Source organism: Neopsephotus bourkii, unplaced genomic scaffold (genome assembly GCF_033783945.1).
Source record: "Neopsephotus bourkii isolate Nb327-2 ecotype Australia unplaced genomic scaffold, CSIRO-AGI_Nbou_v1 NB_1820, whole genome shotgun sequence".
Lineage (NCBI taxonomy): Eukaryota > Metazoa > Chordata > Aves > Psittaciformes > Psittacidae > Neopsephotus > Neopsephotus bourkii.
This window is the reverse complement of record NW_026902293.1, coordinates 9,451,269-9,523,357: the sequence shown is the minus strand read 5'-3', so window position 1 is coordinate 9,523,357 and position 72,089 is coordinate 9,451,269. Positions and strand designations below refer to the sequence as shown.

General features: G+C 38.3%; 1 protein-coding gene across 2 annotated transcripts; it reads right to left on the bottom strand.

Annotated features, from left to right (window-relative positions):
- Positions 1 to 23,433: 23,433 nt before the first annotated feature.
- On the bottom strand, positions 23,434 to 46,534 carry PI15 (peptidase inhibitor 15). Of its 2 annotated transcripts, none has more exons than XM_061342797.1 (6): positions 46,355 to 46,534; positions 45,455 to 45,796; positions 27,349 to 27,467; positions 26,937 to 27,069; positions 26,666 to 26,781; positions 23,434 to 23,693 (listed from the first exon to the last, which is right to left on the bottom strand). In XM_061342797.1, exons 2-6 carry the CDS (start codon positions 45,725 to 45,727, stop codon positions 23,558 to 23,560), a joined length of 777 nt encoding a protein of 258 aa, XP_061198781.1. In that variant the 5' UTR covers positions 45,728 to 45,796; positions 46,355 to 46,534; the 3' UTR covers positions 23,434 to 23,557. The 2 variants fall into 2 exon arrangements, with proteins under 2 accessions (XP_061198781.1, XP_061198780.1); XM_061342796.1 differs by lacking the exon at positions 23,434 to 23,693 and adding an exon at positions 25,614 to 26,576.
- Positions 46,535 to 72,089: the final 25,555 nt, after the last annotated feature.

Below are 72,089 nucleotides of genomic sequence, written 5' to 3'. Positions count from 1 at the left end.
TAATGATTCACTGTTTTCTGTCTTTATAAAGGGAGGTGGAGTGCTGTGATAGAGCCAGATAAACAGGAAAGTAATAGACATACTGCAGAAAATTAAAGGTTCAATAGGCAAAGCAATAAAGTTGTTAAACCCATGACACTTATCTGAGGAAGGAAAAAAGAAAATAAAAAGAACAAAACCTAAAAAGGGAGGGAGGAAGGCAGAAAGGATATAATTTTCATAAACCAAGAGGTGTCATTCAGCATTATCAGCTCCAGCAATGAATTCCTTCCTTGTCAGGTTTCATATTAAAACTGCAGAAAACAAAATGCTTCATCTGGCTAGCCTTCACCAGGAGCCTTTGTCACACTCTTCAGTTCACTTGCGCGGCAATTACAGTAAACTTACCCAGAGACAAAAATTACAAAACTTCAACACCAAGTCTGAAAATCAAATGAGGAGGAAGGTGAAAAACAAGTCAGCTTTGATGGAAACTGAAAGAATGAAAGACTCACAACAGCTAAACAGAGCTTTGCAAACTGGCCTTCAAGTACTTAAATGCTTCTTGTGGTGAACTCTGTGTAGGATTTAGGATTCTTTCCACCATAGTTCATTAGATTTACAGACAATATAGTTTTTTAAAAAAGCAAATGATGCCATCACATTGCAGAAATGTGATTAGCTGTAAATAACTGGGTTAAAATACACTGGAAATAAAAATCATCAAAGTATGCTCACATACTCCCTGGATGTTTACAGTAAAATCTCTATTCCCAAATGTTTTTAAATGAGTATCTTCATCTTGTTTAATTAGCTCTGTGCTTAGTTTTGTTAAGAGAGGCCTGTGTTCCTCAGAGACTTTTTTTTTCCAGAAAACTTTCAACTAATTTCAGTGAATACCTCATAAATTAACAAGTAAAAGCCAGATCTTCAATGGGTATAAAATATCAGACCTCTATTGATCCTGTCATTCTGGATCAGGAAGGAATTGAGCTAGTTCAGGAAGAACTACTGGGAAAAAAAATGAAAACAGCTCTGATGCTTGTTTTCTTCTCCATTCCAATCTTCTGCTCACCTGCTAAATACTTACCTGATGATTAGACATTGAATGGTTACTCAAGTATGTATATTCCAGAAAAACTTTTTTTCAAGTCAATACTGGCAGTCACAGAACCCATCTGGGATGACCAAAATTTAGCCTATGTTTTCATTACTAATGTTGCTATGGTACTAAACCTTTTTACTAGGTATATCCTATATACATATCTGCCTGCAATCTGACAGCAGCAAACTGCAGAGTTCCTTTCCCATAGCTCAGTTCCTTCAGGGCTCACAAGACGTGCATTCCTCTACTTCTCTCAAAATACAGTTTGATTTGGTAGATAATCGTGCTTATCAACACCTACCCACATTCCCCCCTTCCCAAGCTAGCTGGAAGAGTAATTCCTGTTTTACCTGATAGGCCAGTCATTAAAAACTCTGGGTGCTGTTAGTATTTTTGATCCATCCTTCAACAGAAGTTTTTTTGTACTCCCAGAATATGACATTAACCACCAGGTTGTGGTATGCTCCAGAATGGTCTCTGTGTCACTTTCTCTTATCCTTTACATTGCACATCTAATTCAAGGAGAAAAGGCATGAAAAAGCGAGAATCATTGTTGAATGAGTTAATAGATACCCTGGAAAAGGCAGACTGGGACCCTTTACTTACTCAAATTATTTCTGTAAAGTGGAGCAGCTTCATCAAGGCTATAGTAAGGCCTTGCACAAAGTCATTGCATTAAGACACATCCTAAGGCTAAGATTTTAAGCTCCATTCAGACAAGGAAGTGGACTAGACTTTGAAGCCAGTTATCAGACACAAAACAAGGACACTGAAAAGTGACATACTATTAAAACCATATCCTGATCCGATTCTTTGGAAAGGACTGATCTGTTCGTATTATCCACTCGGATTGAATATCAACCAGAAAATTCTTGAGAGTTTATTATTTTGTCTCCACTTTATATTTAGCAAGCGGGTTATTTATTCCAGTAACAATAATTTTTTTCCTGGCTTATGGAGTTAAAAAAATCTATTTTTGCTGATTTGTACTATTATAAAAATAGTCAATGTATTAATTTATTTTGGATTTTGTTTTCAAATACAAGTCTCTAAATCATCAACTGAAAAACATTTACTAATACTTTGTATACATAGGGTAATATATTTAATATGTGTATACTGTAGCAAAATAGTCCCCTAAAACATTGGACAAAACCATAAATTTTCCTAGTGAAATAGTTTGGTTCATACTTTTCTTGTGGGTTAGCAGAGGAAATAACAACAAAAACATTCCTTTGGGAGTTTTGAATAATACCTGAGAAGTTCCAGGAATTTGCTATCATACACACTCAATATCTTCTGGAAGAAATATACAACATAAACCTGAGATGGAAATTGTTTGTCACTCAGGAGTGGTCACTGTCTGTTCCAGAGAGGCAATTAAGTTTACTAAATTCTACTTTTCTAACTGTTAAACCATAAAAATGTGATTATACAGCTCTTCATTAATGCCTCTGTAATGAGATACTGTTAGCTTAACACCATGGGAGGTTTGATTCCAGTGATGGTTTCCTGTCCCTACATGAAAGATAGAGATCTTTTAGTTCATGGAAGGGATTTTTTCCTTTAGTGAACAGTGTTTATGATGTCCTTCTGCCAGCTCCAGAGAATGTAACAGCTACAGAGCAATGTCATGATCTCAAACAGAGGTGCTGGATTATTATTACAAGAGACTGTCTTCTATTCAGCACTACAAATGGAGTTCCATGGTGGAACAGCTGGGCCTTTTCCATCTCTTGACTGCTGGACTTTCCTCCAGTCTTGTGGTGAGAGGACAAGGCAATTGCCAAGGAGCTAATGATCTTGGAAAAAAAGTGGAGGGGCCAGCAAAAAAAAAAAAAAAAACCAAACAAAAAAACCAGGAAATATTCAATTAGCACCTATTTAGCTGTGATAATAATGCTCAGACATAATTATACTGTCTGGTGTTAGAGGCATATGTCTCATTAACAGCGCTATATATATTTATGTATGTTTTGGCAAGGGATACGGAATCTTGGAATTTTTCATAATGACAATCTTGCTGTTGTTACCTTCACTCTACATTCTTGTGATTGCACTTCAATATTTTCGTACCTTTACTCCTCCAAATAACTCTGTTGGAACTACAAAATTGTTTTGAAACCAACTGTTATTTTACTTTGAAAATAAACATCTCTTTCATTTTTTGGTAGGGGACTTGCTTTGAGCTTACTCATGGTTTTCAAACTATTCCTTCAGAGCGCTTCAGGTCCAAGTTCTCTCTGTGCCTGCAGCTGATCCGCAAAAAATCGAGTCCTTTAAGAGCTAAATCAAAAACATTGAGCTTCAGATACTATTGTAACTGATATGTTACAGCACATTTTCCCTGTAAATTCAGAAGTGGATAGTCACCTTGATAGAGCTGAACAGATGCTAAAGCATCCCTATGCTCTTCCTGTGATTTCCTACTTCTGTCTTTTGTGAAGGGTTTAATCAAGCCACTCACCTAATAAGCGACTAACTATGAGAGCAAACATCCAGGATAAGGTTTAGCATAAAACACTGATGTCATAGATAAAAATATACTTGCTTTCATTTTGTCTCAAAGGTCCCATAAATAGTGTAATCTTGAATGTGATCGGTAAGGGTTTCATTTACACTGCTTTCTAGAGGGAATTGCACTCTGAATGAATACTTCTGTTTCTGAATGTTCTAGGTTGGCCCTTTTCCCTCTTATGTTAGCATTTTCCAATGGATACTTTAGACAGTCTCTCACTCAGTTCTAGCTGTTTCATACTTCCCATTCACTCACTAAACTCATGACACTAGGGCCATAAATTCCTCTAGGGAATGCTGCAGTGCTCATTCTCAATATAGCTAAGCCCTTTTGCTCAGCTATTTTAGTGGGTCCTCAGCAAGTAGGAACATAGGGTCCACAATCCAAGGACCTTGAGTATTCTATCAGCAATTCCTAAATTATGTGAGAAGAGAGGATAGAAAAAAACAGGAAGTCCCTTCCCATGATGGCACGTAGGTAGGTCCAGCAGTAGGCAGCAACAACCATTACACTCCATTACTCTCCTCATACTGCTGACCTCAGTTTGCTTCCATGCTGCAGAAGGGAGTTGGAGCCAGAGTCCTGCTCCTTCAAGAAGGCCGCAGCACACTGTGTTCTTTGAGAAGACCAGTTTTGTGTCGTCCATAGCACATGGCTCTTTGCAGGTGATAGCCAACATGCCAACTAACAGTGTTACAGTTGTAGGGTAGACAGCAGAAGCGACAGTTCCCATTGCTAAAAGGTTGTGGTTGTTCATTATTCCGCAGGGTAGGCATGGATCAGCCAACCAGGGCAGATAAAAGTATACCGCCTACCACATGTCACAGATATTAATAACCTAACAGCTTTTCCTGCCGCCTTTTGCCCTAATAGAAATTGAAAAAAGCCCACTTTTTAATAAAATTATCTTCTACCAAAGATCTTGCGAAAGGTAATTTACATTAAAAGAAACTCAATGTCATCTGTAATTTCAAACAGAATGGTAATTCACACATGCTGCACTCAAAGTTTACAAAATGTGAATCTTAGATTATTTCAACGGCACTTTTATAGCAATAGAGCTTAAAATGGAAATCTGATATTTTACAACTTTCTTTTGAATTAAAACTTTTTTAAAATGAGTTTTTAAAAAGTAATTTTCTTTGAATCAGTCAAAATACTTTGTTCTGATTTTGACTACATTTATTATGACTATTTATTTATTTTACAAAATATCATAAGAAAACTTTACATTGAAACTCCCAAAGTGCCTTTATTTTCCAAAAGGGAAAAAAAAATAGACTGAGATGCTCCAATATAAACTCTTTTTTCAGGAGTACCAAACTTACAGATGAAAATTTTGCAAAGTTAAGCTGGAGATGTTTTTCCTTTATATCTTATGAAACCTAATATGCTCACTGCATGTGTTAGAAGGATCAGCTGGGCTGTCACAGAGGTCCATCAGGCAAATTGTCATTATAAGGCATTGGCAGGGAAGATCAAGATGGACTGCTAAAGCTACTATCTTCTTCCATGTGGACACAAATGATTTTTGTGTTTATTTTGGGTTTATTTTGTGAAGAATTACATGCTACTTACAGAATAAGTATTATGTTTTGACAGTCTGCTGCTTTACAGGAGTTTGTAGTATCTGATTATAAGATATGTTAATAAATAGTGAAAGGAAATGTACATTGGTGAAATTTGAAGATTGCACAACTAGAATGACATAATTGGAAGAAACTAAATCAACACTCCAGGAGCAGTGTAAAGATGAACTGCATAATCTCAACACTTTGTACTGTTGGTCCAACACAAATATCACACAATTAAGCAGCAATAAAAAGCGTATATATCTTGGTTAATAAAGTTTCTGAAAAGATGGTTCATATATTGTCTGACTTGATGTGATGACAGCTGTAATACTGTATCCTTTAGATTACATGTAGTTTTCTAGAACACTTTGTTCTAAGGAAAAAGAGTGGGTGGTGAAATTACCTTTGTTTAGTCATGTTGCTTTTCACATTATCTTCAAGATACTCACACCTCAGTGAGCAGACAGAGAATAAGAAGCCTCATTATGTTTCAAACCTTAGTATAGACACTTTGGAATTTTTGTCTTCATGTTTTCAAGTCATTTGAATGTGATATGCTCTCTCCATTAAAGGTACAGCATTAAAGCTCCTACAGATGGACTCATGTCATTAATATAGCATGAGACCACAGTCAGAACACACAAAATCAGCTTGAATAACCCTTCAAATTGAAACTATTTAATAAATAGTTCCTTTGTTTAAAAGCGGCATGTGTATTAAAAAAAATAAAAGATATTGTCATGACCCACACAGACTAATGACACTTGTTTTAGATGTGTCTGTATCTGCTTATCCAGTGTTATGGCTTTCTTTTTCTCAATTCTGTAGTTCCCGAAAATATTTGAATCTGGTGGGTTTTTTTGGTTTTGGTTTGGTTTGTTTTTTTAAAACGGATTGAATTCACATTACTGTGGTCTACAGGGACTAGCTCTTCTAGTATAACTCATTTGGTCTATACAAAATGTATCATATCCCTTTCCCTTTTCTATTCATGAATGCAGACAATGGTCAAATGTAGCAGACCATGTCTGGATGTCACCATAACATTGATGGCAAAGCTCTCAGCTTCTTCTCTCTGCTTAAAAAAAGAACAGGAACACCCTATGATGAAACTGGAGGATTATGACTCTTCCTACTTCCTTGAAGGACTTCCTTGGTAGGCTGTAAGTTCAGGATTTAACTTTTTTTTCCAAAAATAAGGACAGATTGATTGATTGATTGATTGATTGATTGATTGATTGAATGATTGAATGAATGAATTAGTGGTTGAGGAAGTGAATTAATCATCCCTTCAATAAAACCCCATTAGTACAAATTGCCATAATTCATATACAGTGTTGAATACAAGCTGGAATTTGTTCTTATTTGTCAGTTTTTGAAGGCTGGCCATTAGGGGTCTCTTTATCTCACCCAGGTCAGTAATAAAGCCCACTCCAGTACTGATAAACGGATGAGAAATGTGAAATACAACAAGATAATGATAGAAGTATTGGGATGAGGAATGGTTATTTTAAGGCACTTAATTTTTTAATACTGAGTAAGGGATAAGAGTCATTCTCCATACCTGTAAGGACAGACTCAGTCAGGAGCAGTGGCAGATACATGTGTGCTTGGGGTAACGTTCTAAGTGCAGGAATGAATGGCAGCTTCTTCCTAAATAAAGGAAAATGGGTGTTTGAGGCTAGACCAAGATGCTGGATAACTTCAGCTACCAGAAATAGGTGTTGGCTCCGAATTCTGCATCAGGACAGCAAGAAGATCAGTAGTTAGAGAGGCGGACAAAAATCCCTAGATCCTCTAGTTTCCTTCTCATACAGGCGTAGGAATGTGTACTCCATTTCTTTGTGTGGAAAGGAATGGAGTAAAGCTCAGTGGTACAAAATTGGTGTAAGATGGTGAAAGCCTGAAATGATAATGCTAAAGTTCTCTTACATTCTTTCTAACTGGAGCTGGGTTTAGGGGAACGAAGCAAGCTAACAGCCCAGGAAAAAAAAAGGTGGGATGTCTTAAAGATTAAGCAGTAATACATGTTGTCCTACATGCACATTGGAGGAAGGAGCTATGCCTTACCCTTTGCCCCTCTGGGGGACATATTTCAGCCTAATGTTGTCTTCATTTTCCTCCTTAGGTTTTTTTCTTTACTTGCTTACAGTCAGAAGAGCTGTCATACAGTAGAAGCCAGAACTGTCTCCCAGCCAAGGCAGGACTAGTCTCAGCGATATATCACTTTTTCCTTTTGTTCAGTACTGTCTTGTGCTTCATGTAACTGACTTATCTTGTACCTTCATTGCATTTGGAAAAACTGAGAAACTGCTCTGCTGCACTTCTGTAAATTTTGGCTTCTAAGACCACTTTCTTTTTAAAAAGGGATAACATAAATCTTGTGTCCCTTACTGGCTATTAGGGGGCTGAACGTTTTTCAAAACAAAAAGTTAAAATAACAGTCCTAATGATAGAGTGATACAGAAATGTGGGAGAAAGTTTATTTTGGTATGCAAAAGTGGGCCATAGAATTACAAGTTACAGGGATTAAAAATGATTTAACAAAAATAGTTTATCTTTGCCAGCAGATAATCTAAGCTAGAGGTTTCTTTTAACTGTCACTTCAGTTAAACCTAATGGGCAAGTTTCTATCATCTTTATTCTGCCTCCTGCCTTTTATACAGTTCCTCTTTCTCTCACTTTCTCCAATTTCTGCCTGCTCTTGGTTCTAGACTGTCTCAGCTTCATCTTCACCCTGCTTTGTTTATCAAACCCTGCAGTTGTATCCTTAATGTCTTGCTCCTCCTTACTCCTATTGATCTACCAGGTTTTGTTTGTTTATTTGTTTTTGTTTGGTTTGGTTTTTTAATGCAAAATCTATCAACAAATTTATCTATGTGCAAAAGGTTTCTAAACAATATCTTTTATTTATTCCTCAAGTTCTAGTCCCTATATCCAGTATTTTATTTTTTTTCATATTGTTTCCTTTGTCTTTAAAATCACCTTCTGGTTCAGGGACAGTGTGAAAGAAATCACAGGAAAAAAATATCAGTAGGATCTTATTTTCTCCTTTTTAGATTACATAGAGTCTAGGTGCACAGTTTAGATGTATGCAAATCTTACACTTCTGAAATATAAAGGAGAAAGTACCTGCTGAAGGAAGTGATGGAGGCAGGGTGTGTGTTAATATACTTGAACCTGTGTATGTGGAATCTCAGAACTGATTCAAAAACTATGAAAAATAAGATTCCTTCTAATAACTGAGCTAGTTTCTCTTCTAAAAAAAAAAAAAAAAGGAAAAAGTGTCTCAGAAAGTCATTTCTGCCTTGCTGAAAGAGCAAGAAACTCTTCAGGAAAGAAAGGGATATAAAGGTTATTTGGGATAGATTTGTCTATTTAATTTTCAGTGGACCATGTGAAGAATGAGACTGGCCAGATGCAAGGATCTGTAATCTCTTTCCTCTTTATCTACGTAAGCTATTTATCCAGCTGTATTTAAGCAAGTATTTTCTGATGTTTCTTTATGAATGTGCATTTTTGCTAAGTATTTCAGCTTCTAATGGTGCCATCATGCTTTTGACTATAGTCACAGTCAGCTTACCTCCTAATTCAGAGTGAAATAGTTTCTACAGACTTGATTTGTAAGTAGAACACGTTTACCATCCCATGGTTATGTCTAGAATAGAGAAAGCACAAGTCAGAGAATATAGTTTGGACCCCATCTCTTCTAGCTTGTCTGCCACAATTCAGAGAAAGAGCAACTGCTTCTTTCTTCATTACCCCTCTAGTAAGTTGTTTCTTCAGGGTTTAGACTCTGACTTTCTGTACAATATAGTATTAAAAAAATTGTGATTACACCTAATGATGAATTTTGGTAGCCAGCAGTCAGTTTTGTTGTTAAACTGGCAATATTTTTTATGTTTTTTACAATGTCAGAAAAAGCCAGACTGGTGAATGACTTAGACCTGAATGTTGGTCATTTCTGTAGGAAGATTTTAGGTTATTCTAAGAGTCATCTTGTACAAAAAAAATAAAAGATCCAAGTAACAGGAGAAAAAGAGTAGTGGGATCTTGCTAGTGGACCTTAATTGTAAAGAAGCACAAGTCCTGAGGTGTTGCCTTGTGAGATCGCTATTCCACTACTACACTGAAGAGAAGAGTTGGGGTGTTTGAAACTCTGGAAAAGCTACTTTGTGATTACACAGAAGCACTGTAGCCTTGCTCTAGACCTCCTCAGATAACACGAGTACTTTGTTAATGAACTTGTGGCCTTATTCATCCACGTTCCTCCTTCTGATCAGCTCTACAGACCCTTACTGTGGTGGTGTGACATGACAGGAAAGGGAGAAACGTGCAGTGCTTGTCCTGTAACACACACAGCTGGGCAAGGCTGAGCCAGCTTCCACTGGCGTCACTGCAAACTTTGCTGCCTGGGCTAGTGCCAGATCAGATCAATGGAGTTGTGCCTAACTGAAAGCCTTTTAATTTAAGGGATGGGATAGAACATGAAAGAACAGCTCTGATTATTAAAAACTCTGCATGAACAGGAGAAAGCTTAGCTGGTGTTATAAATCAAGTGGTGAATAATGATAATTAGTGTTTTAACTGCAGGAAAACTAAAAACAGCCTGTTGCAATAGTTGCTTTAACAACACTGACAATACTTGCAGTTAGATTTTTTTGATGGCAGGTTCTTTTTGCTCTAAACTGTCTTCATGGACCTGCAGCTTTTATAAACCTAGGTGCCAAGAGTTAGCAGTGGAACAAATTTGCTTATTAAATGCACTTTCAAAAAGTACTTTCACAGCACAGCTTATGGGTAGGTTAAGGTAGACAGAACCATTTTCTTTGGTTTTACCAGACCATGCTTTCATTTCTCATCATTTACAGAAACAAGTCTAAAAGTGTGGCTTGCACTGCAGTCACTGGTGTTCCATGAAGAATTAGCTCATCACATAGTATCTATTTTGCTGCCTTTCTACTCTTCACTAAAAAGACAGATACAACAGCATTCCATGCTTTCCTAACATTCCTTGTCAAGACAAGCAAATGCTTTACTACTTTCAGGAATGTTATGGGTTTTTGAAAGCATTGATTAAAATAAGTCTATCAGTCCTTCCACTGACATCTGAAAGCTAACAGCTGGCCCTCCTTAACTATCTGGCAAGCACCTGGTGCAATAAGCAATAAGAAATTATACTACTTGAATTCTTTTTTTAAAACATGACAAGGAGGCAATACGAAAACAAATCACAGTAACGCATGATTATTCCAGCCTCGGTTTGTGCACAGTCAGCATGCTCGGATATTCCAAGCCAACAGGATTTTTTCTTTGCTTTTAAAGAGAGATTTATTCATAAGGGTGAAGAGGGCAAATTCCCAACATTTCAGCCCTCAGCTGGCTTTTGTCAAGGGTTTCTAATGCACACACATGGTTAGGCTTGGCTAAGGCACAAGCGAAAAAAGTTCTTAAGTAAATTCTATGGATTGATACACGCTTTTTGCAGTAATGTTAAGATTTGCCAAAAATTCTCACAAATGTGGAACGTAAAAGATTAGGAATATATGCAGATCTGCATATACTTTTACACGCACAGATAAATAACACAGTCTTTGTTTTGTCACTATGACTTTACCACTGTATTATCCTAGTTTGCCATTAATTCTATTAAATACAGTCAGTAACACTTTCAACTACACAGCTGGAAGAAAAGTAGCAAAATCTAGCCTTCTGTGACCCTAGCACTAGAGAACTCACTTTCTCCTGTCTTATATACATAAAGACCTTTGCTTATCTAATGAGGCATTCCTTCATTTACACTTACAAACCAACCAAAAGAGCATCCTTATTATGTTTAACAAGTACATGGGTTTATTTTTACTTCCTTTTCTCAATTTTTCTGCATGAATCAATAAGGCAAAAATGCATTTCAGAGATAGCTTCTACCTAGCTCTTTTGGGGGTTTGCCCAGCCTGCGTAAGGGTTAGAAAGGAAGAGATATCCTGACTCTGAGGTGATGCACACTGTCCCATAGAAGGTAGTGGGTTCTAGTATGTGTTCCTGGGGATCTTGCAGTTTGCATCCTATAAATAAAAATAAATGCATCATGTTATATGTTTTGTGTGCCAAAATCACTGCCTAAAGCAGCCATGGTCCTGGGAACAGGGGCTGGAATTGGTAACTCTTCTACTTAGATGTTCAAACCACTACTTTTGTTTTCCCTTGGGCCTCTTGTATGACTCTTGTATACTTAGCTCCATACTCAGTGGAGCAGTGGCTTCCTACTGCTTGCATACCTGCCTTTTAACAAAGCTTTTCTGCACATGTAAACTGTTTTATTTGTGAGCCTAGTGAAAGTGCCAGAGAGTGGTTGAAACCCCTCTGGATGAGGAATAAACCAACTCTAAGACTCCTGCTTCATGTATGTGTTATCTAACTAAATAGACAACATGAAAAAAAAACCCCACAGACAAACCAACCATAAACACTAACCACTTGCTGCCATCATTTTAACCTCTTTTCTTCTCCCTGGCCAGCAGCAGAAGAAAACTCCATGCTCTAGCTCTCTGAGCCTGCTGTTATTTCCTGGGAAGAAGATTCCAGCCTTTCATGCTTGGGATGTCAAAATTCAGTTTTGCTTTTACCAGTGAAAAGAGGTGAACAGGCTCTGCTTCTACACATATGCAGAGATTGCTGATAGGAAGAAAGGAACAAGTTGCCCAGAGAAGCTGTGGCTACTGGGTATGTTTAAGGGCTCAAGGCCAGGCTGGATGGGGCTTTGAGCAACCTGGTCTAGTGGGAGGTGTCCCTGATCATGGCAGGGGAGTTATAACTGGGTTATCATTAAGGCCCCTTCCAACCTAAACCATTCTATTATTCTATGATCCAATGACATCAACATCCACAGAGTATGCGTGAAAGGCTGTAAAGATAACATAAAAGGGGAAATGATGCCTGAGGGCAAACAGGTAACTTGGTTGGAAGAGACGGTAATTATCTGCATCAAAAGCTGTATTGACCACCATAAACCTCTGGGAAACACAGAGTAGTGTACAGGTTAAAAGAAATTAAAATACCTTGTACAGAGGAATAAAAATTTGAAAAGAGCCAGTAAAGGTGAAAAACTATGTATATATCAAAGATTGCAGATTGTATTTTTTTTTTTTTTTTTTACATAATAAAGATAATCAATGCATACAAATAAAAAGGCACCTCTGTGCCTGGCAAAATCTTGGAGCAGATTCTCCTGGAAGGCATGCTAAGGCACATGAAAAACAACAAGGTGCTTGGTGACAGCCAGCATGGCTTCACTAAGGGGAGATCCTGCCTGACCAATTTGGTGGCCTTTTATGATGGGGCCACAAAACTGATGGACAGCGGTAAAGCAGTTGATGTCATCTACCTGGGTTTCTGTAAAGTGTTCGACACTGTCCCACACGACATTCTTGTCTCTAAATTAGAGAGACATCAATTTGATGGATGGACCACTTGGTGGATAAAGAACTGGCTGGATGGCCGCCCACAAAGAGTTGTGGTCAATGGCTCAATGTCCGGCTGGAGACCTGTAACGAGTAGTGTCCCTCAGGGATCAGTGTTGGGACAGATCTTGTTTATCATCTTTGTCGCTGACATGGACAGTGGGATTGAGTGCGCTCTCAGCAAGTTTCTGTTGACACCAAGCTGTGTGGTTCGGCTGATAACGCTGGAGGGAAGGAATGGCATCCAGAGGGACCTTGACATGCTTGTGAGGTGGGCTGATGCCAACCGCATGAAGTTTAACCATGCCAAGTGCAAGGTCCTACACCTGGGTCAGAGCAATCCCAGACACAGCTGCAGGTTGGGCAGAGAAGAGATTCAGAGCAGCCCTGCAGGGAAGGACTTGGGAGTGCTGGTCGATGAGAAAATGAACATGAGCTGGCTTCAATGTGTGCTTGCAGCCCAGAAAGCCAACCATATCCTGGGCTGCATCAAAAGGAGCGTGACCAGCAGGTCGAAGGAGGCGATCCTGCCCCTTTATTCTGCTCTTGTGAGACCTCACTTGGAGTATTGTGTACAATTCTGGTGTCCTCAACATAAAAAGGACACGGAACTGTTGGAACAAGTCCAGAGGAGGGCCATGAGTATGATCAGGGGACTGGAGCACCTCCCATATGAAGACAGGCTGAGAAAGTTGGGGCTGTTCAGTCTGGAGAAGGCTGCTTGGAGACCTCCTAGCAGCCTTCCAGTATCTGAAGGGGGCATATAGGGATGCTGGGGAGGGACTCTTCATTAGGGACTGTAGTGATAGGACAAGGGGTAATGGGTTCAAACTTAAACAGGGGAAGTTTAGATTCAATACCAGGAGGAAATTCTTTCCTGTTAGGGTGGTGAGGCACTGGAATAGGTCTCCCAAGGAGGTTGTGAATGCTGCATCCCTGGCAGTGTTCAAGGCCAGGTTGGACAAGGCCTTGGGTGATACGGTTTAGAGCGAGGTGTTCCTGCCCATGGCAGGGGGTTTGGAACTAGATGATCTTAAGGTCCTTTCCAACCCTAACTATTCTATTAAAAAAGTTAGCTTTGATTTTTCCTGAAACAGTCCTCACAATATTGTTAGAAGCTACAAGTAATACAAGAAAAGCAGATACAAGTCCGGTTGAGTTTATTCCCACAAAAGAGGAGACAAATTACAAGCCTGTGTGAACAAGAAATGAAACTTATAGAAACGTTAATAGAACCTGGGTAAAGAGCATCTATTTTTGTATTAAAAGCATGTCACTCCATTGGTCTTAAGGAGAAAGTTCATGCTTTGGAAAGAAGAGAAGCAAAACAGGTGAGGAATTTTACACTGTTTTCAAGGAGTGGAGAATTTTCCACTGCTGTGCAGCATCCAGCCAGGCTGTGTCACAGTCTGGATATCCATGACAAGTGCCTTCACCATAAACTGAGATTTAAAAGGTACTAGATAGGGTACCAGCAATGAAATAGATGTATTCCACCTATGGCTCTATGGTTGTGGTACATTTTGAAAAGTATTACATTCAGACCCTTTGCTGGAGCTTTGTCATACAACCATCAAGGCTACTGTGGTGGGAAGGTTTCATGATTTGTCTGTGGAAGGAAGCAAAACAGGCTCTGGAGATGTAAATGTCACAACATGATCATGAGATTCAACTGCAGGGCCCATGTGGACTTGTTCAGCAAGGAAATAAAAGTGTTCTGGCACTGCCAAAGACATCTGCTTCTGAGCCACTTTTGGAGCACCTCTCACTCCCATCTCACTGCATTACATTTTGGTATGCAGCTCCAGGTGACTACACTGGCATTAGAAGAATGTAAAAGAGATTCACTCACTAAAAACAAGTGTGCTTATTTTTGCTTCTGAACATACTCAAAAAAAATCAAATAGATATGTAAAAAAGGAATATTTTCCTCAACCTGTGAAGGGAAAAATCCTTGCAAAGATGGCTAATGCCAAATATTTTTCCATGTCTGATATATCAGCAGGATTCTGGCATTGCCCGTAGGAAAAAAGACCACATGTCTGTGCACATTCAACACACCCATAGGGAGACACTGTTTTTTTGAAGACTGCCATCTCAGTTGTGTTTGGCACATATGCTTTTTGCTGGAAAATAGAAAATGTTGGTGGTATAGAGCAAGCTAAACAGAAACTGACTTTCTGCTGGGGAGGAGTAAAGAAGCTCATGCAGCTATAGGAAGTTGGAGAGTTTGAGAAAAACTAAAAAAGTAAAAACACCAGCTCTGCATAATGAAAACAGCAAACATGAGGAGAAGTTTATAGGGCAAGATATGCAAGTAGATCACAGTAAGTATCTGTAAGTATCAGAATTTATCAGCATCCCAGATCCAGCAAGCAAGGAGGAAATACAAAGACTCTTGAAAGACTGATGCAGAAAAAATAATGCCCAAATTAAATTCTACGTAACTCAACAAGTCAAGTGTCCTACTGTACCTAAATAGACACAGGGGTATTAAAAGCTCAGAGAAGATAAAACAGTACTTGAATAATGTAAATTATTTATTCACCACCTACATGGATATCAGCACATCCCTCTCTGTGTTCTGTTCTACATTCTACTAAAACAATGTGGTCAAGCATAAACTCATATGCCATGGCTGCTAATAGAACCATAGAATCATAGAATAGTTAGGGTTGGAAAGGACCTTAAGATCATGAAGTTCCAAACCCCCTGCCATGGGCAGGGACACCTCGCTCTAAACCGTATCACCCAAGGCTTCGTCCAACCTGGCCTTGAACACTGCCAGGGATGCAGCATTCACAACCTCCTTGGGCAACCTATTCCAGTGCCTCACCACCCTCACAGGAAAGAACTTCCTCCTGATATCGAATCTAAACTTCCTCTGTTTTAAGTTTGAACCCATTACCCCTTGTCCTATCACTACAGTCCCTAATGAGGAGTCCATATATTTCAATACATTCAATTACAGAGGAGACTTCGGATGTGATATGGGTAGAAAAATCTTACATCATTATGCAAGGTCCTTATTGGTTGAAACTACCGCCAACTCACAGTTGCCAATGTCTACAAAAGTCTCCAAAACAGCAGTCTAAAGTTGTACCTGTAGATGTATGGACTGCAAATTGAGCAAGACCTCAGAGATCTTTGGGCTTACAGACATACTTCTGACAAAAAAATGCAGTGGAGCAAGTCCAGTGCTAGATTTCCCAGACAAAATCAAATAAACCTCTCTTGCTTCAGATTAAAAGGGGATTCAAAAAGATGGAGCTAAAGCTCAAGGTGAAAACCCACAGAAACTAAAAAAGGCTATAAGCACTGCCAAGCTGAGAAAAATATATCTCAGTCTCTTTTATCTGTGAAGGAGAACTTTTCATGTCATTTTCCATTACATGATGTTGCTGTAAAGGCCTGTCATATGTGTAAGGAGTGCAACTACTTCAGTGGTCTCCCAGTCAGACATAAGGGACTATGTTAAAAACATAGGAATAATTCGACTGGATGATGGTGCAATATTCAGGTTATTGTGTTATTAACATGAAAGAAAACAAACAGAAAAAAGAAAAAGTAAAAAAAAAAAAGTCAGAGAACACCAGATTAATGTCTGTAATATCAAAGTCAGTAACTAGGGAACTAAAGAATTAGAGATTAAGGCAAACCCAAAAACCTGGTATAACTGGATTCTCAGACACTCATTTTCTGAGAAAGAAGCTGTTTGCCTGTCTTCAAGCTTGCAAATGCCTGGGATGCTACATTGACCATCTGTGGATATATGGGATTGTAACCCTGAGGACATATACCCTGTTGGCATGGCAGATATTTTCTCAAAAAAAAAAAAAAAAAAAAAAAAACCACAACCAAAAAGAACAAAAAGAATACTGAATCTCTTAGTTTATATGAGACATTCTCAGTCTGGTAATAACTACTGTGCAATAACATAAAGGCACTGCAAACCATGGTGCTCCTATAACATGTGGACTTGCTTCCTGCTGATACCAGTGATGCCATTCCTCCTGTTGAAGTCACAGTTTAGAGCATCTCATGCTACGTCTGAACTTTGGACTCTGCTACTGATTTCAACTTCCCATACCTGAAATCACACACCTCAATTAAATCCACTCTCCATATTAGGGTGAGAGTTACATACACATCAGCTCCTCCATGTCTTGGGCTCTATACGTGAAAAACCAAGGTGTGAAGGCTTGATAGAAACTGATTAGGATTAGAACTGAACAGGATTAGAAAACCGAGAGACTGAGACAAGGCACAAGTGAAAATCTTCAGTAGTTAGCTCTGTTTCAGCCTTAGATCTGGATAAAAAGGCAACAGAGAGAAAATGAAAAACAATACAGTGGGTTGATGTGCCTTAGCATTGTCTTCTCAAAACCAGCACCCTGATTCATAGGTCAAGGGAAAGATGGGAGAAAAGCAAGATAGGAAGAGAGAAAAAGAAACCAAATCAAGTCCATCCAGAAGACATCAGGCATAACCACTGTTCTTTTTGCTGTAGCCCAAACAGTACTGGGCTCAGATCAGGGAAAGACAAGCACCAAAACCGCATATTGTTGGCTAGTTTCTGACATCTGACATAATCCTATTACAATTGCCCAGAGAGCGGCAACACCTTAGGCTGTATTTATTCACAATTACACATAATATTAATCCTATATTTCAGTGAACTTCTACATCACAAACAGGTTGTAACTAGATGATCTTTAGGTCCTTTCCAACCCTAACCATTCTGTGATTCTGCAATTCTATGATAAAAAGCATATAACGTCATAAAAAAAAATAGAGAAAAAAATACTAGAAAAAATGTACTGTGGCATTCTGAAAGAATCTGCTCTTCCTTCTATTCTTTCCCATTTTATGTGAGATTGTGTCCTTCAAGATGTATCTCTAAATGAATGGTGTATAAAATAACTCAGGTAGTGAAGAATTACTATTTTTTTCTGACTACAATATGTGTCCTTCCAGAAAAGGCCAAATTGACAATGGCACCTTCCTTATTTTCTGTGGTTATCTCCTTTGGTCACAGTTCGGATTTTTCTTCTCGGACAGAGGCACATAAGAAAACGTCCTCTGAACACTAATTCTGATATAGAGTTTAGGCTCTCAATACCGAAAGATAGGCTCCTATTCATACAGGTGGACACATAAAAACAGATTTCAAGTACATAATGGAGCTCAGGTGCAAAGCATACGCACTTATATAAATATATTCAAACTGAATTTTAATTCAGTTTAGATACATCCTTTACTATCTCCCTGAAAACTTGTTTTCTTCAGGGAACAAATCAACAGAAGAAATATCAAAAGAACATGAAGTGTAAATACTGATAATTTTACATATTTATTTAGATGCATAGATGTTACAACATAAATCAAAATGATGTACATTTCTTTATAGTTTCATAGCATTAGAAGTTGAAACAGGGATACAAATTTATATCTCAGGTATAACATGTATAGCATCATATGACAATATGAAATAAATGCTATATTGATAAGTTCACTGCAAAACGTGTTACACAACAAGCTTTCTTCTCTGAAAAAACAGATACAACCCCACCCACACAATTATAAAAAAAAATCTAAACAAAAAATTATGACAATATATAATAAGAGGGGGAGAAAAGGACACTTCACTGAATGAACATTGACAATTCTCTTTTTTTGGCTTGGATTCACATACAAAGCATAGGAACATCTTTTTCCAATCCTCAACATCTTCAGTCCTCAGAAAAATCTTTCCTTGTTGCATATGGAAAAAAAAAGCAGCTGTAGATGGTTTGCTTCTTAAACAAACCCTGCCTTTAAGCACCTTTTCAATTATGTAAGAGCACCCTAAATGGAACAAAGCTGTTTAACTCCACAGAACTATTAGATTCCAATATTACCATTCACTCTTAAAGAACAAGTTTATTAACTTAAATATTGCATCTAAGATACTTCCTGACTTATATGATGATATACTGTAACTCTAGCAAGTTTGCACCATGATGAATAGCCCAGTGATTTGAGTAACAACTGCTGTTGTGAGCTAGACATATAACCTGATGGAGATTCTCTCTTCTGCTGAAAGAAAAAAAAAAAAACCACACAAAAAGAAAACCAAACCAAACAAACAAACAAACACCAAACAAAACAAACCCAAAACAACCCAAACATAATTTATACAGATTGTCAGTCTGAGGGAATTCTAAGGAATTTACAACCCAACTGCCAAACAATAAGGTTTCAAAATCTTACTCCACTCTAAATTTTGTCTTTTGGCAGGAGACAAGGAGATAATACTAAATTTCAACCATTTCAATCTGTTTTTCTCACACTCTACACTCAGGAGAGCTCAGCAGAGTGGGCATAACTATGAAAAGTTTATATGTGTTCCACTGACTTGTGTGAATTTCAAAATTCACTGCCTTGAAGTATAAAAAATAAGTTTCTCTAACAGAAAATAATGATATCCTGAGGGAAACTTGGTAAATTAGATTAATCAAAAAGAAAGCCTTGAAACTACCAATAGTAACGATTTGATTTGATTTATTTTAATTTTAGTTTATTTTATTGAGCTAACCAGATGGGCTGTTGACCATCTGTTGAGTTAACCAGATGGGCAATCGCTATATTTTTTCTTGATTTTCCATTTATTTTCTATTGAAAGAAAGCAGTTTGAGAAGGCTGTGTTTATTTCAGGTTATTACTGACAGAAGTCCAGTGTTCTTATGAATCCAAATGGGAAGGTTTGTGCACTTTGAGATCATCAAACCAATTATGATCTCACAACCAGAGCATGTGAATTTTCTGTTTTTCAATTTTGGAAAAATTCTTGGATTCCTATGAAATCAAACCAGTATCAGAATTCCCAACCACAAGAGAGCATCCATGCTTGCAACCTGATCCCAGAAGATAAGATACAAAGAGAAATTGATACCTGTTTATCGATCCATCTACCTGTAGACATAGATATGGATATAGATACAGATTTTCCTCTTTCTGTTTGATCCCAGTTGTGGTATAGAGCACTTTCGCTCTGGGAGGTTTCCTCTTTCAGAGCCCCACGGTATTTCCCAGTTTGATGGGGGATGGCACATGAAGTCTAATTTTGCTGTCCACAAAGCTCTCACGGACTCCAACTTTCTCAGTCCTACAAAAGTTATATTAAACCTCACATGGTTTTCACTGAAGCCTGACCCAACTCACATCAAATTCAGAGGTGAACAAACTGCTCTCAGAGAAGAGATCCCCAGGATAAGTGTGCAAGGTCAAGCACAGGTTTTCTGACACCATTTATTACCCCAGAAAGAGGATTTGGGATGACCAAAACCTGCTAAGCATCAATCTGAAGTTATGACTGTCAGAGGTCTTACTCTTCCCATAATTTGTTCCACAAGTTCTTCACTTTTGTGATGAGGGGAGGGTGCTGCTTGTCTTCGTTTTGAACTGGAATACATTTTCCTCTCTGATGCACATAAAACTCTCATTACATCTTAAAACAACCATAAAAAGGAACTCTGAAAGTAAACCTGGCCTAGTGGCAAATCATATGCTTAGCTCAAAAAGACCTCACAGACACTGGAGTGTATATGGCAATATTGGAAATAAACATCATTGTCCACAAAAAATAATGTATAACTTCAGCACCAGAACGTAGAGGTTAGCACCAAAAGGTTACCCATCATCTTACATGTTTAAATGAGGCAAAAATCACAAGAAGGCATTATAAACAGCTGCACTCAATATTTAATGATATCAATTACCTCATTTTTGCACTTGTGTCTGTCACAGTATTTTGACCAAAAATATTTTTAGATTTATTTTAGTTTATGTATACTTCCATAAGTTTTTATTTAGAACAGAAGTCTGAGCTAATTTCCCTGTCTTTAAAGGCATACCACTCTACTTGGACGGAATTAACACAGATCTTCAAGGCTATCAGAATAGCAAATGACAGTATTTTGCCTCAGCATGGCCTTGAACTCATCAAGTAGTTTCCTCAGTGTATCAGAGCAGACATGCTGCCAAAGACACCTGAAGTTTTCTGCGCATTTCAGTACTTTTGTTCTAGCAGCACTTGGTGTCAGGTAATCAGGCAGGCAGCACTGACACTGGCAATCAAAGTAGAGCTTTATGGCCATTGTCATTACCTGGTCCAAGAGAAAAAGGATGGTAGAAATTGGGCTGATTCAAATAGGTAATGCAGAAAGGCCTTCAGTAAACTACTTATCAAACACAGTCAAAGGGCAAATTTCATCTGGTAATCAAATACATGATGAGCTGTAATCCTCTCTGTTCAGTGAAAAACATTCAGCTAATGCTTGAGTGCTTGCGGCTGGCTTTATCAGGAGCTGCTCGTATGAAGTAGCTTATACCCAGGTCATTTGTTACCGCTGTCAGTTACAGTGTGATTACAATGGTTAATCCCTAGCACCATTATGGGATGTTGTGAAAAAACCTGCATACTGTTTGTTAAAAGCAAAGTTTTCTATGTCCATGAAAAATGAAATATTCCACAAAATCAAGGCATTTGTAAGAACTTAAAAAGTAACAGATAAAATAACATATATACCCGTTATAATAAATTCAGCTGAATTACAGAATTATAAATTAATTTACAATGTCTTAGTCCTGTTTGGAAAATGTACCATACAACATACAAGTTGCAAGTTCCAAAGTGCATAGTCATTTATTGTTAGACCTACTGCTGTAGGGTCCATGGCTTAACCTGAACATTTGCTTATGCTCTGCTTCTTATCTTCTATTAAAAAAAATACTGAAAATAGCTAGATACGCTGTTTTAACTGTGCTGTCTTTACCACTACAGAAGATTTCTTACACAGAAGAAAAACTTATTTGTCACATGCATCTTTTTGAAAAACTGGGCTGGATGACGGCTAGTGATCCACCTAGTAGTTTTGTCTCAATGAATTCTCAATGTGTACATAGATGATGCAAAAATGTTGTGTTTCTCTTGTAAAACAAGACTGGATTTTACTCAACCAAAGTTTGACTGACTGAGCACTGTACAAGTCCAGATCTTTTAAACCAAAAGGAAAATCATTTATATTATAACTGATAGGATGAAAGATAGTAGACAAGTGTTATTCTCTTTAAACATGGACATATCTTAAGACAGTAAACCTGTCTAGGTATTGTCCTGTCAGATACAGAAGTGACACTAACCAGAAATGCCTGAAGACCCATAGGTCAATTGCTGACATCCTCTGAGGGACCAGATTATGGACAGCTGGAGCGCGGCAGCAACATTTCATAATCTGTAGAGCCCATTCCCCCCCACACACAGCTATCTTGCTGGATTAAAAATATACATGAAGAATTCAAACTCTGATATTTCCTTTTATATCACCAATATGATACTTGATATTTTGGTGACGGACTATCTCAAACAGCCTCAAAAAGACTGAATTAGTGACGTAAGGACACATATATATGTTGACTTAGTGAAATCCTCTGTTGTTCTGCTTGCTCTACTCAGTATTGCCTTTCAAAGTTCATAAACTTCAGAGGCCTAAATGTAGCAGTGCGAGCAGACTACACATACATTTAAAGCGGAATACAATCTGGCCTGTAATACAAAGCCAAAAAAGGCTATTTCAATGACATAGTAGTTGTGGCAGATAATTTATCTCCTCCTTTTTATAATCTGTTTTCAAGAAAACTACTGGTATAATATTCTATCTTAAATTGTAGGTCCTCTTTATAATGTTCTAGTAAGCACCCACAAGTGTTCACGTTTTAGTAGGAAAGGTATGAATAAAAAGATTTGGTTTTTATTAATTCACACAGATCTTTTCAAGAAATACTGCAATATATATTAAAGGACACTGCAAATTGCTTTAGAAATTTAAAATTTTTGTAAAAATATCTGTATGAAGTTTTAAGGTTGCCCAATGTCCTTCATTTGGAAATCCCATAATCTAATTTTAAACCTGATCTCTCCTTGAAAGTTTACCTGGCTGAGTTTCAGTCAGTGGGATAACACATACACGGGCAAACTTACAGTGTAAAAGACAGTATGGATGTCATGTATTGATGTATGTTACTTTGTATCAGTATATTTTTTCACTTTCCTGTACAAGAATAAATATACTGCTGCAAAGCACCATTATGCCATTATGACTGTGTTCAGAAACACAGGAAGTTACAATTAGGCTGTGCTATTATACCAATATTTAAAGTGATGTAGCTTTCTACCCAGGTAAGACTTTAGGCGTGTCAGTTAACAGCCACTGCATCTTGGCTAGTGTGGTTCCTCATTGTCTCTAATTTTCCTGTCTGCACACCAGCATCACTGATGATAGCAGCAGCCATGTGCTGAACTCTTCAAATGCCATAAACAAATTGATGTTGTGCATGAGGTAGGTAATCCTGCAGTTTCTCTTGCACATTTGTTTTCCTCTGCTCAGAGTCCCATTGACATTGCAGGTGAAAGCACCAGTGTGAATGAGAGGAACCAATAAGAGTGTGAGAACAATTTGTTGCTTTGCACGTCACACTCCCATTTTGAAAGCACAGTATTAAACAATGACCTTTCTCTTTCTGGAGCTATTATCTTTTAAAGGAAGTAATATTCTTTACTCTTTTAATGTGCTTTTTATAGAGCCTAATCTTCAGGAAGCTGCACTTGCAAAGGTGAAAATTATTTTGCTCTCCTTTAACAAATTATTAATATAAAAGGGTTAATGTGAGTCTTATATCCAAAAGTGTTAAAACCAAATTATACTATACTTTGAAAGCTAATTATACAAAAGCGTACAAAAAGAAAACATCAGAGTATTATCACAATCTCTCTCTCTATATAATATGTGCAAAATTCAATATACAAGCTTCTTGTTACTCATCCATGGGTTTTTTGGTTTGGGTTTGTTTTTTTTTTTTTCAAAATAATGTAAACCTTAACTTATTTAAACCAATATAAGTAGTTTGAGGTTACTCCTGGGAAACAAAGATTGTCAGTACAAGAACCTCCATAGCTTGGAGGGCAAGCTGAACACGGGACTCCTACTTTATATGGTGCTTCTCCAATCCAATTCCCCCTGAAAATAATAAAGGAAGAAGAATGCTTAGTAAGGTCAGAGAGGAAGAAAAATAATCATTAAACATAGTTGTTTTGAGAAAGTAAAGGTTTTGTCTTCAGTGATACCCTATAAACGCCCTGTTACTGAAAATATACATTAATATATTTCTGGAGGTTACTGACAAGTATTGATCTACCAATTCTCCTAAACCAGCAGGAGAATGACCATGTCACCCCAGGCCAGTGGTCAATACCATATCCTTTAGTCTCCATGGTAAAGTCCCAGTTCTCTTGGTTTTGCTACAGCCAAGTGATTATTGATTCTCTGAGCCTGGGACAGAGTATTTTTTACTGGAGGGCTATATTTATGAGACCTTAGCAACATAAACACTGGTGCAAGGTTTTCCTTGAGCAGTTTCTTGTCTGGCAGTTATCTTAAAACTTGGTTTTAAGGTAACTCTTGAAAGCTGGAAAAATAAATTGAGTGAACTCTTGTTCTTAGGTTGGACTACCCTAGGTCCACATTGTGAAGCTCTAAGGTAGAATCCATGGTTAGAGAAAAGGTAAGATGAAAAGTATTCTCAACAGTAATATATTAAGAACTGTATTTGGCCATTTGTAGTGGTCTCATTAATGGGAGAAGGAGGACTTCCATCTGGTGAATAGTGCAGTGTAATAAAGCCTGAGTGGAAAGGGGTACAAGTCTGGAAACCGACCATGTGAAAAGAGGTTATTCTGAAATATCTAAGAACATCTGAAAAACACATCTAGACTTTTAAGTGCTTATATGAAACCTGGGCTTTTAGAGATTCATGTAACATTCATGATGTAGGCAGAAAGAAAGTTAAAATTAGACTTTTATTTAAATGTTATTTCTCAGTGAGCAGGGAACTTTCCTCTAGTTTGCATGTGACATGGTATAGCAATGAGTAATGCAATTATTTATGAAACATTTTCTCATCCTCTACCTCTAAAGCCAATAACATTGGATCAAAAGCCCTGGTCTGGGTTGTGCCTTGGAATAAAGTAGGAATCTCTCAAATAATTTTCTCATTCCTACTTCTCTTCCAAATGGGTACAGCAGACTAAGTGCTCAGGAAATATATTTAGTTTGATAACAGATATAGAAATCCAGAAAGCTGATTTCTGCTTCATTTTCTATGCAACACATGGCTGATTTCTGTGAGTCTGTTAGAAAAGCAGGGGCAGGGACTTTTAAACTTTATAGTTATCCTTTTAAACTTTTTCCTGATTTCAGAAGCATAGATATTTTTTCAGCATTACAGCATAGCATCAGTAAAAATTATTTGAGTTCTAAATCCCAAATCTTTGCCAAATTCCAACCTCAATAACGTGGGTCAGAGCTGTAATACCCTCTTCTTGTTTAGAGGAATTCCCTACTCAGAAAGGCACAGTCTGTTGACTGGAAAAGAAAATTCTTCATGTGTGCCCAAGGACTTTAAGCCAAATCTACTTAATCTAATTAATTCTTGGAAATATGAACTTAAGCCAGACAAGACTGCTCAGTATCCTTTTTGTAACTGTGCAAAAGGAGATGGGAAACGCCCAATTCTACTACCTATAAACCAAAGTTCTACTCAAAATCTTATCCAGAGAAGCTTGTAACTCCAGACTTTTGTTTGCTGTTTGAGAAACAATGGGATTTTTACACTGAGAAAATATAACATGTCATTAGTTGATTGTTAACATACACACAAACAATGCAGCAGTTTTCAATAATGTGTAACGTATAAACCCATTCTTTTCCTATGTATGCATATGAGAGATGTACTCTGGAAGTTTGTAAATTTTATTATATTTTTTAAATTAGGATACATAGTAAGTAATATTTGGGTTTCTCTTATAAACTTTGATTTCACCTAGTCCATGTTGTAGAGCTAAAATTCAGATAGTTCTGCTGCCTGATCTTTGCTCCCTCATATTCATTTCTTATCACCCTTTTCTACTAGATATTAAAGACAAAATTACAGAGAAATCTTTTTGATTCCCACAGGCCATTTTCCCTGAATTCAGTTTTCTTACTAAATCCTATCTTTTTTTTTTAAGTTGCAGAATCTTTAAAAATCCTTTTACTCATGTAACAGCTAGAATAATGACATATTCTTGCATGCTCTTTACCACAAATGGACCTGTGCCACTGTGAGTTTATGGAAAACATGCTCAATTAATTATACTTAGATTTCTGTACAGAACTATGGCTCTGCCTAATATAGAGTCAGAGAAAACAGCCATTTACATTGCCCATGCTGCTTATGAAGCAATGGTCCAAACCAGAACTCAAACTGAACCTTTCTCAGAGCCACATTACTGATCTTGTATGTACCCAGATGTAAGTTTGGGATGATGTCTAGGAAATGCTGGGGGAAAATTATTTTCTTCACTTCAACCTATCACATGTCTGCACAGCTACTTGATACAGGGCTGCCTATGGCTTCCTTTGAAGGACCCTAACATGAAGGCAAGATGAGATTTGGAGACACTGAGCTTAGTTAGATGGACTTTGTAGGAAACCCATGCTATGGATACCCTTACACAGCATGGTCATAAGCAAAAGCATCTTGTGGGCAAGAACAAATGTTCACAGTATATCAAGGGTCTGAACTACAGTGGGATTGCTCACCTGAAGAAGACTAGGTCACCATGATTATATTTAACAGAATAAACAAATAAGGAATTGAAAGTGAAGTGGAGTCAGCATAAAGAAGGAAGATGATGATGATGATGATAATAATAATCCAGAAAAGAAAGGGTTTGGGCTTGTTCCATACCCATCAAGTTATTTCCTTTTCTTCCTTGTATACCAAAGTCATGCATTTTTTGTATGCTCAGATGTAAAGTTAGAATGAAGGAGCAGCCAGCAGAAAAAGCACAAGAGGTCAAGCTGCAGAAAAAGGAGTAAGCAATCCTATGAGAGGACCAAAACATGCATGAAGTACAATAGTAAACAATATGTAAAAGAAAGCAACTCACTTTGGTGCATAGTTGCATACCAAGTAAACAGCTCGTCGCCAAACAGATCCCCAGACGTTCATATTGTGGCATGTGTGGATTGCGCAGCCTATACGATTGGAAGTGGCCCAAACCATCTGAATAAATATTTATTATTGGTGAAGTCCAAATTGAAAGGAAATATATATATATACACACATACACATTTATTTGAGAGAGAGCTATAAATACATGACAGAAAAGTCCAGCTTTGGACGATAGATTTTGAATAGAAGAATGTAATTCATATAACCTGTGTGTAATGGGTGCACATGGGTCCGTAACATCGCATGGGGCACCTGGGATTGCAGTCCTGAGGGTAAGGGAAAGCATAATCCTTCACCTCATCGTACCATGGCTTTACCAGCTGGAGAATAGATCGATACCTGCATTTGTTTAAAATTCAGAAAGAAAGACATATAATTTTAGATTTAAGTCTTTTGGAACTTTCTGCTGCTAATTCCTCTGATGCAAGACACCTAAATATACATTTCTCCATGCATCACTAGAGGCACAGCATTAAGCAGTAATACTCTTAAGCCAAATGAACACAGATATCAATTATTGCTAGAATACTGGATGACAACTTGCATCAGTCTAAGATCTGGATCTCAAAAGGTGTTCAAAGACTGACAAAATAACTGTTTTGTAGGGTATCTGCCTACCTTCCAGTTCTTACAGATAGGTTCTGGCCCAAGAATCTTAGCAAGTAGGAAGGTCCATGGTCCCAAATGCATGTAGCAGCCCAAGCCTCTGCAGATTTGGCAAGAGTTTCATCCCAAACCTGACAAAATAAAATACCCTTAGCGTTAGAATGAAAAAAAACCCAGATAGTGATCACACTGCAAGAACACAAGAAGCAAGTATCTTAAGTCACAAATATACTATCATAACACATCAGGTGCATAACCAGGCACACAGCTCTTCAATTCAGAAAACTGTGGGGCAATATGTACAGGATGCAGCAGGATTTGCCCTAACACTGGACAGAATTCCCACTCACATCAGAGGAAGCCAAGTATTCAGATCTCTCCCTTTTTTTCTGGAAAAGCCCTTTACTGAGCAGGCATTCTCCTACCATTTCTCCTTCTGTGTTGATGAGATCTATGTGTAGAGAGGAGCGGAATGTTGGCTGAGACTCAGTTAGAAAGTCAAAGTGAAGGAGCGGTACATGAGGAAGAGCAGTTCAGCACAGGTATTACATACCCCGCAAAACCCCAACACATTTGAAATAGGATCTCAAGAGTATCTATAGCCAGAGAGAGGGTGTGTGGCAGCTTTTCATATTTGAGGACACAAGGTCAAGAAAAGGGATTCCACAAACGCAGACTATGTATAGTTTCCAGGTGCAGTATGAGTTTCACCACTTTATTCTGCACAGGAGCTGACATTACTCCCTGCCTGGAATAAAAAAACTCTGTAAGAAGAGACAGTTTGACTTCTTAAATTCTCCAATGATGGGAACATGACAAGTGAACTTAAATACTATCTCCTTTATATGCTTTGCCTGCTCAAATTCTTAATGTGTAACTCTGCTGCCTTCTACATAGCAAATGGGCTTCCGTCAACAATAACAGAGATCAGAAGTAGAATCTGCTGTACTATTGGACATCCAGATAAAGAATATCTGTTATATCACAAGTGTGCATAAATCCTACTACAACTTACTGTTTAAGTGATATCCAAATAGGCTGTAGATCCTGGAGCTAGATGTAAAGTTTTAATACCCTGATTGAGTGTTTTGATGCAGGATAGTTTTAGTGAACTTCCAGTAAAAATGCAGGAACAGAATGTGCTTACCCAGCCTGCTGCAGCTTTTTAAACACAAACCCAAACTCATAAATCTTGAGTGGCTATGAAATAAAGAGTATGCTCTCTCAAGTATGAAATAAGAGGCAAAATCAAAAATTAACTTATCAAAGGATAAGGTGGCCCATACCACAGATATTTTCTGTGCTGTGAACTAATCATGATTTCTAACACTGAATCCATAGCTTTAATTTTGCAACCTGCAGAGTGAGCTGACTGCGCCCAGAGCACAGACCAGGACAGTAATTCATGTACTGACTCTGTCTGGTAGTTTGTGAAATTTCTCTAAGTGAAAATGACAAGATTCAGTAAATTTTATGACACTGCTGATATTGAGCAGGTGGGGTGCCTCCTAGATTGAAACTGAAACATCACAACAGAGAGCAATATGAACACTTAATGCAAACAAACTTTCATTCAAGTTGAACCACCTTAGGAAAAGTAGGATGGATGGTGCTTAAAGCAGGGCATATTTACTTTACACCTATTTATAAAGAGTCCCAGAATAAAGTCAAAACAAACTGCCAGTAAAAGGACAAAACAGAGAAGTGTCAGGAAGCAGCATGCTAAGAAGGACTGGTCTTAAGCCAGGGAACACTCTGACCTGAGCTCTGAAAAATGATGGGGAGTTTCTCAGAGGAGTTACAGATAAGTGTAACTTGTGAAAAGAAGGGTAAGCTGGAGTACTAGGGTACAAGGGAGGGGATCCAGGACTGATATGGCACCATCCAAACCCCAGGAAATGATCCAGGTCCTGAGAAGAAGAAAACAGTGTACAGACATTTCTTCTGTTTCAGATCTCTGATGTTAAATCAACTAGCTGCATGTGGATAGTGTAAAAAAAACCCTTTATAACCTCCATGGTACACCCAAAAAAGAAGGTTAAAGGAAGGGACAACAGTAGGTGCAAGCATAAAAGTGTGACTGAGAGGCCAGGGCCACAGTCACTGTTCAGAGCCTGCCCAGGCCCAGGGGAACAGAGGAGAACAAGGATCCAGCACAAGTCCAAACACAGCTGCCTGGTGTGCATCCATAAGGGGCAGCTCCACCAGGACTGTGACACCCCATAAACACCCTTCTTTGCTGGGATTAATCATGCTTCTGCCGTGAGTGCTCCCTGCCAGAAGGCTGAACATGAGGTTTACGTTCTTCCTCCCAAGTAACCTGGCTGCAGTCCCACAATCTTAATGTGTACTGTACTTGCACAAATAGCACCCAAGCTCCTCATGTCCATCCAGCATATTTTTGCATATTAAATTGCCTTGCAAAATTGCATGTTATGTGTTTCAAAGAAATGTGAAGACCAGATTAGGTTTTTACTATTAATGCCCTCTCTAAACTAGGCATGGCCCCTGCCCTGGACAGTGAAAGCATTGCTAGTCCACTTCCATTTCCCCTTAGTTTCATTTTCTGGTTCTCAGGAATCTTCTGCAGCATTTCACTTTTAAAGTTTCAGGGGATTGTTTCAAACTCAGTTAAAAAGTTGTGCATTTGGCAGGTAAGCATTACTGTGATACATAGTGAGCTCGCTTTCCATTATCTATTCACTTTGACCACTCTCTGGACATATGAAATTTTTGGCAAACAAAAAAGGAAAAAAAGTGAGAACAAGAAGAACTTAACTACTGAATAAGAAAAAGGTGAGGGGACCATATGCAGCATCTTTTAATTTCCCCCATTCCTTTATTAGCAGCTGGTGAAAAGCCTTTGTGAAGAGTCCCTTCCTGCCATGTAAATCATTTGTATTTCATGGAATAAGATTGACTGCTTCACCGTCCTTATTTTATTTTCCTAGAAGAAAAGGTGGTCTCAGTCCCTCTAAGACTAGCTCTCAATCATCAAGACAGAAGAATTAATACAGGCTGATGCACAGAAATTATCTCATGATGACTTAAAATCTTTAAAATCTTAAAACTGTAAGAGTTCCCCCTTTTCAAAGAATTCTGATCCTGAGTCTGTACTTGTATTGATTTATATTTCAGTTAAGTTCCCTGTTTTGGGCATGTAAGAGAAAAGGGCAAAGACATTTGGATTTTTTAACCATGAGGCTTCATTGCTATGTACAGATAAATAACATAGAAAAAAAAAATATCCTAAAAAGATAAACTGAAGTAACCTGAAAGCCAAAAGGACGGTTTCTGTATGATAAGATGTCCTGGGTTCAGCAGTAGCAGTCATTTTTTCTACTTCTCAGTAGCTGGTGCAGTGCTCTGTTTTTGACTTTCAGCCTGGGATCAGCACTGATAACACAGGTGTTTTTACTTGCTGTTCAGTAATGTTTAGTCTGACCAAGGCCTTTCTGAGCCTCATGCTCTGCCAGGGAGTAGGGGAAGCTGGGAGGAAGTAGAGACAGGACAGCTGACCCAAACTAGCCAAAGAGGTATTCCATACCACAGCAAGTCGTACCCAGTATATAAACTGGTGGCAGTTACCTGGAAGGGCTAGATTGCTGCTCGGTCGGGCTGGATATCGGTTGGTGGGTGGTGAGCGATTTTATTCTCTTTCTTTGTTATTTCCCTTATCGCTATTATTATTGGTGGCAGCAGTAGTAGTTTGTGTTATACCTTAGTTACTAAACTGTTCTTATCTCAACCCATGGGAGTTACATTATTTCGATTTTCCTCCCCACCCCTCAGGGAACGGGGGGGTGGGAGGAAGGGGGGAGAGAGAGACTGCGTGGCTGACTGAGTTTAAACCACGACATAAGAAAGTAAAAAACCCAACTTAATTAGCAAAGACTGTAAAAAACAATGTTATTAACAAAATTATAAACTTTGAAATGATGGCCAATCCAGTGTTTCTATTTAACATGTTAGAGAAAGCTGCCTGGCATGAACATAAAACTGCAAAAGGAAAAAAAGCAGAAAAATTTGCATACTCAGTAGGTCAAGATTTAAGGAAACGCCCAGTGCCAAGCTATGCTCATTATCTCTGTGGTGACTGCAAATCTTGATTTGCTAAGTCATTAGTAATTGGGAAGCGGTCACCTTCCTTCCACCCAGTATAAACACTCCCTCCCAAACTCTCCAGATCACTGATTTGGTCCAGCATGGAAACTCTCCCCACTCCTCAACTGGGTCTAACTGAGCTGTGATAAAGCATCTCACCATACTTCCACTGGCAACTTGAAGTGAACATCCTTTGGCCAATTTATTTTTATTTCCTCAGCCAAAGATTATTTTCCTAGAAAGCTGCCCGACTGCGCTCTCTGCACTCCTCCCAGCAAAACTGCACTGCAAAACTACACTTGAAAATCAACTAGTGGACTGAATATAGAGAACAGGCCAGTGCTTCTACATGGGGAGTTTCAGCATGAGAGAACACTTTATGAGGCAGCTGTGCGTTGCTCTCTGCACTCATACAGCACATGCTGGTTGAGAATTAGGACTAAAATCTTAGTGTAAATAAAAGTCAGCAGGAACTTTGTGAGTGAGGTCAGAATTTCACCCAAGTTTGTTTTTTTTTTTCTTTTTGCTTATTTCACTCTGTAAACAAATAGTAAAATAAATTATTTTATTTCCATAGTGTATAATAAGCAATGGAGTGTAAAATTAAATATCTTTAATGTTGAATGAAATTTCTTGAAGCCCAGAACACAGACTTCTTTCCCCAGGGGAAGCCTTTTAATGTGGGTCACAGTTTCTTTGTATTCTCTGTTTCTATCGCTGTTTTATAGCTGTCTCTAAGTTGTTCTTAGGTAATTTATATTGTAGAAGGGATGGAGCTGCCCTTTTGTTGCAACAGCTTTGTTGGAACAGGAGGCCCTGGTTGCAACTATCCTCTTAGGTATTAAAATGATGAAGCTGTATAAACATATGATGAATAAAAAAAAAGCAGAAGAAACTACAATATTACAAAGATCTGTCCGTAACACTTGTTGAAAAATAACTGGCTTTTCTTTTCCCACATTAATAGCTATGCTTTAATTTGAGGAATGCTGTACATAACCATTTTTACAGTTAGAATTGTACTCCTAATATCAGTCATTAAATGGAGTAGCTTTGTCTTGACATGTCTTAGGGGACAAACAGGAACAGGAGTTATAGCTCAAAATAACAAGCTACTTCAGACAGCAACCTCACTACTTTAAGTAGAAAACATTGAACAAGTATACCAGAGGAAACTGAATGCAATCCTCTTAATCCAAATCACTTGTTCTTACTACAAACTTTCTAAGACCATTGTATTATTGTAAACATACTGCTACTCTGGCTACTTTCACCCTGTGGTAATTATATTTGTAAAGTTAAAAGTTTCATACTCCTAGATTTAAGTGTACTACTGCAATGCGCACAGCCTGAACATGCAAACTTTGCTGTGAACATCTATGAATGGTGGGTATAAGAAGTTGCGGTTAAATTACATTGAATAAAACAAAGCAGGGATTTGAAGCAGCATTCTCAGGGCCTAGATCCCATCATTGGTCCTAATGAAACAACAGGTCTGGGAATTTTGGTATCAAGGAACTGTGTCACTTGAGATCTGTACCTTTCCTAAAGTAGGGGTCATATATTCACTACAGGCCTTCTGTATGACTAACTGAAATTATTTAATGTGTGACCCTCCCTAAAGACTTTCTGTTTCCATGGAGCACCTCCCAGTTACCTGAATAAGGTCTGATTTAGGAACTCTGGATGTCAGTGAAACTTGCAACACATGACTGTTTTTTCCTTTAACTAACCCATCTTAGTAAGGTGGTGCAAACACAGGCACCACAAGGTTTCTGCCTGGAAACAATATTAAAACCCTGCGTTTCAAGCTGATTTTGTAAGATTTCACTCTGTAGTCCACAGGACCTTAGGAAGCAGTGTGTGTCTCTCAGCTTGTCCATCCAAAGGATGCCAACACCTGGAGAAAATGCTGCATCAGGTCATTTTCCAAGATTTTTCCATAGCAGGGAGAGCTATGAACATTATAGATAATAGAAGTGCATTTAATGAATATTAATTTCATCATGTGCTGAAATAGGAGGAAAAGGTCAATATAGAAATGGCTATGCATGTCTATTACTTCAGCTTTTTGATCACATGCATTAAGTTTTCTCATTGCCTTAGAGAAAACTTTTATCTAGCAAGAAGAGAGGAGAGAGAAGGTTCCCTTAGCCTGCCAAGGCTTCCTCTCATATTCTGTCTTGCAAATGAGTACTCGGACACTATAGATGATCCAAAGTATCACTAGCTAAGTCAAGAAAGGAAAGAACAAATATCTTGGAACTTCACATAGACCCTTGATGGATGTTATTCTTAAAACCAGAAAATTCCTACCCATGCAAGTGTAAAAATGTCATATTCCTAAGTTAATTTTATGAATACTAGAATATGTTAGTTACTTGTTTCCCATTTCTGTAAGAGAATGTCTCTTCACTATTTAAAAACAAGCAGAATTTCAATGTTTCATAGTTTAAAAAAGGGGGGGAAAAATCTGTGTGCTTTATAAATATTAAAATGGGCATTCATTTCTATTTCATATCTTCAACACACTGTCAAAGAAAAATAGACTGACAACTCATAATTTTAACTTTCCATGTTGCTGATACCTACCCTCAGATTTATGATCTGATTGGTAAATTTTGCAAAACATGCTGTGATTTTTTTTTTTTTTTTGTCCCCACAGAAAGCAATTACTGGCTTCTTCCAAAGTCATCAATAACACCTGTCAACACTTTATTGCATTTACTTTCTGTGAGAGTGATGTTATATTGTCTTTTTCTCATGACTCACTGTTTCAAAAGTAAAAATAAAGTACATGCATATAGAATATTTATTTCAGTGCTCAGGTAGACAAAAAGGACTGATTCAAGCAGTACAATACCTCCCAACAGGTATTTAAATCAGTAATATCATTAGAACTGAAAGGTAAACAAAATTAACATTTTAGTTGCCTCCTCCACAGATGCCACACCTAAGAAGGAATGACTGATACTGTCCTCTGGAATTACACCCCTTTGAAAGGTGTTCTTAAAGTTCAGAATTTGTAAGAAGATAAAGTTAAGATCCATTATTCCTGACAAATATGGGGACTGAGAAAAAAATATCAACCTAACCTTTGATAGTCTAGTTCTTCATTACGCAAGGTGTGGAAAAAGGAGAAGTATTATTCAGTGGGGATGACCATTTAGTCAAGGATTACTTTCTATGAGAAAGCTGAAACATTTTTAATTTTTATTTCCTGATTTCCTGTTTTTCAGAGACAAAAACATGTATTCTCAGAATAATCGGATACCTTCCCTGAAGCTCAGAATGCAAATTTACAGTGATAAAAGAAATGATCTGTCTCGGTATTGTTATATCTTGTTTATGCTTGCCTTGCTGTATGAGAGACATCATTACCAATGCAAATGGCAATGAACTCCCCCTTCTCTGCAAGTACTCTGAAATAGTTACTAATGGCAGCAGATAGTGAGAATTTGTGTTCTCAATACAAAAGGAGCAGAATACACAGTGATACACTAATGCTGTATGGGTATCTGTGTGCAACGTGGATGTTTTTAGAAGCATTTAAATTTACAGCCCTCATTGTCGCAAAGAAACTATGAAAAAAATGTGAGAAATAGGAGTGCTCCTTCCTTGAGAATTGCCAGCAGACAGATTGCTAGACAGAAGATATGGGCTAACTGGGGAATCCATAAAAACATGTTTTTAACCTGGCAGCCTAGGCAGTCTGCTAATGATAATTTTAAAGCATTCAAGCAATAGAGAACTGTGCTTCCATTCTTCTTGTGCCATCACAATCCTTAATCTTTCCTGGCCCAGTTTTATAGCCAGTAGCAAGGAAGCTCCCTTCCCTTGCACAACAGTACAAGAGAAACTCAGCAAAGCACTGCTCTGAATATTAAATACCAGCAGCAGCCCTCAGCAATTTGCTGTTTGGTTTTGTTTGGTTGTTTGTTATAATGACATATCAGATAGGGTAATAATCTGCATATTTCTCAGTGGCTAACAAAACATACACATCCTGGTCACTCACTACACTTCTAGGAGTTTCCTGAGTGCCAGCAGTGTGAGAGCTGCTGCCCATAATGCCACAATAGCCACGGCGTGACTATCCCTGTCAGCTGGTTGACACCCCTTTTACAGCTGAAGTGACAAGCACCAGGTACAGGTTTGAGCACAAATCCAGAGCAAACAGGTGAAATAGACTGTTCTGACCACTCTCCCACACTCCTCCTTCTTTACATGACTGCAATGATGTGATGAGACTGCAAATGCTGGGATACACTATTTGAATACAGTTGCAGGACAGCACTGTTATATTTTGCAGTAATAGAAAGTGAAAATTTTCTTGCCTGTTTGGGCGTCTTAATTTTCATTAATATATGTCAACTGTGGACTCATATTAGCATCTTCAGCTTATTATTTGACACAAACAAATTCACAATGGCTCACATGCACATCAGAAAGGTCGCCATTAGGACATTCTTTTAGCAGCAGTCAGACAAAAAGGTAACCTTTCTACCTCAGACTTGTGATTTTATTCTCCAGTACTTCTGCTTGTTTGCCCAGCTGAAGATCAGAAGCTCTTGCTTCTGGAATGACAGCAACTGAGAAAGAAGAAAACCTCAATGCAAGCGATTTCTTCCTGTGTGAAAAACACTGGGAAGCTGATGGATGAAATCCGATGTGTCCAGCCCATCTGTGCAGCTGCACTCCACAGCTGCTAGTTCAAGTCCCAGAGTGGATTAGCAGATGTAGGCTGCTATCCTCCAACATGCAGATCCTGTCCTAATGGGTCACTCAGCCTGCAGCCTTGCACCAGCCGTACCACTTGCACATGCAGTGGCCATCTCTCAGGAATCCCACAGCAACATGCAAAGCACACCAGAGTCCCTTGCCCAGCTTCTCCCTTTCTCTTTTGCATAGTCAAGCCTGTAGCATTTTCAGGTTCAGAGACTTCCTGTAGGACCCCCCACCATGTCCACTACCCCACAAAGTTTAATTAAACAACCTACCAGCCCTTCTGCCTGCATGCTTTTTCAGCAGAGTGACTGAGCCTCGTTCTCTTTGCCTTCACTTTTTTCAATACATACTGTGTGATGAAAACATATGAGCTCATTGGAATTTATAGACAGATTTGGCAAACTTAAATATTTATTTGGGCTCTGAGATCATTTGGGTTCTAGCCTGTCTCTCTCTCTCTCTCTCTCTCTCTCTAAGAATATGAATACTTTTTGCTTTCACCTACCACCTGTTAGAAGTTTTACTGTGCATACTGTAATTGGTGCCTACCATATGTGCAAGTCCTTTCCCAAATGCATTAGGTAATAATTTGAAAGTTTACACAGAAAATTGCCAAAGTCTTCTCTCTAGAGAAAAAAAATCTTGAAGGGAATCACAGTTCTGTACTTCATTCTTTTGCACATAAATAGAGGGTTAATACATCAAGCTGCTTGTCCAATACTCCATTGCAACTCAAAGTAAAATTGTGCAATGTCTTATAGCCAATTTAATCTCATATAACCAAACCTCCAAACATCTGTTTCACACTTCTGAAGGGCTCAGTACTAGAAGGTCTCTCTTATAGTAATCAGGGCATCACCAGACATATGTTCAAGAAACCTCATTGCCAGAAATTCTTTTCTTATGAAAATTCAAGTCAGTATTTTATACAAAAGTTTATATTCCTGAATGTCTGTTTGGTACAAATTCAAAGTGCTATCATTTGAGTCCTGACCACTGTTAATAGTCAATTTGTTTCTTCTAAAGGTTGTCTGCATTTCTTTTAATGTTTGGCCCCAGGCTTTCAAACAATAAGAAACAAAGAAAATTGGTAGGCTATCAGATTTAATAACAATAAGCTTCACTGATATGCTATTATTTGTTTAGCTTTTGGGAAAGATAAATATCAGAGCTACATATCTTAAAATATTCAGTGCTTTCCTAACCTACTGCAAGGCATATTTTAGTTGGCAAGAGCTTATCTCAGAAGTGGTAACATGGACCAAACTTTGTCTAGTTCCATGTCACCCTAACAATTGGTCCTAAGTCTGATGAGGAAGGTGTCTGACCTCCATTGTTTTAAATACAATCAGAGCAAATTGCCTTTTCTCAAACCCACAAAATGTGAACAAAAAATTTATTTCTTTTGTGTTTTGCTTCTATTCTAGATGACAAAAAATATCTACTTTTTTTTGCCTTTTTTTTTTTAAAGAACCACTAAAGTTTTCATTAAAACAAAAAAATGTTCTTAATTTCTGTAAAAGTTTTCAAAGAAAATACTTTTATTTTCTAAGTAGCTCTGACTGAAAGATATGGCAGCATGACAAAAGAAAACACATAGCAGCTTCTTTCTTCAGGACAAAGAATAAAAACAGTAGTTCTTTATTCTCAGAAGAAGAAAGCTCAATTTAAGATTCTTTTTCTTGATACAGATTAACAGATACTGTAACAGATGCAAGCTGCAAACCCAGGTCATTCTTAGTTGAGTTAAAACAGACTCAAACCCCATCCCAGGACACCTGGAGATGCGTTCACACATGGTAGTGCCTAAGCTAAAGACAGTATTCTGTCCACAAAAAGCAAACAAGTGGTTGCCCTACAGTTTCCATCTTTTGCTGTCTTTATGATACACATTTCCACAGACCTGGGTAGACTATTCTTCTTTTCAGATGTTCTTTTCAGGTATGGAAAAAGAATGAAAATGTTGAGAGGTTTAAGGTTACTATCATCTCCATTCATGTCTGAAACAAAGTGATGTGTACTTTGGATCAAGATTGTTGTGAAAAATGCCTTGTCTCTGTTTTTAGCCAAGAAGTTCAAGAGGTGCTACATTTAATAATAAAGGAATGTCTAATGCTGATGGCTCTGGGCAGGCTACTTCTCTAGCTGAGACTTTACTAGGTTGTTTTTTGTTTGCTTAGACTCCTAGAAGGCTTTCTTTTAATACTAAATTTAAATAATGTAAATATTGTAAAACACCATCTAGATAGATGTTCTAAAATTTTTATACATAAAACTTTGGAAATCAGCTCTAATACCAAAGCAAGTTTAACACAGTCATTCTTTATCACAATATTTATCAACAACAGCATTTTGGGGGAAGTTCTTCAGATTTTTCAAGGAATACTTTCCAGGAAAAGTCCTTTCTGTGTAATGTAACTCTTGAACAAGTCTTCTGTCATTCACTCTGAACATAAATGATGGCTTTAATAGGGTTTCCTAGCCTTTTGTAGATGAAGCTCTACGAGAAAAATGGGCATCATCCTGCATCTTACTGAGAGCCTACAGGTAGTATAGTGATACATTACTGACAGTGGTGCAGTAGGAAATAGATAAGGGGATAAACTCACCTGTGAGGAAAAAGAGAGCCAGGTAACTGTTGTGCCAAAATTAGTAGAAAGTAAGCTCAACTACTCTTACTTTCTTTCAGCTTAGTGCCAGTTGCCGTGTTTTGCCCCCACTGCAGAAAAAGGCTGAGTATGCTGTAAAACGTTTGCTTCCTTTCAATACTGTCATGCAGACAGCCACCCCTAACTGTAAGCATGTGAAGGACATCAGCTCTTTCTTTTTTCTTCGAAGTGTCCAAGGATTGATATTGCAGAATTCATTAGCCCATGATCTTTAGGCACTCCTGGTGTTGGTTATGGCACCAGGTAGAAGGGACATACTCAGTTGGCTAAACAGAAACATAATTGTAGGAGGGTCAAACTGGAACCAGTGAACACATTTCCCCATTACACTCCTTATTTTTTCTCACCTCACTTTAAATTCCCAGCATGGCTAAAAGCTATGGCAAACTGGGATATGTGGACTACGCTGGGGAAGCTCTCAGCACTTCGATGTCTCTCCTCCCAGAAGACTGGGTTGGGCTATACTTAGATTTACTTTGTGCTCTGGCATGATGAAAATCAGATTAAAATCTTTGTAACCTGACTTACCATCTGATTACTTTATTCCAGCTTTCATCATATATATAGGATTTAAGGGAACAAGGCTGTCAGTAACTTCTATAGTAAATTTTCCATTGCACTGTGGGCCTAATCTGCTTTGACATTTAAGGGTGCTACTCACCAATTTAACAAAGGAGCTGTAAATGGAATGCAACTGTATTTTGCTCCAATACACAGAAGCATTGTAAGACACGCACATGGAAACTAAGGAAAGATTATATGCATGCATGTATCTTAATACCAATAAAACTATCAGTAAATAGGTAAAGGGTAATGGTTGAAATGAACAGGAGAAAAATTATATTAGACAGTTAAAAAGTGAATATAAAGATTAATTATCTGAGGTTTAGAGGGAAATATTTAGGTTAGACATTTGGAAATCATTTCTGTTCCTAAGGTAAAACATTTGCCAAGAGATGTGGCTGAGACAGCATCACTATATGTGTTCAGTAGTAGACAAGATGAAAACCACATGTGTTTAATGTAGAAGTCCTGCAACAAGGCAGGGATAAACTATACGAATTAGGAGTTCCTATCCAACTCATTAGACATAAATCTTGAAGGAACTAGCCCTACAATCCTCACTCACAGACATGAATGATTTCAGTGGGACCATGTAGATGAGCCAGGGCAAACAAGAACAAAATGTCCTCTAAGACTTAGAATGGTCTGTAATAAACCAAATTGACAACAGCAAAAAAAACATAGGTAAACAAGATGAGAAGTTTATTTAGCAGAAATGCTTCTGAATTTGAGAGAAAACCAAATTAATTCACTGTTTCCTTGTCTATATAAAAGATTTAGGACTTTGGAAAGCTTGAAGTAGGTTTTTCTTTTTTGGGGTTAGGTATTTTCTTTTTATTTTCATTTTGTTTTACCCATTACCTATTGCATATTCACAGAACACCTTTTTAAAGATCACTTTGACAGAAAGAAAACATTATCAAGGCTTTCAAATTTAAGAACAAAATAATAAAGCAATTATTTACATGTATGACCATTCAGTGGGGTACTTTCTTGCTTCTCTAACCTGACTTTGTAAGTTTGCTTCCTCTCCATGAAGAGGTGCAGACAAGTCTCCAAATTCATTACCCGAGCAAAAAAGGGTCACTCCTGGGCCACACATAGTGCACAGATTTCTCCTGTGTCTCATATGGACTCTTTCACACAGCTACAGGAGTTTCTTTTGGAACAAAATTACTTTCATCTTAGAACAATAGTTCATTTCCTTTGTCCATTTTATAATGGTCTTTCATGTGGATTTACTAGAAATTAATAGGATCAGATTCTCCATTCCCTTTTGGCTCCTCTGCCACCAACTCATGAGAAAATATATTGCCATGGAATAACTCCTGTGTGTCCAAAAAAACTCATTTCAGGCTAGTCTGAGAATCTTTTACTATTTTGAGTCCTACAAAGTGACATATTCAATGAGGGGCAGATTTTGCCAAATACAGAAGTGCATTTATGCAATTACTGAACAAAAAAACGTGTATCAGAACATCTTCCGTACATTAGCAGGATCAAGTTTATCTAGAACATTTTTCTGCTCTTAAAACCTTCAGACAGCATTCCACAAACATTCAGCTTCATGTTTTTGAGCATGCAATCTATTATACGTCAGACATACTGCTACCAGTCTACTAATGACCATGTTGATCAGTACTGGGCTCAGGATTCCCCCTTGCACAGCCAAAAGTGAACTACTCACAGGTTGTTTTTCAGTATTGCTCCTCAACAAGTTATTCAGATCACTTCAGAGTACTTTTAACTAGAACAGGTTTTCCCCACTTTCCCTGTGGGAATGTCATGGTGGACAGTGTTCAATGCTCATTAAAGCCCAGCTATATCAGTTATTGCTCCTGCTTGATACATGAGAAGCTGTTAATAGCATGCCTGTATGTAAGCACTTCTCGACCAGGTTTTGCATGCACACAGTAATGTAGGTTACAATAAAGACCATGTGGACTTTTAAAAAAACGGCCTCAGGTGGGGTGATTGTAGGGAAGGTATAATTAACATTTGATTCTCATAAGAACAGACATTTCATTAATGAATGTTTTGGGAGCCTAAAGATAGTACCAATGCATACTAAATGATATGTTTTATGAGACTCAAATTTCAGCTAGCAACAGCTCAAATCTTTACTAGCCTACCAAGCAGCCGAGATATTCCAGAAAGGCAACAAAGGCTTCTGTAGTACAGAGTAAGCATTCAGAAAAAGGGATTTGCTTGTAGACAGACTTCCACTGGATTTGCAGGTTTACATACCTTTCACGCTAGAGAGATGCAGGCAATTCTACACCTCACTTTTTCCGAGTCATGAATTTAATGGAATCCTTCTACTTTCTCCAGAAAAAAAACAAAACAAAACAAACAAACAAACAAAAACAAATAAACAAAAGAAAACAAACAAAAAACACAAAAAAAACCAAACCAACTAAAGCCAAGTGGATGATTTTGACTCTTTGCCAGATCAAAAGTATGGTGTCATCTTTCTTTGTGCAGGTATGGCATCAGCTTTTAGAACACTGAAGAATGACAGTCACAGGCTGAGTAAGAATGACAGTCACAGGCTGAGTAAGAATGAAGGATGTCATAAGTCCCAAATTAAATGAAGAGGTCATTATTTCTAAAGGTCTGAAAGTCCTTGTTTCGTTTCTCTTTTTCTTTCAGTCTTTGCACTAACACTAGATTTGTACTTGCAGAAAAACTTCCAATTGATGGCATCAGCAATACCAGAACCAAAAGGAGGACCACTTTAAAGTCTGATGAAAAGGGTGCTGATGTCCCAAAAGAAAGATTTCCTAAAGTCCAACTGGTGTAAAGCACATTGGTTTCTTTCACTAAGGACTGATAATAAAACTGTGTGTCCCATCACTGTTTTTTACTCTTGGCTGTTGGCTTTCATTAGGGACTGCATACAACAGGCCGGAGCAGCAGTCAGGTACACCTTTCTCCAAGAGAATTAAAACACTCCCCCATCTCTATTAACTGCAGTGTTCTTCTGAACCTCCCCTGCCTAACAAATGTGCCTTCAAAGCCATTCTTTGAGACCTCTTGTCCAAAGTCCTAGAGCACAAAAACCTCCCAGACAGTAAGCACAGACAAAGTAATGCACAAGGAAGTCTAATTTTCTATAGATCATAAGATCATAAAATGGTTTGGATTGGAAGTGATCTTAATGATTATATCATTCCAACTCCATTCCATGGGCAGGGACATGCAATGAACGTGTGAGAAGGGGACTGTATCAAGGGAAGGAACAGAATGTGTCAAGGAGAAAAAGCCCCAGAAAAGGTTGGCTGTGAAGAATGTAATCATAAGAACCAACCCATATAGCTAAACCCTGAGTTCTTACCAGTGGAGAAGAAAAAGCAAATGGACCATACAAAACTGAGAATGCGATACCGCAATTCATGAGAAGAACAGAAGTCCTAACAGAATTAGGAAAAAAGAACAAAATACAATTTAATATGACTGTGGACAGAGAAAAAATGAGAACACATCTTTTTCTTGTGCTTCCAAACTGTTTAGTCTTTCTCTACTTCAACACACTTAAAAAAGACAAAAGATTTCCACAACCTACTGCATCTGTAAGTAATTCCAGTAATTCTCTAACATGTGACATCCTTTTTAGTCATTGTTAGGGGAAATGGTAAAGGCCATTTTCATCACTACCACTGCACTTTTCCATAGTATTCAGGACAGGAACATAAGCTCTGGAAGGTTCTTTCAAGCACAGCACTTGTCTGCTGGTAATGAAGGTGTGTTTGCTGTGTTATGAAAGTGAGTACCAAGTGACACAATATCTTCTATATATAACAGAAGCAACCTTATGTCCCTATCAGATACAATAGATGTTGTGCCATACATTGAAACTATACAGAGACCTAACAGTGGACCAATCAAATTCAAACATTTACTGATACAGGGGTTCCCAGTCTTTGTATGGCTTACATGTCATCTTCAAGACCTTCCTACCAAAACCTTTCTGAAGCCACAGATGCAAAAAATTAAATACATGTTGTCATGGCTACAAAGAAGGTGGCAGAGCAAGCTATGTGCAATGTTGCTCACTGAGTTTTTTGCTCTCTTACATGGGACACACACAGACTGATTAAATTCTGGCAGCACATTGGTGGCAAAGGGATTGGCTGCCACTTCAGAATCCAAGTTCAAGTTGTGCTCTGGATTATTACCTACACAGCTTGAGGTGCTGCTCTGAATTCTGCAGCATGAAGTTATGAAGTACTTTCAGACTAGGAAGCCAAATGTGAAAGAAAGCCTAAGTCCTTGCCCTTGAGACTACTGGTTGGGCTGATGCTGATGGGAACTCAACCCACAGCTGGTTGGTAATGGTAAAAGCAATAGGAGGAAAGGCAAAGAAAAAGATAGTATGTAAGCTGCAAGGAACATGGCTTCAGTCTTGATTTTGTACCAAACCTTGCACAGCACAACTGCAGAGCAGAGCTGCAGCAGAATACCAAACTAATACAGATAAAATCGAGGCAGTTTATGCATGAGTGCATTAAAATAGATTAATCAAGGAAAAGTGCTTTCTCTTTTAAGTTTTTTTTTGTTTTGTTTTGTTTGTGTTTTTTTTTTTACTAAACAGGCTAAGAACACTGCAGTTACAAAACTCTTGGGAATATGACAGGGTGTTGGCTTCAGTTAAGCAAACTGCAGGAGCACATTGCTAAAGCACACAAGCCAAGGAAGGGCATGGTAGGCTGCCATTCCCTCAGACATTACAACAAAGTTTATTTATGCAGAGTCAAAGGAAACATCAGTGGAGAGCACAGCAATGAAAATGATGACTGAGCTTGCCTTCTGACCTTTCTGTTTTTTCTGTCTGACCTTTCCACTCAACCAAACTTCAAACTCAGCCTATAGTATGGCAACAGGTCTTCAATCTGATATGTTTTGAGTGCACTCAGCATTTTGAGGTGCTGCTGGGATGTGCTAAGCCAATTTTATAATCAAATCCAGATTTAAGTAACACCTGTGATAGAAAGGTCTCCAAGTTGTTAGTCATTAGCTGCTAAAAAGGAGGAGTTGTTATCATTCTTATCCCCTTTTTATGTCAAGCTGATGGTGTTCCATTTCTCAAACCTGCTAACTGTTGTCATATGAGAAACTCTTGTGACTCCAAGCAGATACATGGTGCTGACACAATTTGTCTGTGCTTTTAGAACAGAGTGAATACCCTACTTAGAAGGTAAAAACGTTTACGCTTGGCCAGCCTATGTTTAACATTACAGGTCTACACTATGCATGCATTCAAAGTTGGAACACAAATAGCAAACATGCTACTTTAGCTAGTACTGCCAAGTATGAAATCACAGTGAATGAATGAATGACTCCTATCATACCTGCAGGAACAGATAATTCATATAATGAGTATTTGCCAACAAGCGTAAAAAGCGCTGGCCACAAACATAACATTTTGCGTACACTGAAATCCTACATATTAGAGAAACATTTAAAAGCAACATTGTATTTGATGGAAAAATAGAAGCATTAGATGCACACAGACCATATGCAGTAAGTAAAATACATGATCATGAAACAAGCAGTGCATAAGATGAATTACTTTACAAACACAGTTTTACCATATTGCCTCCAAAAGTATTATGTGTGAAAGAAATTAGAAATGGTCACTGGCTACCTTTTGTATAAATCAGGGCAACGACTTTAAGTGAAGTCCACAAAAGTGATGGGGTTACTAATGATTAGTACTTTAAACACATGTGAGTGTGTGTGAGCACATCTTGTGATCACACACGCTATTCCTCAGGCCAACAAACAGGTAATTCACAGCTTCATTTGCCTGGATCTCAGAAGCTTCACTGGGACTACTCATAGAAATGAAAATTCAACAAAGCAAGTAAAAGGTTCAGAGTTCAGTATTTGGCTTTTGCTTGCTTATGTTAATGCAACTTTAAAAATGTAAGGAAAGAACATTTTAGTAAGCAATGCTAAAAATCATTTATCTACTTAACCCTCACAATTTGAGAAAATCAAATCACTGACTTACAGTTTGTTTTACTCTGAAATAAACAAAGCTCACTTACCATATATTCCATGTTGGAAGCAGGTGGGAAGACTTTGCCTCTGACTTGATTATGATAATCAAGAATGGCAATCATATCATTCTGTGAAATGTAGCGCTTCCGCCTGGCTTTGGGAATTTTTGCAGAGTCCAGATGAGCTGCCAAAGCTGTCTCAATGTCAGTAAAATTAACGTCTGAGAGGAGCAGGTCAGTGGAGTTGGGTAACACTAATGCACTTGTTTCACAGAGAATGGAAAATAAGAAAGCACAACTGATTGCAGTGATTACTGTCATTTTGGGGCCAAAGAAGAAGGATAGGCCACAGAGGTACTCTGCTTTAAGTCAGGGCAGTAGAAAACAAATCTGTAGAAGAGAAGATGTCAAAGATGTGATTCTGTACATCTGGGTAGCAGAACAAAGTGAACTGGCAGTCTGTGATCAGAAAAATGACTCTGTCTGTCAGCTCAATCATAACAACAATCCAGTCAGAACATGTGCTACTGAGCAATTTCCAATAACCATCTTAAGGGCTAATATGTCTGTACTACAATGACACCAAATGAAGTATCATTACACAATGAATTACATAATCAAATCTAGTAGTATTCCTGAAATAGGGACAGTGCTATCACACCGGATCAGTCCATAAAACACACTACAAATCTTAAATGGGGAAACTTCAAGGAACCTCACAGCATGCTTTCCAGTGAAAATGAAAAACATATCCTAGGCTATGCCTATCCCATATGCATGGATTATATTGACACAATGTGGCACAGATAAGCTAGTAGGCAAAAGACAACATATAAAGCATGAAAGCAGGACATCTTAGAAATAGCATTCAGATCTTAACTTCTGCAAAATGTGATAAGCATTGATAAAACTGCATGCAAAGCAAACTTACTGAGTTGAATGGCTTACCTCTGTATAATACCAAGAAAAAAAAAGAATACAGTCTATTGTTCTCCCAGTATATATAGCACTCTCCTATATGAACCTTTGTGAAGGAGTGTCTCCTATTATAAACCTCCAAAGAACAAAACTATGCTACTTTTGAAACTTCTGGCCACAGGAGCTGCTAACAGCTTTTATATGTTACACTCCGTATGAGCCAGAACAGGCAGTTTCTCTAGAGGTCTCTGCTTAGCCAAAACGAGAGGGGAGGAGTTCTGCACAGCACACAGGCAGGGATTGGGTGGCATCCCTGATGTGTAGGTGGTTTGGATATTCAGTCACACCCCCAGTTCCTATAGTATAAAGAGGCAACATGTAAGAGTCTCCTTTTTCAGTATTTCCTACCTTTTTTTTTCCTCCGTGTTCTCTTGTTGGCGTTTTTTTTTCCTCATTTCACAAGCATCATGCTGGCTTGACAAACATTTTACGTCGCTCTTTAAGCACTGACGGAGCAGCATGAAGAACAGAGGATTTGCAAACCTCTGTTGCTTCACTCACAGGAAACGGAACTTATACAAGGCCGTCCCCCCAGTTCTGACCCGTGCTGGCTCGTGGGGCAGCCTGCCCGGGGCGGAGGGGTGGCCCCGAGCCATGGCTGGCAGCAGGAGGGCAGGCGAGAGGCACTACTTGCGAGCAGTCTCTGCTCCATTCATCGCCGAGCAAATGCACTAGGTGCTGCGCCTTACGCCTTATGCCTTACCCATTACCCCTCACCCCTCACTATCCTGCCACCCCCTTCACTCCCCCTTCATCCTCTTCCCTTGCCTGCGCTCCCTCAGACACACAAAACTCAAGGCAGGTTGTGGCTAAGCAGTACCAGTTACCTGAATGCTCGTGAGAAACTACGGGAGCAGCAGGACCAATAGCTCATGCCAGTGCTTGGGAGACATCTGTTTCATATTAGCGTATAGCTGGAATTATTTACGCACAGAATGGTCGAGCCACTCACACAGCAGAGCTAAGGGCATAACACTGAGGCCATGATGAAAGCGAGCAGAGAGAAACAGCAGCAGCCAGCAGTTGTGTACTGAGGACAGGGAATGAGCAACCCAGTACCAAGCTGACCCACCACTAGAGCTAGGCAACCTGAGGCAGCCCATAAAAGGAGACCCTTAAAAATGTAATTACAACATTTTGCCACATCATAAGCTAGAAGAGAGAAGCACAAGGGGTTTGATATTACACCAAATCTTACCGAGTGCTCAGAAGTTTCAGTAGCTCTATTACAGAAGCAATATGGAAATTAAGTATTAAGGAAGCAAAGTCCAGTAGTTAGAGCAGGGGCTGGAAGCCAACACTCACGCTCTCCTTTTGGCTCTGCTACTCACTCGCTGTGTGGCCTAGCCCAAGCCATTTAATCTGTGTGCAATCTCTACAATGGTATAATAGTCTTCTACAGACATATTGTAAGGCCCAAATAACTAGTGTTTGATAATGTGCTTTGTGATGAAAGGTGTTAAGTATAAAATATCGTCACTAGTTATATTACTATATGCATATCCAGCCTGTCCAAAACAGCTGCTTACAATGCAGCTGCTGGTATTCCTTTACATGATTATACAAGAAACTTTAACACATCATTTGTCTTTGTAGATGATTCATTTCATTCTATTTTCTTTCTTCTGTAATGAAGTGCATATTTGTTTATGTTAACGTCAAGAACTGTCCTCCCATTGTTTGAATACAATGGGAAGAAATCTCAGTTTCTTTGAATTGCTGCAGGTCCTTTGATTTCATCTGAACTGCAACAAGTTATAAAAGGGATGATACCAGCTTAACATCTCAGGAAGTTCAGAGGGTAGATTTTACTAGTTAGTCACATTTTAGATTGCTATAATTATTTCCTCATACTCACCCTGTGGCAATACTTGGAGGCTGTTATGATGTTGGTCTCTACCCAGAACAGTTAGGACATACAAGTAAATGCTGTAAAATAGCCATAATGTTCACAGCTGTAAAAATGAGCTGCACTTCCTTAAGAACAAGTCAGCTTATCAAATTTCTTTTCTTTCCATTGCTTGTGGTTACTGCTTAATTATTTGTTTCCATGTCTAACAGGCAAGTCAGTGTAACTACTCATCTAACTGTAGAAAAAAAGTTTATGAGCAGTGCTAACAGGCACAATAACAGAAAGTATGTTGTGAACATGAAAGACCTTAGGGCGTGAGAGTGTCTTGACCCAAGCCTGTTGTACTACTAAGTTCTCAAATAAGAAGCAATGGCAAATAATGAAAGAGCAATAGTAACTCTCAAGCTTGACAACTGAGATACCTTAGATAATCATATGCATGTGTGCATCCAGTTTTCTTCTGAAAGGAGTCAATGACCTGGCATTCAGTGAAAATTGGCAAGCAAGACCAATGAAGCCACACTAAAGTCCTCATGAAGGTCCACCCCAAGAAAGGAATGGATAAAATGAGGAAAAATTAAGAAAAGAAGCATCAAAGAGGTCTGCAAGCTCATGAGGAGAAAAGTAAGAAGTGGATGGAACCATCTGCAACATACACAAAAAGAACTATTTCCCTACTCTTCAGCCCTCTCAGAAAAGACAAAGGGGGAACAATCAACCCGGTGACAAAAGATGATTACAGGCCAGAGACAGACATAAGTGAGACCATGGAATGAGTCAAAATATCTGTAAACCTAATTAAGAACAGAATGTGCCAGCTGAGACAACCACAACGTGGTTACTGAGCAGCCTGGGAAAAAAAAGTGCAATAATTCTTGTACTTAATATCAGCAAATGTGAGCAGTGAAAAAAGTTATACAATCAAGAATGAGAAAGAATGTAGAAGAAACTAAGAATTAAAAACAATTCAATTTACCTTTTGAAAGATTCTCTTCTATGAAATAGGCTAGATTTTAAAGTTTTGCTAGAAAGTATCCACTTTTTCAGAAAAAACAGTGTTCACACATAGGACAAAACAGAAACAGGATACAATCTATTAGCATAAGATCTAGACTTTATCTGGAGGATAAGCTGTACAGAGGCATGGGTGGAAGAGAACAAGGTATATGTTTATATATCCTGTGAAATACATCCTCTTTATCTTCATTGCACAATAAAACTGATGACTCACAACACTCATGGTGTTTTTTCTTTGTATTCCTTGGATTAAGAATATAAATTCTGATCTTCTAATCGTGCATTACTCGACAAGTAGCATGAACCTTATAATTTGACTGACATTTATTTTAGTAAATGAATTATGACTGTATAGAAGCTGGATTGTCATCTGTTAAGAATAGTTTATTTTTACCAATTTAATGTGATGCTGGTTGCTAACATGAGACAGTTAAGCTTGAAACACTTACCATAATTTATTTTGCTCCTTACTACCTTAGAAATACCTGTCTGGGATTCCCGATACTTTTGAAATTAAAACTTCAATGCCAGACAAACTGTAAGTGCATATATATCCCCAGGCATAGTAAAGATCAAAATGCCTCACACATTCAAATTTCTCACTTGTACTTTTGATACTTCATCATATTGATAGTCATCAAATGGAGAGAATGAAGCACTGAGAAACCAAGTAACATTCCTATAGTTATTCAAAAATAGTGTAAAGAGCAGTACCTTAACCTGAGCTCTGCCAGGTCCTAGACTACAGACCTATTTCTAACTCTGGATCATCCTGGGAAAGAAGATAAGTTTCCTAACTGTATCTCAATGACAAAAAAAAAAAAAAAAAAAAAAAAAATGGCTTTTTTAAGTGTAGAGTGAAGTGAGAATAGGTAACATCCTCCATTCGATAATGCTTTGGCATTAACTACCTCCTTCTGGCAGTATGGTGACAGAAATGTCATCAACTACAGCAGTGCCATAGATGGAAGTCTGAAATCACAAGCCAGTCCAGCCTATAGTGATAGTTATCAGTTTAAGATTATAACAGCTAACTGTAAGCATCCAAAGAGCTATCTTAGCTCCTGAAAAAATAATGTCATCTGGGGAACAGTGGAGCCTAGAAACAATTTCAGCTTGCCAAGGTAGCTTTTATGTTGCCCACCTATAGACCTCTAGTTTCATTTCAGATAGAACCGTAGAACCATAGAGCAGTTAGGGTTGGAAAGACCTTAAGATCATCAAGTTCCACCCATAGCCAGGGACACCTCGCTCTAAACCATATCACCCAAGGCCTTGTCCAACCTGGACTTGAACACTGCCAGGAATGGAGCATTCACAACCTCCCTGGGCAACCCATTCCAGTGCCTCACCACCCTAACAGGAAAGAATTTCCTCCTTATATCCAATCTAAACTTCCCCTGTTTAAGTTTTAACCCATTGCTCCTTGTCCTATCACTACAGTCCCTAATGAAGACCCCATCCCCAGCATCCCTATGGGCCCCCTTCAGATACTGGAAGGCTGCTAGGAGGTCTCCATGCAGCCTTCTCCAGGCTGAACAGCCCCAACTTTCTCAGCCTGTCTTCATATGGGAGGTGCTCCAGTCCCCTGATCACCCTTGTGGCCCTCCTCTGGACTTTTTCCAACAGATCCATGTCCTTTTTATGTTGAGGACACCAGAACTGCACACAATACTCCAAGTGAGGTCCCACAAGAGCAGAATAAAGGGGCAGGATCGCCTCCTTCGACCTGCTGGTCACGCTCCTTTTGATGCAGCCCAGGGTAAGGTTGGCTTTCTGGGCTGCAAGCGCACACTGCCGGCTCATGTTCATTTTCTCATCGACCAACACCTCCAAGTCCTTCTCCGCAGGGCTGCTCTGAATCTCTTCTCTGCCCAACCTGTAGCTGTGCCTGGGATTGCTCCGACCCAGCTGTAGGACCTTGCACTTGGCACGGTTAAACTTCATGAGGTTGGCATCAGCCCACCTCACAAGCAAGTCAAGGTCCCTCTGGATGGCATTCCTTCCCTCCAGTGTATCAACCGAACCACACAGCTTGGTATCATCAGCAAACTTGCTCAATCCCACTGTCCATGTCAGCAACGAAGATGTTAAACAAGACCGGTCCCAACACCGATCCCTAAGGGACACCACTCGTTACAGGTCTCCAGCTGGGTATTGAGCCATTGACCACAACTCTTTGTGTGTGGCGATTCAGCCAGTTCTTTATCCACCGAGTGGTCCATTCATCAAGATGCCCAGACATATGATATGTCTGCTTCAGAGATATGACATGGGACTTAAGATCTATGCCTTTTTGAAGTACAGCAGGTGACCAGCTGAGAGCATCTCAAGTTGCATCAGAGACACCCACCCTGGCAGGTTGCTTTAATAGCTCTTTAAATGTCCTTGACTGTATTGACCATATCTTTGTGGACTACACTGGGAGCTTAAGCATGCAGCTTATATATAGACACTATTTTTGGTGTCTTCATCTTGAACTGAATTCTATCCAGTATATCAACATGTATGAGATCCAAACTGCACTCAGATATCAAAGTTTTAAATGAAGATAGAATAAATACAATACGGACAACCATGTTCTCAGTATTAACCAAATAAGTTTAAGATACAACTTCCAAAAAGCACAAGCATTAATATTCTTAATATGCTGTGGAGCCAATGGCACAGGATTGGGTGACGAGTAACAAAATTGGCATATGGAAGGCTCATGAAACAATTTGCTCAGGTGGAGCAAATCAGACATCTGATGACTGCGAATCAGGTTCTTATTCTAGAATTGTGTCATTTTCAACACTTTTAATATTCTTTTTTTTAATGGAAGGGATACATAGCAACTTGGCACCAGTTTTGAAGAGTGGGGGTGTACATTCTGCAGTATTTTTCCTGACCTTTAGAGGATTCATCTTTCTTCATATTCAACTTCTGTGAGCAAAAGAAGCTTCTAAATTACATTTGACATGAATATGCCCAAATGAACTTTGCTTAAGGAAACTAAATTTAAGCCTGAAAAAGTTTCTAAATATTTACTTTGAAGGCAATATGATTTAGTGACCAGTTCACTGTACTGGATGCAGAAAATGTAACATCAATTTCTGGATCAGTTCCTGACCTAATTTGCTACTCTGGGCATGAGTTTACTGCTTACAGTGTCAGGAAAGAGTCTACATCTGTGTCTCTAAATACCTGCCTGTCTTTTTTCTATTTCATTTATTTTACACTAAACAGATTATTTTTTGAGGCCTGGGATAGAATATAGTGTTCTGTGAATACTGTGATTTTTAACCTTTTTTTTTTTCTTGTGATAGTGGTCTGCTTAGATCTATCTATTTCTCACCTTTACAATATTTTTATTTTTATGTGACTAACTTGCTCAGCATTATGTTGTCAGACATTGACACAAGCTTCCCATAGACCACCATCTAAGGAAATGAAAGATGAAGTTGTGAGTTATTAAATGCCTAATAATTAATAAGCTAAAAATTTGAATGCAGTAAAAATGCCTCAGAAATGCAGCAGAAAAGTTGAGCACGGATTTCATCTCTTCATAAGGATGAATAAATCAACCTTAAAATAAAAAAAAAAAAAAAGCAAAAGCTATTTAATATGTGTATAAACATATGTATATCATTGTGCCAGAGGTATGAGGAACATTTATTATTAGAGAACAGTGAAACGGCATAAGTCAGTTATCAGACGGTACTACAGATATTTTATGAAAACAGATCGCCTAAAGACAAAGAGCCTTTTGAAATCAGTTTCCTATGAAAACTCAAAAAGAAGATGAAACTTTTCAAACATTTCTGACAGATTTGAGGCTGTTGAGTTAAACATATAATTTGGAGGTTATATGCAATCCCTAATTCAAGGCTAAATTGTAATAAGAATCAGAATCTCCATAATGGAGAACAAGATTGCTAGGAGAATGTGACTTAAGCATAAATGCTAACTACTAAACTATGCCAAACTGCAGCTAAGAGGCACAATAGTTTGCAGAGCAGTTTTTAGGTTCTTCTGGATATTCTGAGACCTTCTTCTAATATCTTTGGGGACTTATAAGAATCCTTATAGGAGTGTTGTAGTGACCGAAGTTGCTGGGAAATGGCAGCTACTCCACACTTTCCCTTCTACCACATCAAACAGTTTCTAGACACTTCTGTCAGCTCTTTATGCTCAAAGGGTGAATACATCATTTATCTGCAGCTGCCTCCTGATTTGGAAGTGTCAAGAAGCCATTCGGCTACTCTTAGGAATAGACCTATATAACTGTCAGATCCTGACTTCAACTCCTAGAACAACGATTTGTGCAGCTGGGTAGCTGAAGATAATGTGGCACTGGCAACCATAGGGCACTGTCCCCAGCCCTATCTGGAGCAGCTGCCTCTGGCACAGCGGAAACCTTGACCCTGGCAGAAGGAGGAAAGGCCATCCACATACCAGCCTAAAGGCTGACATAGTGAGAGACTGTGCTCTCACTTGCAGGATACATGAGCTGGTTGAGGAGTCAAGTCATCATCACATTAAGATGTGGGGCAAAGAACAGACTGCATAGCATCTGGGAAGATGACAGAGATCCAGCAGAGATGAGAGACTGAACCCCAACAGCACAACCTGCTATGTTTGACTGATTGGAAGTGGAGAAGGTTAGCAAAGTTGGACAAATGATAGGCAGGCTGGAAGAATGGGCCAGCAGCAACTCAGCAAAGACAAATGCCAAATCCCTCATCTGGGAAGAAACCTTTGATATAAGCTGGGCCTGCTGGGATACTGGCAGGGAGCAGCTCTGTGGAAAAGGACCTGGGGATTTGGTAGGCAAAATGAACATAAGCCAGCAGTGTGTCCTCACATCAAAGGATGACAGCCTCCTGGGATGTATGAACAGAAGCAATTATTCACTTCTGCTTGGCAGTTTTTAGAGAGCATCTAGAATATTGCAGTGCATCCAGTTTCCCCAGACACACCCCACCCAGTACAAGAAAGACACCAATAAGATGGAGTGACTTCAACAGAGGGCCACCAAGATGGTCAGGAGCATTTGGCCTGAGAAAAGGCTAAAGTAGGGCTTGTTCCACCTGGAAGAGAGATGGCTTTGGAAAGACCTGGTGGCGGTCTTGCAGAAGGTATGAAGAGACAACTGATCAGATGGAGTCAGTGTCTTCACAGTGGTACACAGCAGAAGAACAAGAGAAAATTATATAAATTGAAAGGTGTTCAGTCAGAATATACCGGCAAGCTTTTCTTCCATGTGGATGATCCAGTAACAGAATGGGTTGCCCAGGGAGCTTGGACAATCTCCATTCTTGGGAACTTTTAAGACTCCGCTGAGTGAATAACTAAGTAACCTGCTCTGAGCTCAGAGCTGACTCTGTGTTGTGTCTCCTTCCAAACTAAGTCATTCTATGATTGCAGAGCAAAGCCAAATCAAGTTCTTAGAAGAAAAGCAAGACAGCATTACTATAGACTGGACTTGTAAAGCACAACCCCACAGTTATATCCAACGTCAACTCAAAGCGACAGAAAAATCCAGAATCCTGACATGGTTAATATTTAGTCACTTGTGAGGATCATTATTACTTACTAAATGTAAAGGTAAATCAAAATATTGAAAAGCAAGGCTCAGAATCATTTCAGGTGATCTATCTGAAAGCTTTATAATAAAAAAAATGGGAAGATAGGAAGCAAAAGAAGTATGGTTAATGGCAAGTAAAACTGATTAAAGGTAGCCAGTGAAAAGCCAAAAGAACAGATGCCATAGAAGAAATTCTACAAAAACTGTCAGTGTTAAAATTTTGCACAAACTTAGAAAAAACTTCACAATGAAGAAACATTTTTCTTAGCAAATGATGAAAGGTAGACTGGGAATCAGTGTGGAATAGATCCTCTTTAAAGATTCTCCTTCACGATATACAGTCATAAATCAAGAACTCGGGTTTTGTGTTCAGTAGCTACAAGACTGAGATCCAAATCTTCTTCCTCTTCCATGTCCATGGAGCTGCTCTAACCACACCAATGCACTGACATCCTTCAATTTCTGAGGTGACTTAAAGTGCAGTCTTCCAGCTGTGGAAGAAGTTCACTCCCAGAAAGGGAGAGCGGACTCCTGACTACCCTTTAAGAAAAACATTCATTGTTATTGAGCTGTTACTGACACCATTAGTGTTTATTTCGCTAAGAGAATGTCAAAGATACTGACTTTGTCTGACTTTGAACTTCATCTCAACCCTATGATACTAGAACCCAGGGGAAAGAACCCTCTATATACAGAAGGCTTCTTTCCATTTTAGGAAGAACTGGTTAACTGTCTTTGTACTTAGGTCAAGTTACTCTGATTTCTAATATGGTTTCATGTTTTCATTCCCAAAACTTTTGAAGAACCTGCTATGCTATGCTTTCAGTGCTGTGCTTTAGACTGAATAAAATTATTTGCTCACAATGTGGTATAGCATTGCTTCATCCATAGGCAAAGTAGTCAAATGACATTAACAAAACATTCATTTGAACCACTCTAAATCTAAAACACCACTCCTATTTTCTAGTTGCTTGAGATAATAGAGACTACTTAGCCAGCTATAATTATATTCTGTGAAACTGCCATCTAAAGGACTTTTTAGTAGAGCAAAAAAGCAACTCTGCAGGATTTGGTGCTTCTGCGACTATAGTTTAACCTGGTGTGCATGCAGCAAAGGTGGTGAGAAATGTGAGTGCATATCTTTTACAGAATACTCTGTGATAAGGAGCAGGTTCATGTAAATTGGATCATTTTTCTCCTCTTCCTCTTTGCAGCAAAGGATTAGTAATCAAACTGTTTTCTACTTTTTATCCACTTCTGAGGTGATATCTCTGCTTCAGTCATTTTCCTGTAAGGATGAGATAAAGGGGGATGAGGAATCCCCCTTTATAGATGTGTGAAGGATAGCTGTCTGCAGCTTGTGCTGTATGTACTTTTCCCCTTCTATTTCATCTGCTTTCCTATAGTTCAACATTCATTGTGAAGTGAAAAATATAACAGTATTCCGCAAGGTATCAGATTTACATTAAGAGAAAAATGTTTTGTATTTTTCTTTTCCTGCTTATGGTTATGTTCTGTTAAACACTGTTATAAGCATTTCAGGCAAGTCCAATTCTAATGAAATGGAGAAAAAGAGAAAAATATTAGCATCAGACATATGTTTGATATTGGTTACCTCTGGAATTTTTGCTTTACATGAATTTGTTCCTGAGTATTGACATTTTTGGTACTCATACCTCAGTCACTTTGGGCTCTGAGTAGATCAACTTTTTTCATTTGTTTTGTATTTTCCATATAAACTGAAATATGCAGCCCATGGACTAAATGTGGTGCTTGACCAATCTCATAGCCTTTTATGAGGAAATAACACGGTGGATGGATGATGGCAGAGCGGTGGATGTGGTCTACCTTGACTTCAGCAAAGCGTTTGACACGGTCTCCCACAGCATCCTCGCAGCTAAATTGAGGAAGTGTGGTCTGGATGATCGGGTAGTGAGGTGGACTGTGAACTGGCTGAAGGAGAGAAGCCAGAGAGTTGTAGTCTATGGGGCGGAGTCTAGTTGGAGGCCTGTATCTAGTGGAGTGCCTCAGGGGTCAGTACTGAGACCAGTATTATTTAATATATTCATCAATGATTTAGATGAGGGAATTGAGTGTACTATCAGCAAGTTTGCTGATGACACTAAGCTGGGAGGGGTGGCCGACACACCAGAAGGCTGTGCTGCCATCCAGCGAGACCTGGACAGGCTGGAGAGTTGGGCAGGGAGTAACTTAATGAAATGTAACAAGGGAAAGTGTAGAGTCCTGCATCTGGGCAGGAACAACCCCAGGTTCCAGTACAGGTTGGGGAATGACCTGTTAAAGAGCAGTGTAGGGGAGAGGGACCTGGGGGTCCTAGTGGACGACAGGATAACCATGAGCCAACACTGTGCCCTTGTGGCCAAGAAGGCCAATGGCATCCTGGGGTGTATTAGAAGGGGAGTGGTTAGTAGGTCGAGAGAGGTCCTCCTTCCCCTCTACTCTGCCCTGGTGAGACCTCATCTGGAATATTGTGTCCAGTTCTGGGCCCCTCAGTTCAAGAAGGACAGGGACCTGCTGGAGAGAGTCCAGCACAGGGCAACTAAGATGATTAAGGGAGTGGAGCATCTCCCTTATGAGGAAAGACTGAGGGAGCTGGGTCTCTATAGTTTTGAGAAGAGGAGATTGAGGGGTGACCTTATTAGTGTATAGAAATATATAAAGGGGGAGTGTCACGAGGATGGAGCCAGGCTCTTCTCAGTGGCAAACAATGATAGGACAAGGGGAAATGGGTGCAAACTGGAACACAAGAGGTTCCACTTAAACTTGAGAAGAAACTTCTTCTCAGTGAGGGTGACAGAACACTGGAACAGGCTGCCCAGGGAGGTTGTGGAATCTCCTTCTCTGGAGACATTCAAAACCCGCCTGGACACATTCCTGTGTAACCTTATCTAGGTGTTCCTGCTCCGGCAGGGGGATTGGACTCAATGATCTTTTGAGGTCCCTTCCAATCTCTAACATACTGTGATACTGTGATACTGTGACAAAATATTTTCTTAAACAGCATGTGGAAGCCTTTCAACAAAGAGGTGGAAGGTACACTGTATAGGAAACAAACATGTAGTACTCCATTTGAAGTAAGAGTTCTTTCATTTTAAAAACCTTTCACATCCGTCTCTATACTTCTTATTAAAATTGATAGAAGAAATGAAGCTCAGTCCTCTCGATCTGCTTAGAAAATTGCAATGAACTGTCTAAATTTTAAGCAAGACATGTGGGACTTACTGGCTGTTAGAAAGTTCACAGCATCTTTATGTGAACATCCATTAGGGAAAAAGGATAAATGACACCTTCTAGATGTTAGTTATTGTTGTTTTGTTTCAACTAATTTAATACCACTTATTCCTTGGGGCTAAAAGATTTGAAGAGAGATGCATTCCAATTATTTACATCACTTGAATTCAAAATACCATCACTGGAAGGGTGACTCTTTTACTGATTTATTTTGAGACCATTTCTGTCATTAGTAGTTTTCCCCTAAACACATCTGCACTCAATTTGGAAAAAACTGGCAAAAACTAAAGGAGACACCATCAACTCATGTCAATCTTCTATGTCCTGTTAGATTATTTACACTTTTATGAATACAGGCAATACAATGGCCTCTTTGACCTCAAGCAAAGATCTCTGACAAAGATCTCTGGTAATACAACTAGACAAAATATTTTAAAAAAGGGGAATGGTGGTGTTGAGTTTGTTTTTACAGTGAGTTTGCCAAGTGATGCAAATGCAAATTGGAATTCCAGATTCTGTATGAACAAGAGACAGAGCACAATATTATTCTTTGATGCCCTTCTGAATGTCTTTTTTCCAGCTGTATGCAACAATGCCGGTCTTTTGGTAAGAAAATGACATTCCTTTCTTGATCCAAGTTCAATTGCATAAAATATAACCAATTCTAATGTTAAAATGCTTTAATTTAGTAAAACAAAGTCATTGGTTTTTCAGAAATTTTGGTATATGCTAATCAGAGTGTCTTTTTAAGTGCTTACATAAATGATTAATTTTAATGAAAGGGAAGGTAGAAACAGCTCATATGAAATCAATTAAGTTCCACCTATTACACTGGAGTTTTATTTAGCCTCTATGTTTGCATGGTTATTGTGTGTGTTCTTTCTATTAATTTGCTAAGAACTATTTTATACTGCATAATGGCCCTAATTTAGGAAGGTTATTAAGTGTTTTACAAGATACATACAAGAATAGTTCCTCTAAGTACTGAAAAGCTAACACTCAGTTCTCCTCCTATTGGCATTTTTGACCCCTGAAGTCAGGCACTTCTAATGACTGCAAAACCTTAGTCTTTTAATATCTAACACTGAATATGTTAAAGAAAACAGTGATGTAAAGAAACATGGAAGGGCACGTCTAGGCTACCTAAGCATGAAAGTATTTTGGCATATTTAAAACAGAAGTGGCTTACTCCACATATAACAACTTCTATTCGTACAGAGGGATACACCTTGGATTTCCTTAATTACAACAGTCATAACCCTTCAATGAACTGCTCTTACACAGTTGTTATGTCTTAAAAAACATCTTTTCACTTCTGGAAAAAAAAATTTAAAGCAAGTATTTCTGAATGCTAGAAAGACTGAGAATTGCTGATGCAGAAATTAATGAATCAGTGATGCTGAGGCCTTCTGAGAGATGCCATTTGCATGTCTTGTACTCACAAAGAAAGCTAAAGCCATAAGCACCATTCATGATCTCAAAATACTCTAACACAGCTGTAAGGCTAGCTGAAATTGTAACTTAATTTGTAATTGTATAAAAATAATATTATTGGTTTCTTATCTACTTTCACCTTTAAGAGATGTTTAAGGCTGGGAAGCAACACTGAAGTTAGGATAATACGATCTATACCAACATATGTTAAGAACTGCAACCTGTATTTCAACAGAAATCTTTGGAAAGGACAGCCTCAGGTCAACAAATTTCACCCTAAAATGTTTTGCAACTTGACTTCGCCTGTTCTAAAAATGTAAAAAAGTGGTGGATCCAAGTCAGTATAATACACTAGAGAGAAGATATAGGCTTTATTTAAGTACTTTTTGTAAATCAACTGGGAGGGACTTTCAGTAATAAAACATATCATAAACTGAACTATGTTGCTTTACCCTTATAGTAGAAAACAGTTCTAATAGTAATGAAGGAAAACTCAGAGAAACAAGGATAATGTGTCCTGTTCATTCTTAAACAGTCGTCTCAATGGGTTTGTTCCAAATATTTTAATCCTTCAGCCAAATTATTTCACCTGCAACTCTGCAATTTGAGTTCACTGACCATCAAAGGTGTCTACATCATTTGAGTCACACTGAAAATTAGTGAAATTAATCAGATACCAGTAAAATTCTAGCAGCTAGATCTGCCAGAATTGGTCAACAGTTACTTGTAGGTGCAAACTCCATGTAGAAATAGGAAGACAAGCGTCTGATTTTCATTAGACTGCTAATCTCAAATACAAACCTGACAATCCAACACTGCTATCTTGAACTGATTTTTCAACTCTTTGTGTGAAAGCCAGCTGGGCCCCTGTCAACACAAAATACTTTCATCCGAACACAGCAGAATAAAAACCAAAAACACAAACAAAAAAACAAACCAAAAACAAAAAACCAAACCAAGCAACCGACCAAAGAACACAAACAAAACCAACCCAAACAAAAATAATAGATTAAAAACTAGACTATTTCCTGTCAATCAGCAGGGGAAATATAAAAAGGCTGAATGCAAGTATCCAAGTGAGAATACAGCTAAAACATCCACGAAAATACCTCCACTCTTCTGCAAAGTTGAGTGTGGTCTTTAATGACTATACTTAGTCATTAATCACATACTCAGTTTCAAATTTTGTAGGAAAATCTGATCTTCCAAAATGATACCAGATCAGTGTTTCATTACTCACAAGTGAAACTAGCTAAATCAGTATTTTATATTGCACTTAATCTTTGAACACTTTTTTATGCCTGTGCAGTTTCTCTAGCAGTGAAAAAACATTATACCAGGAGTTAGGTGGTGACCATGCAGGTTCCTTTAAATTCTAGAGTTACAAGCATATTATAGACTCAATAAATAGGCACAACACTGGTAGATTTTGCTGTGCCAGCTTAAAAATGGTACATTTAAGGACGTCTGAAGATGAGCAAAATCGCTGCTGATGGGAATGATTAAGCTCTGACTGCTGTGTTTATAAGCACTGTACTATGCCATCGATGAACTCTGATGCCATAAATATACTGACAAAAAAAAAATTACATTTTATGGGTATTTTTCTTACAACATTTTCCATTCCAAAGCATCATTTGAAATTATGTCCATATTCAAAAAAGCATTTCTAGGCTTTCTGCATGATTCTGTAAGGCTATAAGAATACAAATGCTGTAGCATAGGTGCTGAACAGGCTAAGCTGCAAACAATGCAAAAACTTACATAGTAAGAATGCAAAATTTAATTTTTACATCTCCTTTCTTTACATTGTTGTTATTCTCCAGTAAGAAAATAACCTGTACAAGGAAATACAGACTACTCCAATATATGCTGTAACATGTTAGCTTCTAAGACATGAAAAAGGTCTGGTTTTCACAGAATAGTCTTCAATCAACGCAAAGTTTAAAAAGAGAGAGTGAAAACACGGTACTCCAACCCATATATAAATAGTGTCTTCCCAGTACAGGCCTCAACCTTTACCACTCAGGGTCTGATCCTGCATCCGTCTCCACGCTGTGGAGCAGTTTATCAACCAGGGTAAATTAGTAGGTCCAAAAGATTTTCTACATAAAAAGTATTACTGCTGTCCCACAGGTATACTCATAAGACATTATGTCAAAATTGGCTACTATGTCAGTTTAACCAGTGGTAGCAGAATTTTGCTCTAAGAACAGAGAAGACTGTATGTTAATGATGTTGTCTGGAATTCACTGAAGTCAAAGGATGTCTGTTGTTAAATATGACCATAGGTTCTTTCCAGATATTTACAGTCAGTCTAGATATGGTACAGGGTAAATATGATGGAGGCCATTCATACCTTTGTTCATTCTCAAATTAGCTTAATTTCTCCCTCTCAAATATTTTAAAGAAACTTGTCAGCCCTGGCAAAACAGAAGTCACAATCGCTGCAAGTCTTAGATCCCTCCAACTAAAGATTTGTCAGTTAAATCTCTCAGAAAGTCACTCTGTATTTGCAAGACTGTTTAATGCAATGCAGTGAGCTCTGGTATACAGAATGGTGTGCTTGTTCATAAAGTAATGCACGCAACTGTCCAGAAATCTTTGCCAGCTTTATATATTGCCAAGAGAGATGCACCTCAACAGATCATCATTTATATTAGTAGCTGGACAAATGAAAGCAGTATGACGCATGAACTGGCTTAAGGAGAAGCACCAACCTTTTACAAAGATTAACTGGAAAGATCCCTTGTCATTTAATTCTAAAATGTTTCCAACAAGGTAATTTAAAATAATAGAAGGGTGTTAAGCTGAAAATAAATATCATTTATGTCACATCAAATTTTGTGCTGAAAAATATTTCTTCTATTCTTTCATTTTTTCATCTCTCTTTGAACTGAGGGAAACCTGAACTGAAATTCAGTGCTGTTACTCTCACACCTCAGTTAGCATCACTAAGAAACAGGTCTTTTTTGCTCTTGATTGGGCACTTAATTGCAACTTACGTGCTTTAAAAGCTGAAAAATACTTGACAAGATAGTTCAAAAACACTTTGTAATGAGCATAGCTCATATAACTACTGAAATATGAAAAAAAAAACAATTAACCCAAACTGATGCCAGCACACAAAGCCATATTCAGATGTAAAATACATCAGCATTCCTTGAAGCATTTGAATGTGATGATACTACGCTGACGTTCCCAAGTGACAACTAGAATAAGGTTTGATACATTCAAACTCCATCCAGAAAGAGTGGCAAAAGCAGTCTGAAGATTTCCAACACTGGGTATCCCTGTGACACAAATTCAATTTTCTGCTGAATGATATTTTAAATGACTGCTAAAGTTCCTTATTATAATTCTAAAAGCCAAGGAATTATTATGGAAGAAACATTTCCATCAACACCTGGGTACTTTTAACTGGTCCATCTTTTTGGTTGTTCATTTTCTATACTGAGCACATCACAAATCTGCCACATCCTACCTAAGTGATGCTAGCTCTGCACAAAAGAAACTGCTGAATGCCACTGCCACTGTCTAAATGAATTTTTCACTGCAAGGTTAAATTTCTATTATTCTACAAATTAGTGTATAGGTAGCAGGCAATAGTAGCCCAACATGTGAAAAGCCACCCTTGCGCATGATCATTAACCTGTGGAAAATGCATCTTCAAACTGAGACTGTATTTATCAAACAGTTCCTGAACCTTCTGAGCGAACCTTACCCGCATTACATTATAGTATTGGCATTATTTAGAATCATAGAATCATAGAATAGTTAATGTTGTAAAAGGCCTTAAGATCACCTAGTCGTCGTCGTTGTGTGTCCCGTCGCCCCCCCGCCATGGGCAGGGACACCTCACATTAAACCATTTCACCTAAGGCTCTGTCCAACCCAGTCTTGAGCACCACCAGGGATGGAGCGTTTGCAACTTCCTTGGGCAACCCAAGGCCGCACTCAGTCCCACTGCTGAGGGCACACTCAATCCCACTGTCCATGTCAGTGATGAAGATGTTGAACAAGACTGGTCCCAACACCGATCCCTGAGGGACACCACTCGTTACTGGTCTCCAGCTGGACATGGAGCCATTGACTACAACACTTTGTGTGTGGCCACCCAGCCAGTTTCTTATCCACCGAGTGGTCCATCCATCAAATTGATGTCTCTCCAATTTAGAGACAAGGATGTCATGTGCGACAGTGCCAAACGCTTTGCACAAGTCCAGGTAGATGACATCGACTGCTCTATCCCTGTCCATCAGTTCCATAGCTGCATCATAGAAGGCCACCAAATTGGTCAGGCAGGATTTCCCCTTAGTGCAGCCATGCTGGCTGTCACCAAGCACCTTGCTGTTTTTCATGTGCCTTAGCATGCCTTCCAGGAGAATCTGCTCCAAGATTTTGCCAGGCACAGAGGTGAGACTGACTGGTCTGTAGTTCCCTGGGTCATCAATTTTCCCCTTCTTGAAAATGGGGGTTATATTTCCCTTTTTCAGTCATCAGGAACTTCACCTGACTGCCATGATTTTTCAAATATGATGGACAGTGGCTTAGCAACTTCATTTGCCAGCTCCTTCAGGACCAGTGGATAGATTTCATCAGGTCCCATGGACTTGTGCACATTCAGGTTCTTTAATATGTCTTTGTCAACTAACCTGTTCAATAACATCAAATTAATTAATGTGGGATGACATACAGGGCTCGGATTACTAAATTAAGCCAGAAAAATAATTGTGAATGAGCATAAGAATCTGATAGCACTTTTTGTCTTCTGAATAACGTGGAAAGATTATGTCCATGTGAAAGACATACAGTTCTTTATTAACATTTTTACCATCACTGTTCAGAGGTAGGATCATTATTTAAATCCTCAGCTCTCGAAGTATAAAAAGCTTCTTGTAGCATACCCTAGCTTATAAGAAAACCTGTGACACAGAGTTCAAATGGCAAAATCTACATTCTCTCTCATTCTTCAGAGCACTTTAGAGAACTGTGTCCAGAGAGCACGTGGATGTTTTGGCCATCTGGTGGCGATTTTGTGGAATGATAGGTTAAGGAGGGGAAAAGCAGGAGGCAAAATGGGCCCAAATGATTTGAATCAACAATGTTCCTGAAAAATAATCACTTTAAAAAGAAAACCAAATATAAAAAAAAAAAAAAAAAACAGTTCTGTTGCAAACTGCAAAGTAGCTCAGTCTAGAAAGATCATTTTATCCAAGGTTGCCATCTCCTTCCAACCAAGAAAGGCAATCAGAAATATTTCAAATACATTTCTGGGTCTTCAAAGGTAGAGTTTGAGTTTGGTTTGTGTTTATATGAACTAGACTTGTGAATAAAGATATAAAGAAGATAAAGGAAACAGATCTCTAGTCCAAGATTTTCTCAAGGTCTGACTGATTTCCAGACATCAGCTAAGGGACCATGCAACATTTTCTCTTCACCTATAATTTTCCCCTCTCCTTTCTAAAAAGTTCATTAAATATTTTTTAGAAAGTGAGGAAAAAGGAAGTTGTAATATTTTAAATTTTGTTTGGATGTTTTGTAATAAGATCAACTCTAGGGTAACCCAGGCTTATGTATGCTTGGTTTGGGTCCATACTGGCTGGGGCACAGGTATTTTCATCATACACTGCACTAGCCACTCCAGAAGTATTACTAAAATATTTCCTTAGAGTCCAGGTTAGCTGCACAATGTGACCCACTGAGAGATTTGCAGCAGCTAGGGAATTAACTTAGGACCTGCCATCAGACCTGATCTCTAAGTCAACCTCTACAAAAGCTCATTGCAGAGCTCTAAGAAACATCTAAGTTCATAAAGCTAAGAAAATTCTCTCCTTTGGATATAGGCCTTTTTTTCTTACACTTACTTACACTTACACTCTACACTTACTTACACGTACTTACACTTACACTTACTTACACTTATAATTACACTTACTTACACTTATACTGCCACTCATCACATCAAACTTCGAGCTCATAAATGAACAGAGCACATATACAATGGCAGAGTCTTCCAAAATGAAAATGTTTTAAATACTTGCATGGTTATACCTTCATTTTTGTATTAGCACTCTAATGACCAGCTATAAAAATGGGATTTTATAGATTGTCCTTTACTGAAATTCTCTCTTTGGGGGAATTTAATTTCTTTCTGCTAGTCCTCTGCACTGTGGATCAGTCTAATCATTCTGCCAAATTAGATGTAGTCTATAGCCTATCCCAAATCTGAGCAACCTTATTCTGGCTGGAATAAGGTTTTCTGCATGCTGAGCTGCAGCCCCACAGTGTTACAGACTGGATCCAGTGAAGGACTGATGTGTCCCTCCATTTAGCATGGCCTTGGCTTGGGCACATTTTCTTTGTTTAACAGAAGTTAACAGAAGACTCCCAGGAACAGCTCTCCTACTTTTCTTCTACAATTCCGTACATGGCCTGTTCTCACCTGTATTTCTGTCCTTCATGAGACAAACTTGTCTAACACTCATGATGTTCCCACCGATTCACACTTCCATGGGATGATACAATCAGAATCATAGAGTAGTTTGGGTAGGGAGGGACCTTCAAAGGTCACCTAGTCCCACCCCTCTGCAATAAGCAGGGATATCTTCAACCAGAGCAGGTTGCTCAGAACCCCACCCAGCCTGCCCTTGAATGTCTCCAAGGGTGGCACATCTACCACCTCTCAGGACAACCTGTTCCAGTATCCCCCAATACTGATTTTCCATCTGGTAGATTCTCATTCTTCTCTTGAGCACGGAAAGAGTGCTTTTAGCAGGTAAGGTGATCTCTCTTTGGAGTACAGCTTTAGCAGATAGCACAGTGTGGGACAGATTTAGAAGCTGACATAAAATTTGGTTCAGCAACATCCTCTGTGCTCTAAGCTCCCAGGGGACCTTTTGGATCAGATTCTTTGAATGGTAGCTCAAGAGTCAAACTCAAAAGGAATTTAGTATTTAGCTCTCTTAGACACTTTTGAAACTCCTAGTCTTAAAGCCAGACTAGTTACTAAAAATATGTATGGTTTTAAAAAGTTTGAGAGTAGCTGTTTGTACAAGCTGTAGTCAACATGACCACAACTCAGTGAACTGCATCTTAAAGGTAACTCTGTGTGGTGTCTTTCACCTTCTTGCTTTTCTCTCTACAGATCTTCTGTGCTGCTTCAAAACGAGAACACACATTGGATATTTTCTCTGTAATACTTGGCTGGTTGTCAGAGTGAGAGCAAAGTTAGGTGTAAATCACAAAAGCACTTGTTCCAATTTAAATATTATTTTTGTACTGGGTCTTAGACTATTCCCTCATATATCAGCTGTTCCCATGCAGACCAGCACAAGAACATCTGTTTAAAAACAAACTGTTTATTTTATTACATCTCCCAGAGTTGTGCTTGTGAAAGCATACAATACTGGGAAAGGGAGAAGCTGCCTTTTTTCTTCGAGTTCACATATATGGCTTAGTTTGATGAAACAAAGACTGCCTAATCAGGTCACACTGCCATTTTGTTCATCTGTTGTTTCAAAGCAAAGCAAATGAAAGAGAATCTAGGGATGAAAAATAGCCATTTCTCAATATTATGAGGCCAGGGAAAAATGTGGAGCTAGCTAAATACTCTATTTAAGGAACTGGTTTTATACTTTGCAATTATTTTTATATGATGAAGCAGATTGGGTATAATTACTTTTGATGTTTTGTGTGGTTTGGGGGTTTTTTGAAGTAGCATCATTTCGATTTTATCTGAATAGCTAAATAAAATTTTAAATTTTAAAATATTGGCTTCAGTGTTCTATTTATTGCTGATACATTCACAGTTAAATAACTGAAAAAGTGCAGGAGTATTCAGCGCTAAAATGTTACCAATACAATTCTGCAACTAATTATTGACATTCTTTAAAAAATATTTAACTTAGGCATGAATTTTCCAATGTGATGATTTCAAACTGCTTTATTTATTAAGCTGTATGGTAGTCTTGAGAACTAATCAAGTAAATCTCTTTTCATCTTGCAGGAAGGGGAACTAAACTATAGGTAAGTTAGTACCTACATACCAGACATATAGTGCCCTCCACCTGTGAGACTGTTCATGTCTCAGTTACACAGAAAACAGTGTGACCTGCTGTTGTTCAGGAACTGAGACCTGAAAAGTAACAGCTGATGTTTTCTGTGGCTAGGATTTAGATCTCTGATTTCTTGGTCAAAAGGAACATTGCATCAAATAAGTATCACCTGTTGCATGACTCTAAAGTGTTTCCAGAAGGCTCAGGCTGAGTCAATAGAGCAGGGAATCTTAGACAGTTTTGCTGTTTCTCCAGTGTCTACAGTGATAAAAATAGTTTACAGAAATATGCCAGCTGTCACGGAGCCTAATTTTACTTTCAGAAAACTCTTCAGAAGAAAATAAATTCTCTTACAATATAAAAGAAAACATCTTGTTTTCTGTATATATTTATTTGCTATTCCAATCACATTCTTACTTCCTTACTGTGCGATGGGTATTACTGTGTCTAGAGCAGTTAGCGTAGCTGAGCTTTCATACCAGAGGTTCTCAAGCTTTGGTACATTTGCCATGAAAGCACCACACATTTCAAAGCCCTAGGCATATACTGCAGGAGCAGCGTCATCTGTGTAAAGTCTCAAACATGCTACATTTGCTTATACATGCTGTAATATGTGCTAGTGACTCTGTCTGCTCTCCAGGGTCTGCAGGAAGATCGTCATTGCCAGACTCACACTTCTGGCTTAGGACTAGTGAGGAAGACCAGCCAGGGGTGAGTAGAGGAACAAGATGCAGGGGGGTAGTGAATTGGCTGTCACATAGACTCAGGGTCTCCTGGTTTGGAAAGGAGAAAGAAATACAGCTTTTGAGCAAGAATAGGTCATGGAGCTGAATTCTTCTCACATTCAGGTCACTTTTTAAATGGTTTTGTCTTAATACGTTAAATGCCTTTTTAAATGGTTTTGTCTTAATATGTTCTCTGCAATGGAAAAAACCTAATAACAGATGCATGCTCAAGGACTCAGAAATACTAGATCACTTTACTAATATGCTAAAAAACATGAACGCTGTGTCAGTCCAAAATAAACTATTTGTTATTGAAAATGTATTTTCAGAACACATCTTTCGGTTAAAGTCATAAAAATACACATCATTCCCCTTTGTGGAAGAAATATTTTTCAATAAGAAATCCTCCCTAAACAAACAAGGATTATTTGAGACAGTTCCTGCAACTCAGGGCATATGTTACATGCCAGTTTGGGGGATGGGGAGTTAATTGGGTTCCTTTGGAAGACACCTGCAAAGTCAGCCCAAAGACACAAAATATGACTTCAGAGTTTTTACAGGTACTGCACAGACTTCTGGTGAGGCCACTAAGAGCTGCAGGTTTTTAAGGAAGAAACTCATTACTGTGAGGGTAGTGAAGCACTGGAACAGGTTTCCCAGAGAACTTGTCGATGCCCTGTCCGTGGCAGTGTTCAAGCCAGGCTGGATGAGGCTTTGAGCAACATATATATATACATACAGTGGAAGATATCCCTGCCCATGACCTACTCAGGGGCCTGGAACTAGATGACCTTTAAGATCCCTTCCAACCCAGACCGTTCTGTGATTCTGTGATTGGCTTGATTCTATGGCTGATTCAGACATTGCCTTGGAAGAACAAAGTCATTAGGAAAAAGCAGTTTATCGTTCCTTTTAACCTGGAAAGCCAGGTAAGCACCTGTATGGCCTATATTTTGCCTGTAGATTTTACATTACATCTGCCTGATTGAACACCTTGGAAGAAGTCCGAAACCCATATCTGTGCTACTAATGCCATTACCTACAACAAGAATATTGCCATGAGAAAAGTCAGAAATACTGTCAAAAGACATAAGCTACCATACTTCAGCAGAAGAACTAGAGTTATATTCAAAGAGACAGTAAAGATAATTCAGGAGGTTTAAGTGGGTGAACTTGGAACAGGTCTATAGCAAAACATAATCATTCCCATGTTTGAGAAAGGGAGTGAAGAATTTGGAGAAATGGGCTGCAGGGTGAGAAATATGAGTCATAAACCCAGTAAGTAGGGTTACAGTAGACAGGAAAGATGGTTAGCTGGGTGGAACAAAGGAAAGAGAAATGAAAGCTGGAGGAAGGAAAAGAAAATTTCCAGAGTATATGGATAGAACTTTTTTTGAATGGAAGTTATGTCAACTGAAAGTTCTTTACAATGAGAGGAGACGTACTGAGACATTTATGAAACTCATACATTAAGTTTTATTTAAAAGAGAGAATAGAATCAATTTTCAAAGCTATTGCAAAGGAGAAATGAATTCCACTGATTCTAGGATAGGCTCAGAAAAAGTCAGTTTTAGCACAAGCAGTAGCTGAAATTATCTAATTTGTAAAGAAATGACTGTGTATTGTCTGTGTAGGAAACTTCATCAGTAGTATGGAGCAACAAAAAAATAAACATTTTTACATATACATTCAAGCAATTTGGGAAACAAAATTCAGGAAGCAGAATTATGTAATGGATTGTAAAGGGACAAAAAAAACACAGCAGTCATACATGAAGAAGAGCCAAGTCATCCAGAAAAGATAAAGACAAAAGAGGTGAATCATCACTGGGATTTACTGATTAAAAAATACATAAATAAATAAAATAGAAAATGAATTTTGCTGTTCTGAATCTCATAGATATTTAGAAGGCAACACTGAATGTGACAGTGGAGAGGAATCATTACATTATCACTTTAGAACAATTGCTCTGTGATCTGTAATAGTGTGGACAGATATAGATCGGAAAGCAAATGCTATTACTCATTATTAGACCTTAAAAATGTGATAACTTGCACATAATTGCTGACACAACTAAGAATAATGTTACAGGCCTAGTCCAAGGACTACTCTAAGACCTAGTCTAAGGACATTGTAGAATAGTGGAATAAGAAAATAACCTTGCAGGGAGTGTTCATTGACAGATTCCATTTGAAATAAATTAAAAGAAAACAAACCAAACAAAAAACAAAGAAACAGAAAAAGAAAACCCAAACAAAACCCACACACAGACAAAAAAGCGCCAAACTCAACAACAACAACAAAAACAAACACTACCTCTACTCCAATGACACAAATCTGATTTAAAAAAGGAAATTCTGGTTAATTAAGTCATCTGGACTGAACTCAAGACTCGTACATAGGGGAAAGCTTTTTTCATAAGCCATCTACAACAGTCTTCCATTTAAAAGAAAAAAAAAAAATAAAAAAACAAAACAGCAAGCCAAACCAAAACATACAAAGAAGACCTTCAGACTCAGCTGGATGAATAAATAAAAATGATATTAGGAGGAAGCAGAGAGCTGTAACGAATGGAAAAAAGGACTAATCAGCCAAGGAATCATCTCTTAGAGGTCAAGAAGTCTAGAGATAGAAAGAATAGCCAAAAGTCAAGCTGAGTTAGACCTTTAAAGGATATTAAAATAAGTAGGAGAGAAATACATTTTGGGAATATAAATAAAACCAGAATAAATAATTAAAAAAAAGGGGGGGGGGGGCAAGGCTTATATTAAAGATAATTGAGGTATGGTCCTCATACTAAATGAACAGTTTGCCTTAGCATTCAATAAGATTACCTATTTCAATATAAATACAAGTAAGCTGAATAACAGAAATTAAGACACAAAAATTATCAGAATGACTTAGAATTCAGACATCTTAATGAAGTAAAGACTAGATAATTGGATAGTCATCCATTTCAAAATGTTGAGATAATTAACAGGTAAGGTAGGAATTTCAAAAGAACAAGATTGTGGAAGAAAGCAACATATTGAAGAGAAAATGTTGCACCTATGTGAAAGATAGGAAAGTCTGGTAACTACATGTAAATTCAACCTTAATATTTTGTAAGGCATTAGACAATTATTTTAGAGGAAAACAAAAGTACAATAAAATAACAGACTCAAGTAAAAAATTAACATTGAGCTTGTGAAAGTTATGTTTTGATGAACCATTGTGTTATCTTCTTTTGCTGATGAAAATTGTGCTCTTAATGAAACAAATATTGTAGCTCAAACATAATTGTGTTTGCATAAACTGTATAATATAATGTCCTATGGGAAATAACAAGCTGAAATGAAATTGTTGAACAACTAGAGAAGGTAAGGATTCTGGCTAAAGGGAAGACCAAGGATAAAGTATATTTGCCAAAAATAAATAATTAAAATATCTAAAAGTACTGCAAATACCTATATTAGACAATGCAGAATGTGTATACATTTCCCAAAGCCTGCTGCTGGGACACAACTGACTAACTCATGCTCTTGACAGAAAAAAAAAGCTTGTGCTAATGCAATGTTATTGCTGATGAAAATCTGCATGACTTTTAAGTCTAAAAGAAAGTGAAAAGAAAAAAAAAATCAGTAGCCCAAAGCAAGGACATTTGGGATTAACAACAGAACATCCAGTTGTAAATTACTGAAAACAATACGAAGAAGGAACTGCTTTCAGCCGTGGCCATGAAAAAAGTGTAGGAAGTAGAGGAGTTAACAGACAGCAGGGAAATAATGTTCCATAGAGTCCTTTTTATGAAAAACTGCAA

Bases quoted from the DNA above. Each gene is read 5' to 3' on its own strand.
- PI15 (XM_061342796.1), bottom strand. From the start codon at position 45,727: ATGACAGTAATCACTGCAATCAGTTGTGCTTTCTTATTTTCCATTCTC. The intron at 27,070-27,348 runs GTAGGCAGATAC...AAACAAATGCAG, and splicing joins CTATCTGTAAGAACTGGAAG to GTATCGATCTATTCTCCAGC. The intron at 26,577-26,665 runs GTGAGTTGCTTT...CTTTTTCTGCAG, and splicing joins GTATGCAACTATGCACCAAA to CTTGACCTCTTGTGCTTTTT.